The sequence below is a fragment of the Onychomys torridus genome, chromosome 9 (assembly GCF_903995425.1).
Source record: "Onychomys torridus chromosome 9, mOncTor1.1, whole genome shotgun sequence".
NCBI classification, from domain to species: domain Eukaryota; kingdom Metazoa; phylum Chordata; class Mammalia; order Rodentia; family Cricetidae; genus Onychomys; species Onychomys torridus.
Window position 1 is genome coordinate 29,029,171 of NC_050451.1, and position 72,089 is coordinate 29,101,259.

Genomic DNA, 72,089 nt, shown 5'->3' on the forward strand with positions numbered 1-72,089 from the left:
AAGTGCTCTCCTACTCACATGCAGCCATCCGCCCAAGGCACAGATGAGTCCTGGACGTCCTCATCAAGGGCTCTTGCCTGGCCTGTGATTTTGCTGGACAGGTCAGGTCATTATTGAGAGTTATTTTTCCTTTCTTCTTCTCCGTCTTCTCCTTCAGAGAAGTAGGGGATCTCCATGCTCAAACAACACCAGAGCCCTAGCCCCAGCAAGCCCCTCCATTGCCACAAGAAATGCTGCAATAATCCAGCCCTGATTTTAATTATCCATGGCCATCCAGCCTGCAGGGAGGGACAGGAGGAGGCTCCCCAGGTGGTAGAGAGGATGGATACCTGCAGGTTATCAAAGGGCCTGGAATCTGGGCCACTTCTTGATTTGGGACAGACACAGAGTACTTAGAATAACAGATTTATTTATTTATTTGTTTATTTATTTGTCTATCTAGTGTATCTATTTATTTATTTATATTGTTTTTTTGAGATAGGGTTTCTCTATGTAAAAGCTCTGGCTGTCCTGGAACCAGCTCTGTAGACCAGGCTGGCCCCCAACTCACAGAGATTCGCCTTCCTCTGCCTCCAGAGTTTTGGGATTAAAGGCAAGCACCACCACCACCCGGCCAAAATATTTATTTTGAGTTACTGCATAATAAAAAATTACCTGGGCAAGTGAGGAGGTTTATAATAATAATAATAATAATAATAATAATAATAATAATAATAATTTCAAAGAATCTCTTATCTTAGCCTTGACTGTGTCTAGGATCTGGCCAAGAAGATGCTTTGGTGGTCTTGTAGTGTCCTTTGCTCTGTTTCCAGGGTAGAGGTGGTGGCTTTGGTCACCACCACATGTCTAGTGGAGACCGGCATTGGAATTCTTGTACAGTGGCAGAGTAGGACCATGCTGTAGCATGTGATAGCCCATGTTGGAGCTGTGTTTACCAGCCTGGGCTCCCTCTAAAGGCCCAGGGATTCCAGAGTATCCTCAGTGCCCTTTCACAGTAAAAACTGGTCAGAGCAACCCAGAGCTGGGCTTAGCATGTCACATCTTTTCTTTTTATACTCTCCATATCCATTAGCTGGTACAGTATCTCACAAATGACACTCCTGCTAAACATATAATGCTGTTTGAAAGGAGCCTGTGTTTGTGGAGTGCCTGAGCTGGGGGAGCACTTAGCAATTTCTACCTCACCAGAAAGGAGAAAACGGAGATAGAGCTCTGGGATCTCACAGCAGGTGAGCTGTGAAGTGTTCAACAGCATCCAGTATCCAGTGTCCCTGCTGGGATGGCTGGTCCCCCTTCTGTAGGCCAGGCCAGGGGGCTGTAAAAGTGACCCATCCAGCAGAAATCAAAGCCGAAGTCTGCTCGACTCTGCTGGGGCTGGCATCCCAATGGGCTGCAGTGCGTGCCTTAAACCATGGATACTCATTGTCTCAGTGCTCTGGAGGCCAGAGATTTGGAAAGATGTTGGCACAGTGGCTGTCATCTACGGCTTTGAGGAGGAATCTGCCCCCTGCCTCTCTCATAGTGTGCGGGCAAGTGATCACAGTCTCTGGCTGGCAGACATGTGGCTCTGATCTCTGACTTTATCTCCTCATGTGTGATGCTCTTTGCCATGTCTGCGTCCAAATCTCCTTTTAAAATGAGAACAGTAGTAACATTAGCCTAGAGATGATCCTACTCCAGCAAGACCCTTGTAACCAGTAACTAGACAAGGTCCCTGTTCCCAAACATGTTCACCTTCTCAGGGGCTGGAGTAGGAACTTGAGCAGCTAAGATGAAGGGAGACATAGTTCAACCTGACACAGCCCCAGTATCTTCTTATTTATCTAGGACAGCCTTAACAAACCAGAGTCCCTTGAATACAATATGGATTTCTTAGAAGGGTAGAAGGAATTATCTGGGCTTTAAGTAAATTGAATAAGGGGCATCAGCACTCTATACCATGTAACTGGCCATGCCTCAAACCCCTCTTGCTGAGAAGACCAACAGTCTCGGATGGTTGGACTGGGGTGGACAGCAGAAGGATCTGGAGGGAGGAGAGAAGGAGTTTTAGGTCCAGAGCCTCACACTGCATGTTTTCAGGGGTTGGGGAGTGCTTACTAGCCTTGTTCCTTTCCATGCTATGCTGTTGACTTGAAGAGCAGGCCTTAAGTTCAATGTGGACTTCAGCAGTGACCACAATGTGAGGCTTAGGCCCTGTTCAAGCAGGGAAGCAGGGGGTGAATGCCTTCTTTTACCTGTGGGACCGTTACCATTATTACAGGCTTTCCTTGTAGGGCAGTTCTGGTGCCCAGTGTAGGTGAGCCAGGGGCATTTCCCCACCCAAGTGGGCTACTGGCCTTTGAAGGTCCAACTGTCTCTCTCAGAATGCACTCCCATGGGAGGCTGCAGTTTGCTGTCATTGTGCTCACGGTTTCAGCCTCTGTCCCCAGGGTAAGGCTGTCAGAGTCACACTCCAAGTCCCTATGCTCTGTTCTATGTCATTGGCTTCATTGTGGCTTCTCTCCCCCAGGCCCCTGCTCCTCCTCTCCTTGTGTAATTAAAGGGAAAGGGTTCTGCATTCATTTACCTTATACTTTATCAAATAACAGCGAGATGAATTAAGAGGTCCATATTTCTATTTCAAGGTTCATGGGCTTTGGCAAACTGCAAGTTGTGCTCTTAAAACCTGCTGCATCAGCAGGAAGTCGCAGCCCTCTTCCCCCACCCTTCCTCTTTGCAGCCCCTGTGCAATTTCTAAACCGATGAGATGCTTAGAGACTGCATGGACGACAGTAGAATGATACACAGAGCCGCCAGGGTCCTCTGCCCTCCTTCCTTCTCTCTCCCCTGTTATCCCTCCTCCCCTCTTCCCCTCCTCCCCTCCATCCCTTCTTCCTAGAAGGCTGCCAGGCTCTTGACTCAACTCACAAGAGTGTAACAATTTATCCAGTGCCTACCAGGTACAGAGGGCTGTAATAGGTGCCATAGGGGAAACAAAAGTGTTACTAACAGAGCACTCTGCATTCATAATGTTGCCGAATCCACACAGGAAGCTGCTGATATAAGCCAAGTCCTGTGAGCTGTGCCCTCTATGGTGTAAGCTGAAACACATTCAATCCCGAGGGCGCTTCACTTTCATGGAACGGGTCAAAGAATCCCCTGGTATGTGAGGGACTCGATATTAGAATAAGAGTTTTAAGTGTATAAAGCAAGATATGTGGGGACACAGAGGCAAGAAAGGATACTAAAATTCAATCTTCACAGTTGAAAAAGAAGTCTGACCATAGCCTATGTGCTTCTCTGCTAAGGATTAAGCAATGAGATTCCACTAACTATTGTACTTTGAAAGTGATGACTCACTGTACAGAGGACCAGGAAACGATGACCTTGATTATTTCTCAGTTTTGTAAATAAAGTTTTACTGGAACAAGGTTTTGAGAACATTCATTTACATGTTGTCCAAGGTAGCAATTACCACAGAAGCCCAGTGCCTACTACAATGCTCTTTGGGTCTTTGCAAGAAAGATGTCCCAGTCCCTGCTGAACTGAATATTTGAGATATCTGCAGCAACTTAAATGGAATAGAAAACCTACTGTGCTCTCTTACCAGTGACATTAGTCTCAGGTGTTGCCAGACAACTATGGTTTAGCGCCTCTACTGAGATTGAAGAATAGAATACACTCATATGTACACACAGAGACACACATTCACACTTGTACATACTCACATGTACACACTTACACTCAAATCACACATGTACAAAAATGCACACTCACATAAGTACACACTCACATATACATGCATTCACATAGAGACGTACTTGTATGCACAGATGTACACACATACACACACACACATACTCACACATACACACATGTACATACATACTCCAAGAGAATGGCAGTCATTGTCTATTGCTATCACAAAGAAAAAGAGTGAGCTGGAACTCTGGGGAGGTGAGGGTGCCCAATCACTTGTATTTGACAAGCTTGAGGCCACCACATGTTTTGTTGGGTCACAATGCCTGTTATGTCAGGGTGTTTGGTACCTCTGAAGTTAATACAAAGACAGTCTCCGGTCTGGAGCATCTTCTCTTGAGGCTTGTAGATGGGCCTGTGTTTGGGCTCAGATTCTTAGAAGCCTCTCAATGTGCGGTCAGTTTCTTTTGGGGAAAAGAAACCCTTACAGGATCATTGGCTGACAGACTCTAGGACAGAGAGCACTGAATAAGAAAGGTGTTTCACAGTCTCATTCTGTCAACCTCTCACTTGCCCCTTTATTTACATCTTCCTCCATAGCAGACATCTAACTGAGTGATTATATGCTTTAAGCCAATACCTCTTGTCTATGCTCCTCAGTAATACCCAAGTCAGAACTTTAGTGCTAGCTCTGTGATCTTGCTGGAGGCCTTGGATTGCTTCAACTCTCTGACCTCCATTAACCCACCTATAAAGGAAGAATCATAAATATACCTGCCACCAACCTCATACATCTGAGAGGAGTCCACAAAGCAAGAGATGGGGAAGAGTGATGAGGAAACTGGTTTCTGAGATGGGGAGGCAGGGTAGTGCTCTGGAGTTGGTGCAGTTCATGCTGATTTATAGCAGAGGTGGCCTGGAGTCAGGCCTCAGAAGACAGAAGGAGTTCAAGAGGCCATTAGTTAGCTGGACCCAGTGAAGACATCACCTCGGACCCAGGCATGATGGCTGGGGAGACTAAAAAGCCCGTGTCATTTTGCTGTTTCCCGGAGGAGCTGAGACACTCCACATACTCCCTGCTGAGATTTCAGAGTCAGCTGGGAACCATTGTTATGAGAATATGTTTATTATTATCGTCCTCATCAACATTATTATCATTATTAATAATACAGTGTTTGGAGCATTTATGCACATTAATTTTAAAGAAGCATGTGCGGTGGCAAGATCTGATGCTGCTACCAATAAACAGCCATCATGTGCATCTTTTAATTTACATAAAATCATTTATGTTAATTTAATTAGTCCTTTGTTTACAACTGAAGCTCACTCACCACTAGACAAACTGTGAGATGCATCTAACTGCGGCACACCATGAAGCTGGTTCCTCCACATGCACTGTAGAGAGGTGCTCCTCCTACAGACAGGGAAGAGTCCCCTTTCTTTTGTGAGAGGACACAGTCAATGCAGGAAGTCTTTACTTATAACTTACTCCCTTTATGAAATTGTGCTAGGACCAGGAGAGATGGTTCAGTTAGTGAAATACTTGATGTGTGAGCATGAGGATCTGAATTTGATCCCTAGTACCCACATTTAAAAAAAAAAAAAAAGCCTGACTGTGGCAGTCCAGTTCTGGAATCCCAGTGTGGAGGAAGTGGAGATGGAAGGATCCCGGAACCCTGTGGGCAAGCCAGTCTAGCCAAATCAGCAAGCTTTGCATTCAGTGGGAGGCAGTCTCAAAATGCAAGATGGACATTGATTGAAGAGCTAAAGAAGACCCTCACAATGACTGCTGGCCTGCACACTTGTCTATGCCCCTATGTACATACACACCACACAAAGGAATCATGCTAAAGGCTAGCTTGTTGACAAAGCCCTAGGACCTGACCTACAATCAGACAGCTATCAAATAAAAATCCTCTTAAATTAGATCCTCACATAAGAAGAATTAATATGTCTTGGCCCGTGGAATGTCTTGTGTAACCAGAAATGAGTGAATGAATGAAAGAATGAATGAACTTTCAGTCATTTCTTGGATACCTCGCTGCAGCCCAGGAGATGGGGCTTCTCAGCTCTATCTTGCAGAAGAAGCTGAGCAGGTAGAGAATGGAACCATCCTTGTACTGTGAGCCCACAGTTTATCCTGTTGATTGCATCATGGATTTACAGCCTGCCCTTGCCTTGACCTTTACCTTAGTCAATGTGCCCCCCACCCTTAACTCCAGCTTTTCTATTTCCTCATCTGTGATGTTGGAAGAAGAATCTGTGTCCTTCTAATCTGATGGGAAGAAATAAAAAAAAAATGAGACTGTGTAGGGAATGTGCAGGGTGCTGGGGATTATAAGGTGGTGCTGTCAGGCTTGCCTTGGGAAACCTTGAAAAATTGAATGGAGACCATAGGCTCATTCATCTCCTTTTAACAGCCCCATGTCATCTGGCCTGGTCTTTTCCATTCCTGTTCTGTCCAATCCTGACAACATAATTTAGTTCCAGGGAACTTGAAGAGAATGTAGTAGACTGATATTTCTACAGCTCAGCCCTTGATTAATATGGCCAGGGCAGTGGCCAGTGAAGATGAGGAGCCAGGCAGGTCTGTGCTCTCCTGTGCTCCCTCTCTGGGGCTTGTCAGGGACACTGCCTTTCCAACTCCTGTGGGTTCTGCTCACTCCCTTTCTGCTCTGGCCCAGAATGCTCCAAATCCCTCAGCTGGCACTTTAGTTTTTCCCACTGTCCAACCATCCAGTCTATACATATTATGTCTCTTTGCCTGGGTGATGGCTAGTGTGGTAAAGGCACCCCTGTCCTGGAAAAGGGTGGGGTAACCAGGTGGAGGTGGTACAGGAGCAATGGAAGGGGACCCCCATACTGCTTGGGGAGAAAAAGAGGGTCCAATGAAAAGGCAATATCAAGTAGACTATCTGAGGTTCAAGAGAGTTCCCCACAGGAAGTGTACCAACAGAATGAGGGTGGGGCTCAGGTGTCTGGCAGTAGCCACAGATGTGGGGCTTGAGAGGCCCAACGTTTGGGGATAGCACACAGTCTGGTCTTAGTGACTTTGTGTGCTGAGATGGGCAGGGCTTGGAGCAGAGCCTGGAAAGGTGGGATCATGGAACAGACCCCTGTGTGATGTAGCTGTGGCCTGCTCTGCTTCTCTTTAACTTGGCAACATGCCTTCCTCAAGAGATAAAAGACACAGACGATGAGGGATAGGTGGATAAGGAGTCAGAAGGAAGAAAAGGGTTCATCCCATCCACATCCCAGCCCAGCAGAAAGGAGGAAGCCTTCAAATCATAGCAGACTGAGGAGGACTCGAGGGAGGAGTACAGGGTACCGATCCTCTGTCATTTGTGCAAATAGGGGCTGAATGTGTGCTCTGCCAGTCCCCTGGGGACAGTTTTTCCTTTTCTTTTTTGTGTACTTAAAAAACCCAAACAAACCTTGCACCAGCCTAGAAACTCCTAGAAATTACTAGACCTATTCAGTGCCTCCCACCCCCATTTTCCAGACCACGGGGGAAGTGTGGTTACTAGCGGTGACAGTATTTCCAGCCCCACCTAACAGCACCTGCATTAATGCCTCCTGTCCATGGGTACCAAGATTTATTGTTCCTCAAAATCAAATATTGACCTTGGCTTTTTGTTCATCAATATGCGACCTTTCAAGTCGATGGAGTTGGATTTGCTAGTCAATGCTTACTTATTATTTCCCCTGTCCTGAACTGGATGGCTCAGACCCAGGTCACAGGCTGGACCACAGAGATGGTCTGTGTACAGCCTCTGTGCTTGGCAGTTGTGGTTGGAGTGTTCCGACAGCCTGTGTGGCTTTCAGGAGCTGGCTTTCTTCTGTGGCTTCTGTGGCCATACAAGGAAGGTCTGTCCTCCAAAGACACCTGCACTTTTTCTTCATGGAGAAACATTTCAGCCTGTGGATATCTAGTACTAAAGTTATGGGACAGCCCAGGATACTGAGAAGCAGGCTGCTCTTCTCCTCATCTACCTCAGCATATTATGGCCATGTTGCTATGACCCGAATATTGGACAAAACAGTGCAAGAAAGGAAGGGTAACTTCAGAGATATCAGAGCATGAAGTTGATGCTGTTAACTTGCCACAAACATAGAGCTACCTGACAGGAGAGAATTTCGAAGCTTTGACCAGATCAGATTTGCTTGTGGCCATGTCTATAAATGTAGGAGAGCCCAGCCCACTGTGGGTGGTACTTTCCCTAGGCAGGTGGGCCTGGGCTATATAAGAAAAGTAGCAGAGTAAGCCAGAGGGAAGAAGCAGGTAAACAGCATTCCCCAAGGAACAAACACACAGATTAGGCCAAAAGACATCAGCACCTCTGGAGGTGCCCCTCTAGACACCCCCTGAGGTGGGCTCCAATAATCATAATACTTCTCAGTCCATTGAGGTTGGTGATCAAAATTGCCATCTTTTCAGGCCAAGAGGATAACAGACATGCACCAACAAAGGCTGCCCATCCCTTAAGTAGTGTTGACCAATGCCCTGAGCTTCTGGGAGGAGCTTCTGGGAGTGAGGCGTAAGAACCCAGCCTACCTCAGTGCAAATGGCTGTCTTCCGGTACTAACTATGTCACCTTGGGGAGGCTCTTCCTATGCATTCCCTCTGGGCCTCCCTTTCCTTCTTTGTCACCTAGGTTGTTACAGCAGCATTTGTAAAATAATCCACACGAAGAATGTGATCAACACCAGGCACTGAGTCAATGTTCCAGGTAGGTATTGTTTATGCTCAGTCACACATGACTCTCTCCCTTGTAGCCACATGGGACATGGCAGTGCCCATGCCACCCCTCCTGGAGATTGTGTGGACCAAGTGCCATGTTCAGGCCAATGAAATGCAAGAGGAATAGTAATGAGTAACTTTATCTGTCAACCTGGTGGGCCTAAGAGATGCTCAACAGTGGGAAAAATATTCTGGAGTCTGTGGAAGTTTCTGGAAGTGGTCCCAGGAGAATGAGTGAAGGAGCTCTCTTACATCATTGGTGGCAGGTATCGTCATGTCTCCCAGGGAATCAGCCAGGACACCAAGACAAAGAAGAACAAGTCTCCTCTCCTTTTCAGCTGCATCATCCATCTGCTCTTGGATATTAAGGTGGGGGGTCCTGCTTCCCCACATTTAGTCTTGAGCTTGTTTGTCTCCCACCCTCAGCTTCCATGTCTCTGCAGCTCCCTGACAGTAGGTATCAGATGGCATATTCTCAGCCTCCATAACTGCATGAGTCAATTCCCATAATAACCCTGCTGTTGTGTGTCTACGTCTGTCCTGGAGGCGGTTGCTCTGGAGAACTCTGACTAATACAGATGGTGCAGAGCCCTTGCACTTCCCTCCCATCTCCGCCACTGGGAAGGTGACAGGCTGCTGATGGTGCGGTCTGTACAGTGGCGGACTGGCTGGGTCACTGAACAGAATGTCCTCACCACGGAGAGGGCCAGGATCTGCAGTGGATATTGTGTGAGCAGGAAACAAATCTGTGCTGGGTTAAGTTGCCAAGGTTGACCAACTGTGATTACTGTAGCCCAGCTTGGGCTCTCCTGACTAATGTGGTGCTCACTCCATAAACAGCAGCAACTTTGTAGTTGCTGCTGCAGACAAGCAGAGAGCCTGGGTGATTCTCCGCCCTCCAGAGAAGCTGGCACAAGCTAACTTGACTATAGATTCTCTCCTGGTTTGCCTTGGCTGATGATGAGACTTCACCCTTTTTCCTTTGTCTTTGTCCCTGAGGCTCCCTGTGTCCTCTGCCCTAGGGACTCTAGCGTCTGGTGTGTGTGTTTTGTGTATGAAAGCATGTACATGTGTGTACATATTTGTGGAATCAGAAAACAGCGCTAAGTGTCCTTCCTCACTGAATGACCCACTGTGGTGTTTTTTTGTTTTCGTTTTGTTTTGTTTTTGAGATAGGATTGATCTCTTACTGAGCTAGAATTAAGTTGGCTAGCTGGCTAGCTAGTGAGCCACAGGGATCCACTTGTCTGTGGCTCCTCAGTATTGTGATAACAAACATACGTCACCACACACTTTCAAAAATCTTGTAACTCCATAAGATAATTGTTTTCTCAGTGTTTAAGTTAACTGCCTGATGCTGGTGGGATGGAGAAATGTTGCCATACGTCAAGGATGCTGCTGCATCCTCATTCAGCCTCAGTTGAGAAACCCATGGTTCATAGTCACAATGAGGGGTAATTCTGGACACTTTCTTCTCTGGCTGGGAGCTTGTCTGAACCCTGCATGCTTGGTTCCCACTGTGGCCCCATCAGCACTGACAGATGAGAGTAAACAAGGCTGAGGAAAGCTGTGGCCCTCCTTGCATGCTGAGACTATCAGGCTGTGAGAACTCCATGTGGTCTCCTGGGGGGGGGGGGCTGGTGTGAGGACTCCAAGAGGGTGTTCAGCACTCTGTGGCCCTCAGCCAGTCCCTGTGAGGTCACTGTCCACATGTCCATCCTCTACAAAGCCACAAGCCCACGTGTATGCTATGTGAAACAGCTGTCACCTTCACCATCTTTATTGACTCCTGGGGCAGTGAGAGAAAGCACCCTTTATAGCAGAAGACACCCACTCCCTGCTTCTCTCTGTTTCACAAGTCCTACTGGGTCTCCATTTTGCAAGGGAACAGGCACCTCCTCCTGGAAGCCCATCCCAACTCCTCAGGTGATACACAAACATGTTCCCTGTTCCCTAGGCAGGACCAGCTTCCATTGCAAGGAAATGCATGGCTGTGAGCCATCTTCTGTCTGTCAGACACCTGTCTTCCCCAACAAGGGCAAAGAATCCAACTGTTTTGTTGTCTCACTTGTGCTGCAAAGGGAAATCTCAGTAAATATTTGAATGACTAAACAATGCCCCCTGCTACACCAGCTGTGGGTCTGAGAAAGTCTTAAACATGGTCCTGGACTTACCTAAGCAGGGTTCCCCAAATTGTTTTTGCAGAAAGGAGACAGAATGTTCTAGAAGCAGAAACATTCATGAGTGCAAAGTGAGGTCCAGCAAGGGTTAGTAACTCTCTTGTAGTCACCCAGTAGCAAATGGTGGCCCCAGTCTGGTTTTGATGACATCTAGCTGCCTCTTCAACCTGCTTCTCACTATATTTCCTATAGATTGCTAATATTTTGGACTCCATCCTCAGGCCTTTTGTCTTGGTGAGTCTTGGCTGAGCTGCCCTAGGCCACACATTTTATTTATTTTATTTTTGCAGAGAGGAGACTGTCTGTATAAACCATTTGAACCACTCAAAATCGTGTGAGCACCATCTCACTGGCTCAGTGCCCTGCAATCCTGCGACAAGAACACTTCCCTGCCTGGTGGGGGCACTCCCTCCACCAGGCTGCCTGGCTAACACCGCACATCCCGCTATGAGGCCCCCAGGTGTTGCTAGATGGAAGAATGATTGGAGATTGCTGCAGCACTGGTCCACTCCTGGAGTCAGCAGGTAGGGACAGACAGTCTCTGAATAAGGGGAACAAGTGAGAACAGGGGGTCTGCCCTAAGAGGGTCAATCATGACACTAGATGTGGACCACCAAGTTGTCCAGTCCTAGACAGAAGGAAGTCTCTTTTGGGAGCTGAAGTGTGGGTCCCATGCGAGGACCCTCTCTTGTCTAGATCTCCAGGCAGTGTTTTGCCAAGACCCAGCAGCCTGTGTGCACTGGCACCTTAGGGGACTCCAAGGCAGGGGTTCCACAGGTCATACTTTGAGAAATGTTGCTCCTTTGGTCACTTCAGGTGAGAAGACTTTTCTGAGATGGGGTTTGCATGGGTCTGTCTAGCTCAGTGGCTGTCACTGGCCTAGGTCTACAAAGAGAAGGAGGGTGGCAGTGAGCAAGGACAGAGGAGCCTCCCATGAGCCTTTGATCTGACAGCTCCTGGAGCCCCCTCGGTGGCCTCTTGATCACCTGGCCACTATCAGCTCTCTGATGTGGAGGGACCCTGGTAATGAGGTTCTATTAACAGAGCTGGATCCTGACGCTCAGAACTCAATGTTCAGAATAAACAACAGGGCAGAATCCTATCAAAAAAGGCTTCCAACATGGACAAATTAAGCCCTTGGGAATGCGGTACAAAGAATACATTTTTCTAGTGCCGAATCAAGATCAATAGAGAAAAAGAAACAATTTCAAGTGAGAGGTGTCATAATGACACTCAGGTTTGGGCAGGGGTTGTACACATTATCTTGGGCCGAGGATATCCCAGCTTCTGTAATGAGGGTACAGGGGTGGGGCTGGTCCTGGGTGGCAGGGGTGCAGTGACTCCCAGGTGGTGCAGCCTGCATGACATCGGGTCTCATTTGTCTCTGTCGAAGCTTCCCTTGCTGTGAAGCCATTAGGCCTGTTGTGTGCTACAGAACTTGCTATAGTTTGGCCAGCTCTGGGGGAGCACAAGAAGCTGGAGCATTGGACAAAGGGGAGAGAACTGCACACAGCCAGCAGATCGCTGTGTGTAACTTACCCCCGAGCAGGGGAGATCCCCAGCCATCTGCTCAGATCCCCCATTCTCTGCAGTTCTTCCCACTTTGGGACTCAAGTCTGCAGCACTCCGTGCATTCTCTGGAGCCAGCAAAATTGTTGCTTGTCATTCCATGCTGATCTGAAGGGAGTCTTTCTTCTAGAAACCTCTGCTGAATTCTTCCCTGTTCTTCCTGATTCTTGATGACCTGAAAATTACCTTAGTCTGTCCTCAGAATGTCAGTCAGGATTCTTAGCTGGTAGACACCCTTTCCTGCTCCCCTGAGTGGATGTCCCAGGGACTCTGGCTATCCTGTTGCATCACTGAATCAGGGCATCCCTCTCCTGCCAGGGACCCCTTGATTCATCCATCTGTTCCTCCTGTGGTCTCTGAGCTATACCCCACTGAACAAGTCATTTCCATTAGAGCTCTGGGAGACAAGGATGGACCAGACTCAGGCCTCAGAATGCAGAGACTTTAGTTTTACCTAGCTGCTCTCCGCTAGCAGACAAGGAGACCAAGCAAGAGAGAGAGAGAGAGAGAGAGAGAGAGAGAGAGAGAGAGAGAGAGAGAGAGAGAGAGAGGTTGACAATAGTACACAGTGACCATGGCCCCTGATGGGGACCCCACTGTACTATTGTGCATGGGTGATGTATCTGAGGCTTCCTTTCATGCACAGCTTGTGATACATGCCCCAGAGGTCTGTGTACCTTCAGGCTGAGCCACAGCATCCAATAGGTGCTGGTCTTTTCTCACTTTCCAGCTGAGAAACAAGTGACTGGGCTTTGGACTGGGCAACAGGTGGACCCTTGTATTCTGTCTCCCAGGCAGGTCTCCTCTGCTCTATTGCAGATGGAGAGGTGTAGGGTGGGTTGTGGGAAGGGAGACATGGGTAGGGGATAGAAATCTCATGGAGGGTCTGGAGCTGGCCATGTGGAAAGCTGTAAGGAGAGATGTCTCCAAGCTGCCTACAGCCCTGGCTGGCCTGAGGCACACACCACAGCAAGGGGTTGAAATGCTTTGACTCTTCTAGAAACTCAGAGTGGAGTTCAGTCCCCACTGTGAAGTATGAAGAGGGTAGAAACAAGGTCCCTACAGTGGGTAGAGTGAAGCCTTGGTGATGAGGAGAGTCGGACAAGATCAGAGGGATGGAGCCCTGTGATCCAGTGCTGGTGGTCTCCTAAGAACAAAGAAAGGCTAGAAAATACATTTTCTGCCCCCGTCTCTCTTCCTCCCTGTGTGTCTTACCATATGATACCCTACACTTCCTTGGGACCTGTCCAGAGAGAACGCCAGCATCAACTGTGGGCTCTTGACCTTGGATAAGAACTGTAAGCCCAAAGAAACTGGTCTTGTTTATAACTTTTCTTATCTCTGGTCTTTTTTGAAACTTTCCTCATCTCTGGCCTTTGGGTCACAATCAGTGCAAGATGGTTAAGATACTCATTGTCTGGTCTGGGGTTCAGATAAGGGCTGTTTTCCTGAGAGATCACCCCCACCTGCTGCTGCCCACTGCCTTCTCTGAGGATTACTGTCACGAATAAGCTTGTTCAGTAAAGTCTCTGAGAAGTCCTGGAGCAACTCTTACTTCTCCCAAGGTGCCAGGCATCCTAGACAGTGTATGTCCTTTCTTGTCCCCTCATAGTTCTTGCTGATGCCCTATGTCATCTGTAAGCAATGTGGTCAGCAGGACACAGGGGTCCTGTGCCCTAGAACTTTGGGCTGGGTGAAACCTGGTGAGGAAGAATACAGGATCTAAGTCACTGGCAGATACCCAAACCCATACAGGCACTGGGACCTGCCTCAGCTATTTAAGTGACAGCCAACTTCATTTCTCTGTGTTCCGATTATACAGAGGACCAGGTAGAGCTGAGCAAGATTGCTTATCTTAACCTTGTCCATGAGACTCAGGGGTGGAAATGGAGCTGGCTACATAGCTCACGTGTTAGAGCAGGTGTCTAGCATGCACGAGGGCCAACACTACACAAACCTGGCATGGTGGTGCATGTATGTGTTACTCAGAACATCTATCTCAACCAATCCACCAACCAAATAAGCCAACAGAAACGGAAACCATCGTAATGACTATGAGGAGGAGGACAGTGAAGGCCCTGTAGTGTTTTTGGGCCTCAGTAGCTGGAAAGAGTGAGGAAGTGCTTAAGCACTGATAGGGAGGGTTCCCCAAGCATGTGTTGGGCCAGCAAAGCAAGGTACAAAGCATGAGATCTAGGGCCCAGCACATGTGAGGCCAGAGTTCTCCCTCTGAGCTCTACCCAAGCCCTTTTTAAAACTTATTTTTGTTTTGAGACAGGGTCCTACTGAGTAGCCCAGGTTGGCCTTGAAGTCACTCTATTACTCATAGAGGTCTTGAACCCCTGTCTCGGCCTCTCCAGGGATCACAGATGTGTACCATCAAGAGTCAATATAACAGTTAAATGAAGAGGTGGGGGAGCCTATGTGGGCATTTGTATTTATTCACAAGCAAATATGCACACATATGTACATAGTCAGGCATACATGGGACATCATGGAATCAGCAGGAAGAAAGAAAGCTGTAGGTACAGACTCTCTGAATTCTATGTCTGTCCCTCACTGACTCCTAATGCAGAGGAAACAATCTGACCCATGCACTCTTCAGTCTGCTCATTCAGAAAATACCGTAATTATATTTCAATCTCTAGAAATTATGGAGGGAAATTAGCAATGAATTAGGTTACATGAGCAAGGCTTCTGAGTGGTTGGCTGGCCCCCTTGCTGGGGCAGAATAAGTGAGCTGTTATTTTTTTAACCATGGTGCATCTCTTCTGGTCCACACATCTTCACATCTCAAACCAATGGAGGAAGCGTAGCTTTCTATTCAGCCCTTTGTGTTGGGGCCTGGTGGGCCTTTTTCTGTCCTGCTAGGCACACATCCTAATGACCTGGATTAAAAGGGAGGACATTTGGGTACAATCGGCTGGATTGTTATCTATGGTGGTACTTCCTGGGGCTCCGTGCTCTAGATTGAAGCTTGACAGGCAGTTAGAGGATCCTCCCAGCCAGCTGGCCCTCTTGACTTCTCCAAGAGGAGGATGCTGAGGAGGGGTCAAGGGGCCTGCAGCCTTATCGGGAGGCCTGGCATTTTATGAGCAGCGACTACTCATGTTTACTCATGCTTTTGCTTAGCGTTGCTGGGTTGCAGGCGGCAGACACTAACACTGGTTAACTTCACAAAAAGGAATTTGTTGGCGGGATGTTGGGAACTTGGAGAAGTGACAGGATTCTAGAGGAGGAGACTCCGGGAGGGTGGGAGCCTGGGCCTTTCTGAACACTGAGATCAGGAGTTGTGACCACCGCCAAGTACAGCAGGGAACATGGCATCTGTATGCTGCTGAGTTTGAGATGGGAACCTCCAGCTTTGTTCCCTGTCTCTGGATTCGGTGGCCTTTGTCATTCTTCTTGCTTGTCTGTCACCTGAGGATCCCTCCTTTCCAGGCTTGATGAAATTCCCTGCCATAAAGTCTTGCAGACACGCTCCCACTGTGGATGGAGCTGTAGATCCCAGCATCCTTTGTAGGTAGGGCACGGACACATGGATAGATGGGTCAGCTATGTGTCACCTGGGAAACAAGTAGCAGTACCATAGAACACGGTCAAGGTCCTTCTGTGTAGGTGGCAGGATGTTAGAGAAGCGGCAGCAGCAGTGACCAGTTGGAAGGATGGCCATGCTGTGCCCAGCATGGGAAGCAAGGAGGCATCCTGTGTGTAGTCACATGGATTGGTGTCTGGAGGACTATTCAGCTAAGATCCCAGCTGTGGCCTGGCTGTCTTGCTGCTGCCCATCTGCCAGTCTTCCCATCAGGCCTGTGATCTTTTTCACCTTCTGTGGAATAAATCCCTGCCTGTCTCAAACTGACCAAGCTGGACGCTGTGGCTGGCAACTCAGAAGCTTGGCTGACATTATGCATGACTCTCAGCAGATGTGTGCTCCCAGGAGAAAGGTCGAGGCACGTTCTTGTTCCCCAGTGGGGCCCAGGAGACATGGGGAGTTGGAGTTGGCCCTTTGGCTTTCATAATGGGAGGCAGAAACCTAGAGTTCCCTTCCATCAGGACCACACACAGTGGGGAGGAGGTAAATTCGAGAAGGAATGCAGGCTACTGTTAAATGAGGAGTGTGGGAGCATAGTTAGCAAAACAGGACACACGTGCACTAACCAACCTCTCTACATCCAAGTAAACAGAATGTACGCCTTATACGGAGGTGGTAGATCTTTCCCTTCTTTCCTTCATGTACTCCACAAGCACACTGCAAGCCGAATGCATGCAGACACTGTGACTGCTCTCCAGAAGCCGAGGTAGGTAAAGGAACCAAGGAAGGCTCCAGAAAGAAGGAAAAATTAGCTAGACCTTGGAGGAGGGGCTGAGAGGCAGGGACAAGAGAAAAGGAGGACAGGAACTACAACAGCTTCAGATGGTCTCAGCATCACACAGGGCCATAAGTGTGGGCTTGGAGGAGAGGTAGGGGTAGAGAAGAGTGCTGGAGTGTCCATGGGAAGACAGAAGTTTGGGAGAGAGCCTGAGGGTCAGGCCGGAGTTTAGAGGTAAGGGCTCGAATGTCCTATAAATCTGGGTCATTGGAATGTTCCTTCGGGAGAGGCTTGTCATCAGGTCAGTCTCTGAGAAGGTTGTGTGGATGGGGACAAGCATTAGCTGTGGCTGGAGAGGAAGGTACGAGGCAGTGGAGAAGAGTAAAGCTGGGGCTGCAGCCTGTCGGGGGTGGGGCTGGGGGTGGGAGGACACAATGGCCTGGGCTTCAGCTGGTAGAATCTCAATTAAGGATATGCTAGTAGCAGTTCTCAGACTGTGGGCCGCAACCCTTTTACAGGGGGCTTAAGACTGTTGGAAAACACAGTTGTTGTACTATGCTTCCTAACAGCAGCAAAATCACAGTTATGAAGTAGCAATGGAAGAATTTTATGACTGGGGGGTCACCACAATGTGAGGCACTGTATTGAAGGAAGGCTGAGAACCACTGGGCCAGAGGAAGCTCTGGGGTTAGGCTTGTGTCTGGCTTTTGGGTCTTTGGTTTGGAGGAGGTGGGAACCCCCAGCCTCTTGCCATTCCCAGCTCAGCCCAGCTTGCCACATGAGTGATTGGTTTGCTCGTCTCGTTTCAGTCAATGGTGCTCTGTGGAATCTCCAGGGCTTTCCCAGGAGAGGGCCCTCATTGTCTGCCTTACTTGTAAAAGAGTGTAAGACACCTCAAATGTTTGTCTTATAAGAGATCCTGCCATAAAGGTCCGTGTGAAAAAAAATCAGTGGATAAGCTTTATGAGTCCCCCCTGTGGTTCTTACTACCCTGGGTGACTAACATAGCCTGGTTTGCCACAACAAGCTCCATTTTATATAGGTAAGTTCCTTGTTGAAATTCCTACACCCCAGATAAGCTTGAAAATTGTTACCTATTTTTTAACGGTCCGCTCTTAAAGGACAGGCTAGAATCTGGAGAGGTCATGGGGGTGGACCGAACACCACATAGCCTCTGCTGAAGTGGAAGTGCATGAGCCTCCTGAAGGAGGTGGGCCAAAGACCCACTAGGGCAACTGGGGGAGCTAAAAGAGAAGAGAGAGTCTAGGGAGTGTACGAGATTAGCGCAGGTGTAGCAAATACGTGAGTCTGAATTTCTGGGACTGCCCACTTGGGACTGAGAACATTGGTCTGGTGTCAGGACTGCTCTGGGCTATATTCCACAGACAATCATGACACCATCTGCTGAGTCCCACAGCAGTTTAGCCTTACCGACAGGCACAAGGCCAGAGATGTTCAAGGCTAAGACAGTGGCTCCACAGAGCTTGAAGGATCCAGGCTTCTTCATCCTGTCCCACCAGCCTTGGTCAGCACATCTCCAGCGGTAGCCTCCCTCCTGGAGGTTGAGGATGTGCCAAGAATGGAGCAATGTCTGGAAGAAGAGCAAGGTGCAGCTTACAGCCATCCCCATGGCCACTGCTTGCCACTGGTCGGGCCTGCTGCCATGCCTCCTCTTGAAGAGAGGCTGGGAAATGCTGCGTTTCAGCTGATTGGAACCAGTTCAGGAAAGACAAAATAAGTGGCTCTTGTCCTCAGGAGGGTCTTAGAGGCGTGTAAATACACTGGCCATCCCATCTCCCTATCACATGACACTAACTTACCTCTCAGGTCCCCTGGGTCCCCAGTGCCTTAGATGCCAGGTTTGGCAAGATCCACACTGCTGGGGTGCCACCAACAGGCTGCTGGAAGCCCCATTTCTTTTCTCTTCCCAACAAAGCCAGATGGCAGGCAGTGTGACTCCATCTCCAGCAAGGTCCAAGGAACTTTGTCCCCTCCCTGCCTGGAAGGCTGTGCCCCCCTCCCGATGCACTTCCTGTGGCCCACAGCCCAGCCTCACTGTGAGTGAGATCTACCCTTCCTCCTCCCGTGCGAGCCCAGAGCCCAGAGTCAGCCCATCTGGTTCTGTTTCACTTCATGTTCCTCATCAGGGATGTGTCTGCCAGGAGTCATTTGATGTTCAGGAAGAATTCTGAAGCTTTTGAAAAGAGGTAAATAAAATCCTTTATCCCCCAAAGAGTCGTGAAATTGTGTTTTGCTCAGGAGGTGGCAGGCAGCCATGTGAGGTCTGGCGGCCCCTGCCTAGCCAAGGCACTGAGACTGAGGTTTGCTGACTTGTTAGCCCATCAGTCCACATCTCCACTCCTCTAAGCCTTTCCTGATGCTCTCTTGGGATGCCCGAATTTGGGAACAGATGAGGGCTGCCTGTGGGGACAGCCCAGCCTGTCTCCTGCTCTTCAGCCAAGAAAGCTTTTAGGGAGTGCTCCTCCTGGTTCTCAGCCCTGTCCCTCCACAGCCATGCATGCCTGTGAGCTCCAGAGGGGGAGGGTTCAGAGATGAGTTCCCTGCCACAGAACAACCCATGGAGGTGACAGAAGGCCTGGGCTGGGGGAGCTCCCCCCATCTGCTAGGGTCTTGAAACCACAACACAAGGGAGCTGACATTCCTCCGAGCTCCTTCTGTGAAAGGTGACAGACATCATGGATGTTAGGATATTTGGAAGGAGCCACTGAGCTCCTCAAGACTGCAGAGGAAGGCCCATCTCTTCTAGCATCCCCCTCTCCTGGAGTCCACACAATCTCCTCCTGCTGCCCTTAATCTGGAACTTCCCGCAGAAGTTTCAGTGGAATGTCAACGTTTTTCCTGGCAAAGTTTCCAAGACCTAGATCTTCAAGTCCCTTTAAGCCCAGGGTGGACCCCACTCTGCCTTGCTGGTGCTGGAACACAGCTGCCCTTGACCGTCCTGATAAGGAGAGACCACCATCTATGGGACAGATTGCTCCCTGGGCAGAGTCTATGTGTTCACTTTTCCCCTTGACTATGCCCTGCTAGGCTCCCCCCTCCCACATAAGCAGCCAGGTAGAGGGGTGTGGGCTCACCCCTGTACCTCTTCATCTCTTCTCCCTGCTCACAGGGATGCCAGAGGGCTCCTCCACAGCCTACAGCAGTGGTAGCTCAAATCCTGCAACTTGTGAGGCTCCCCACCCAGAGCATCCCCAGTGACAGCTTACAACCGTGACTATTAAACATTGATCACTCAAATTTAACATCCTATCTTCCCTTTGATATTCTCAACTGCTCTCTGCATAAGACAACAAGCCGCTTTCTGCAGCTCCCTATGAGGGAGACTTCAAAGCCTTCTTCCCCAATCCCTCAGCTCTGCAGCTCTGGGATCCTGCCAGCAGGATTGTCAAGAGGAGGGTCTAGGCAGCCTCTGCTTACTGCATCTTTGGGACTCAGACCTGGGGGGGAAACCTCTAGGTTTTAAGTCCTGGAAGTAGGCTCTGGGGTGATCTGTGCATAAGTGGGAAGTCAAGGACATGTTAATTTTTTTCTATAAATCGGTGGGCCATGGAAAAGGAATTAAATTCAAGGCAGGGGATCTAGGCCTCTATCTTTGAGGAACTGGATTTGGATCTCTGAACTGGCCCCTGGCTAGCTCTGACTTCTCAGGAAAGTTCTGGATCCTTATCTATTAAATGGATGTGACCATACTTACTTCTCAGTGAAGTCCCTAAACAGGAGGTGTGGGGACATGACCATTCTATTTTCTCTTTAGTACCACATAGAGCAGACATATTCCTGGAAAGAAAATGTCAGTGATCTAGTATGACAGGTGATGCTGAACTCCTGTAAGGTAGGCACCGACAGTCACAGCTGGTAATCTGAGCATCAGTCATTAACATCCCTTTCCCTCACACAATCTGCTGGGGGGACTTGTACTTTATGATACTACGTTAATTACCATAGCTACCACTTAGGAAACATGCCCTATGGGACAAGGCCAGAGCAAAGTGATTGGCCAGTGTCACCTTCCACCAGCCCTACGTGCACCTCGGAGGTAGGATTCCTCATGGGATCTATTTTTGCACCAGAGTCTTTCTGAGTAGCAGAGTCTACCTCATGTTAAAGGCCTGGGGCTTGAAGGCAGATCAGTGGGGTTGAAATTCCAGCTCCTGCCTCTGTTTTTTAGCTGTAGTGACATACTCCAAAAGGCATGTGGTGCTGTATCTCGGTGCCTTGGGGTCAGCAGTGGAAGATGTCACGGTACAGAGAGATGGAACACAGGATAACAGAAACCATCTGTTCTATTTCACACACCGATTTTTGAGTAGCCATTCACATAGTACACCACCAGTTACAAGGTCATGGTCCCAGGTTCCTGATGGCCCCAGCCTTAAAGAATAGATCATGGTGTCCCTGTCCTCCAGAATCCTGTGGCATCTAGCCCTCTGATCTGCTGAGGTTGCTAGGAAATGGACCTGCTAGTATTTTGTGTGGAAATTTTTCCTGGGAGATGTCACTTGCAATGGAGTGATCTCTGAGTTTGAGGGATGCCAGAATCTCCTTTCTATTCCTGGTGCATTCTGAGAAATACCCCAGAAGCTTGGGTCATTGGCTCTACCGCCACCCTCTGACATCACACAGACTGCATCTGCTCCTTTGCCAGAGATTTCAGAGCAGTGTTTTGCCCAGTGTTCCAGGTCATATGGCTCCAACCCCTCCCTTTAAAATTTCCCTTTGAACATGCTTCTGTGGCCTCTAATTTTGCAGGGGAGTGGGAGATGGAGACAGGGAGAGATGGGAGATGGTGCCACATACCTGCAAGAGAGCTGCTGGGCCAATGCAAAGGCATGGTACCTGGATGCAGAAGGGAAGAAAGGGAGGACCAGGGAGATGAGTGACTGGGGTCCTCTCCCAGCCTCCCTTCCTCCTGCTGAGATACCCTTCCCATCCCCTCATGGAGAGCTCAGCATGGCAGCTAAACCACAAGGAACAGCCCCTGCCTTGACCAGAAGCTTTCTCAGTACTATGGGGAAATTGTGGTGTCTCCTAAAGTTTAGGGCTGGGCTCTAGAGATGGATCCTATCAGTTTCTAAGGTGTCACCTGCACTTGTTGAGGGGGACAGACACTTCCTCTGAGAAGAGCCCTCATGTTAAAATGCTCCAGACTTGCTGACTTACAACCCTTTCAAAATGGCCAGCTGAGGCAGAGTCACAGTGACCCCCCAATGACACCACTCTTCTTGGGGTATCTGAAATCCCACACATAAAAACATCCCAAGCCTCTAACAGTCATTTGTCTTCTTTATGTTTTCTTTGCTTTCTGTATAATAAGGAAGGGCAATGGAAGGAGGTAGAGGTAGCCTGCCTTTGGGATCTGAATGAGGACTTATGTCATCTTCCCTGTGTTTGGGGGCAATTTAATTACTATCTCCCAAACTCAATCCTTTGCTTGGGAAATAAGGTCAATAATGCATGACTCACAGAGTGTCTAGAAAGACCAAGTGAAATGGCATTGGCAAACTGCCAAGTGCTGGTATACAGAGGGTGCTCAATAAGTATTAGTGGATGAGGCAACAATTTCTAGATGTGGAGAAGACAAGGTGTCTTGATACCCCCTTGTGAATAATGTCTTGATTAGATGTGGGCCTGGGAGGTGGGAAGGAGGACTGGGTTTTCTTGACAGGCAGCAGGAGATCAAGTTTGTGAGGCCAGGAGCCTTCTAGAGCCATCCTGGATCATTCATCATGAACCACTATTTGGCTGCCTGTATTAACAAGCCTTGGAATAGCTTTATGGAGAATCTACACAAATTGTCAAGGAGTGTGGGCAACCTGGTCTCAACAGCTTTGGGAGACATATCACCACTGAGGCCCCCAGAACACAGTTATCAGGGATCCCAGAGCAGGCACAGCTCTGAACCTGACCCTGGAAGACATAACAAACAGACCCATTATCCTGTATTATCACTCCCACACAGCTTCATTTGTCAAACCACACTGCTGTTTGGAGAGGTGGGATAGAGGATCCCAGCAGGTATCCGTGGTGCTATGCTGCAGCCCAGATCTGCACTGACCCCTGCAGTTGCCTCCAGAATGTGCCTGGCTTCGTACTGGTGGCCTTGTGCCATCTCCCTGAATGCTGCGATGGTCTGGGAATTAAATGGTATTAGTTCCATCCAGCCACAAAGGAGGGACAAAGAATAGGAAAGACCTGGCCTGAGGTCACCTTGCCAGAAACTGTGAGATCAGGACTGAGACTTGAATGGGGGCTCAGAGCTGCGGAACCTTCATCTGGCATTGTTCACATGGAGGTGTTAAGCAAAGCCCACCATAGTCTCATCCAACCCCCTCCCTGATACCAGTCTTATTAATCAATATTTCATTATCTCCATGCTCGAGGAAACTGATGTCAGCTTGCTTAAGGGCCTGGTTCAAAGCCGCACATACGATGATGTCACATGAAGTAGCTTTTAAACCCAGGTTTGTCTTTCTTCAGAATCCCTAATGCTGATCGGTCTCTTAGGATTTCAGCCTGAAGTTCATTCATCTATCATCAAACCCGTTCTCGGTGGCAACTAGAGAGAAGGCTCTTGGTTAGACACCTGAGGTTACAGAGGTGGCCATACCATGGTCTCTGCCCTCAGAAACTCATCCAGCCTTCTAGCTACTAAGAGACTCCTTGGCCATGACCAATCTGACTCTCTCCTCTGAATTCACTTGGATGTAGTTATTAAAGAGGCAGGATCGGTGTGTTTGTGTGTGTACGTGTGTGGGGGGTGGGGTGGGGTGGTTTCCATTGGGGAAGCCTGATAAGTACTCCTGTTTCTGCCTCAGCCCTTAGAAGCTCTTCTGTTTGCTCCTTGCTCTGACTGTCACCTCCATTGGCATCTCTTATCCTTGCATGGAATCAAATCAGAAAAGAGGCTAGACAGCACAATGACACCAATTGACTTGCAAACATTGACATACTTCACCTCCAATCACTTCCCATTGGCCTGAGCAAGCCATCTTTGAAATGACTACATCTAAAGTGGGTCGAGATGCTCATGCCCTACAAGCCTCAGAGAAGAAGAGAACTGGAATATTTACAAATCACCAGGATACTTGACTGCAAAGAAAAAAATCAAAACAACAACAACAACAACAACAGTAAAACTACTGTAATTCATGAAACTTTCCCTCCAAGGCTCGAGTACCAAGTGCACTTGATGCAGTGTTCAGAAGTGGGTAGGGACTGCATCACAAGGGCTCTGAGCTCATCAGTGGATAGATCTGTTAATGGATTCATAACTGAACAGTCTGTTGTAAAGGGGATGGAAGCAGAGAGATGAGTCATGACCAGAAAGAGGGGCATATATGTTACTTGTGCTGGTGACATCTGTCAGTAACTATCTTCAAAGGCCTGTCAGCTAGCTTTGATAGTCCACAGGAATGTGGTGCACATTGCTGTGCCACTTGCATTTCATAGATGAGAAAACTGAGGCTTGTAGAGGCAATCAGCTGGGTTACTGGACACGGTGGATTTCCTTCTGCCAAGTTAGACTTGAGGGCCAAGCCTTTCAATTGGTGCTATTGGAAAGAAGGAAGAAGGTGCATTGCTCTGATGTGTCCGCTCTCACCTTCTTGCCTTCCCGTCTTAGAAGGGTTGTCCCCATTTTGAGGCAGAGTCCTTGGCCAGGGCTTACTTTCCTCTCTGGCTTACATCTCCCTCTCTGCTAGAACTTTGCCTCAGCCTGGAAATGAGCCAGCCACTCAGCAAGCAGCTTTGTGTGGCAGAGGCAAGGCTCTGTTCAGGAAGCCACTTGGTCCCAAGTACCTGACTGCTGCATGCTTCCTTCATACCTCTAGAACACTGTGGAAGGGAGAAAGGGAAAAGAGAGCAGGGATGGAGGATGAAGAGAATTGTTGTGAAAAGTTGTTATCTGGATATAATATGATGGCTGTAACACATTCACAGCAGCTCTGGTTATCTGCATGAGACCTCCACAAGATCAAGCCGTCCACATTCCATCATAGATGAGAGAATGGCTCATGGTGCTCTGCCCCTGTGTGAGGAGCTAGTGGGAGTGAATGGTTGGTGGAAGGTGGAAGAGGCAGAGTCATGTTCTCCAGGGCTGTAGTCACTGTGAAGTTGCCCATGTTCCAGTCAACGGCATCCACCACAAACGTGCTCATGCAAGAAACCCTGATGAAATGCAGTGTGGCAGAAAACATAACAAACAAAACCCACAAACCAACCAAAAGATGTGAAGACAGGGAGGGGGTGGGGCTTGTTAGGAAAAGGAAGGGATTCAGTGGGAGTGGGAGGGGATGACAGAGGGTGATGGAGAGGGAAATGACCCAAATATGTTATATACATGTGCAGAATTGTCAAAGAAGGTGGGGTGAGGTGCTCCTTCTGGTGTGAGGCAGTCAGGGCCAGGCAGGCTTTGTGCGTATTTCTTCCTGTTTGTGCAGATGGAGGCCAGGGCTTCTGTCTGGAGAAGGCTGGGGTCTGTGTCATTGGGAATTGCAAGGTCCAAGCAGCATGGACCTTGAGGTCAGCACTTGTAGGAGGAGCTTGTGTAAGAGCAGCGGGAATGCATCACAGCATGGCATGGGCAGGTGCTGCTCCTCTGCTGCGTCAAGCCTTTGAGAGCTGGGGATCTTTGCATTTGAGCACTGGTACCCTCTCTTTGGACCAATGACACACTGTTATTGATGCTCACTGCTATGGATATGTAAAATTGGCACAGGTGCCCCCAAACACCTTACTCTCATTTCATCCCCTTTCTTAAGGGCTAAGTCTAAGAGTCCTCTTCAACAAGAGCCAGAGACTGAGGGCTAAACAGCCCTGATCTGCATCCTGAAAACAATCTGTAGTCCCTTTCCTGGCAGTCTTCCTTTTCTGTCTCCCAGGGAACCAAGGCCACGGGTGGTAAATCAGAGGTCTCGGGAGTGGTTGGAATTGGACTCACCAACAAAGTAGGACTCCACTGTAGAGTCTCACTGCAGACCCAGGGCTATGGATTGTGTTCTGTTGGTAGGGAGTGGCCAGGGAAGAAAAATGTGGCCAGGTCCATGCTTACTAAGGAAACAAATCAACTGTCATAAACCCCAGTGCCCATTTCTGAAGGCTGAGATGAGGGCCTATCACTCAGGGGAACTCAAACAACCACTAAGAACAATAGGGTGGTCTTTGTGCACACACATGGGCTCATTTTTGAGACAAATCACTGAGATTAAAGTGATTAAAGTGAAACGCAGCACTTTATTTTTTGACAAATGTGTGCAAATGGGCGTGGAAGAAGAGACCTGTTTATCCATTTATCCCTATATCCTTATGTCTATCTTTTCCATATAGTGCACAGCAATCACTAACAGCTTTTGCTCCTACGGAGGAGAACTGAAAGTGTGGTTGTTCTGGTTTCATTCCATTGCTGATAAAATATCCTGGCGGAATGCAATACAAGGGTGGCAAGGGTCCGTTCAGCTCACAATTCCAGGTTCCAGTCCAGAGGCAGGAGCCGGTGACCATTGACCACATCACCTCTGCTGTCACAGGCAGGGAAAACCGAACACAGCCATGCTGTCTGCTTGCCACTGAGCTCCACTATCTTTCTTTCCTTCTATACTACACCTCGATTAACGATCCAGACAGTCCCCTTACAGACATGCCCACAGGCCAAACTGATCTAGACAATGCTTCATTAAGACTCTCTTCCAGAATGACTCTGGGTCATGGTGGCTTGACATTTAACAGCCACCAGCAGAGAGGAAGACTGAGTTTCTGTACACGTTTGCACTAGCTGAACTTTGAAATGGATGGTTTCTTTCCCAATGGAGTCCATTGTGTGTTCTGCTTGAAGAGTGGATGGCGGCTCTCCATTCTCATGATGAACACAGTCACCATCCAAATGAGCTTTAGTCTTGGAGCTGAGAGGACTTCAGTCCTGCCATGTATAGTGGGTCATCATAGCCTGCCTGTTCTCACCAGAAAGCTCTCTCCTCTCAGCTCAGCACAAGGGAGAGATGGGTGGGGCAGCTCTGCCAGCCAGGGATGGGCAGGAGCATGTGTAACTATCTAGCATGTGTGACAAGGGTGGAGAAGATTGGTTATAGGAGGAAATTCGGTCAAACTCTTAGCCCGATTATACTAAAAAATAAATAAATAACTAAATAAATGGCTTATATATACAAATAAAGTCACAAAGACACTCGAAGGAAATGCAGGTTAGACTTGACCCAGTGTGGAGGATCATTTGAAGGCAATGATAGATAAAAGGTATCATAGAGACCACTCTGACAGGCAAGACTGTATTCAGTTATTACTACAATATGCACAGTATGGTAAAAATAACAAAAGCTACCTTTTTTGGTATGCTTATAAGATGTAGTGTGTTAATATGCTTGATTTATACAGAAAGCTCATAACAATGAGAGAAAGATAAACATGCCAAAGGTGAGAAAATGTGATGGACAGAAGAGAAAAACAAATGGTCAGTGAAAGTGAAAAATGATTCATGTTACTATTTTAAAAACCAGAGCTCATTAAAATAGCCACAGGATCTCATTTTACCACTTTTTGACACTTTTTTTTAATGGAAACGTTTATCTTTCATTTCTTAAGACAAGATTTCATGTTGTCACTGTGTGTGTGTGTGTGTGTGTGTGTGTGTGTGTGTGTAATAGTCAAAGAACAACTCTGTGGAATCTCCTTCTATATATGTATCTATGGATCCAGGAATTGAACTTGGTGGGCATGCTGTTACCAGAAGCACCCTCATCTGCTGAGCCACCTCACTGGTCCAACATCACACATTTTTTTCTATTTTATTATCTATCTATCTATCATCTATCTATCTATCTATCTATCTATCTATATCTATCTATCTTTCTATCTATTTAATCTGAAATCCTCTATTTATTTATTTATTTGATTATTTATTTATTTTGTTTTTTTGAGACAGGGTTTCTCTGTGTAGCTTTGGAGCCTGTCCTGGAACTCACTCTGTAGCCCAGGATGGCCTTGAACTCACAGAGATCCACCTACCTCTGCCTCCCAAGTGCTGGGATTAAAGGCATGCACCATCTCTATTTTTTTTAATAAAGAGATTTTCTATTCATTTTACATACCAGCCACAGATTCCCCTGTTCTCCCGCCCCCTAGCCTTCCCTCCGAACCTACTCCCCATTCCCACCTCCTCCAAGGCAAGGTCTCCCATGGGGAGTCAGCAGAGCCTGGTACATTCAGTTGAGGCAGGTCCAAGCCCCTCTTCCCTGCACCAAGGCTGCATAAAGTGTCTCACCATAGGCTCCAAAAAGCCAGGTCATACACTAGGGACAGGTCCCAATCCCTCTGCCTGGGGGCCCCCTAAACAGTTCAAAGTAAACAACTATCTTGCTTATCCAGAGTGCCTTGTCCAGTACCGTGGGGGCTCCTCAGCTATTGGTCCACACCATGACTGAAAAAAGTACAGAGACAAATAGCCAAACTAGTGGAAATGCATGGACATACACGTTTTTAATAAGAGAAAACTATTTAAGGGGCCAGGTATGGTGGTGTAATCCTATCATTTGGGAGGCAGAGGCAGGAGGATGACAACTTTGAGGCCAGCCTGGGCTACATAGGGAGTCCTTTTCTCAACACACACACACACACACACACACACACATACACACACACACAGAGAGAGAGAGGGGGGGGAGGGAGAGAGGACATAGAGATAGGAAGAGAGGGAGAGGAGTAAAAGGGATAGAAAAGGAGGGAGGGAGAGAGACAGAGACACACTGAGAAAGACAGGACTTGACACAAAGTAGAGTCATCTGAAAGGAGGGAGCCTCAATTGGGGAGATGCCTCCTTAAGATCAGGCTGTAAGACATTCTCTTAATTAGTGATTGATTGGGGAGGGCCCAGCCCACGGTGGGTGGTGCCATTCCTTGGCAGGTGTTCATGGGTTCTACAAGAAAGCATGCTGAACAAGCCATGAGGTTCAAGCCAGTGAGCAACACCCTCCATGGTCTCTGCATCAGCTCCTGCCTCCAGGGTCTTGTCCTGTTTGAGCTCTTGTCCTGATTTCCTTTAGTGATGGACTATGGTGTGGAAGTGTAAACCCAATAAACCCTTTCCTCCCAACTTGGTTTTTTGGTCACAGTGTTTTACTGTAGCAATAGAAGCCCTGACTAAGTTACTCATATACCCAAGGAAGGTGTGTGCATTGGGCCTGAATCCATAGAGTGATTAATCTACTAAAGTGTATCAAAATCCTCAAAAATTCATATACTTAACTCACCAATAGTATGTCTATAAATTTGTCTTGAGCAAGTAATTAAGGACACCATCCAGATACTTATGAAATTGTATTAGAAATAATATATGTGTATATATATATATATATATATATCTTACAAAGCTATACTTTCAAATTCTTCCCAATAATGTGATAGTATGTGGCCAGTAAAAGTATTCTTTAAAAATTACTTCACTTATTATCCTGAGTGTGTGTGTGTGTTTGTGTGTGTGTGTGTGTGTGTGTGTGTGTGTGTGTGTGTGTGTATGGTGCATGTGTGGAGGTCAGAACAAAACTTTGTGGAGCTGATGTTTCTCTTCCCTATGAATTCCAGAGCTCAAATTTAGACACCCAGCTTGGTAGCAAGCTCTTTTACTTAAGGAACTGTCTTCCCAGCACAGAAAACGATTCCTGGTTTCTGACACATTTGTCCAGTGTATGTACAGACAATAACCTCTGGTTTACTTACATAAACATCCCCACAGAGATGGCAGGGTTCATCAAAAAAGTCCAACAGTAGCTGCCTCTGGGTGACTCTTATTTCTACAATGTGTTGTACAATCTCTCTATGTCATAAAAACTGCTCAGTAGGTAGCAGTTCCTGGAAAAGCAGTGAAAACACTTACCTGAAACTTACCTCCTCAATTATAGGTATTTATGATAGAGAAGCAACCAGCAACCTGGGAATGGATGAGGGCTCTAAGACATTCATTACAGCACTCCAAACAATGACAAAAACTGGAGACAACTTGAAAGTCCCAATCTAGAAGATATTTAAGTTAATGATGGATCAGGATAATGAAATCCTATGTTATGATAAACAAGTGAGTTATGGTGTGGTTTTCCTTAGGATTGAAAATATGTTATTGAGGATAAAAAGGAAGTAGGGCCAGGTTCCAAAGCCACAGGTGTAAGATGATCCTTGTTTCAAAGAGACACAAATGTTAGTCGACTCGTTGAAGGCAAGAGCTACTGTTCGACATTCTTATATGGGTTTAAGTTGTTCTGCATGGTATATGTATCCCACACTTTGCTTTCTTCTTCAGAAAAATATGAAAACAACTTAAATTGAGAAGATAAAAAAATACTAGGGAAACTTCATCCACATTCCAAGTGGTATGTATATGTGTTCACATACTCGCATTTAACCTAGAAAGGGCCATGGAGAAAAATACAAACATCTCAAAAAGGGGGGGGCCTTGCATGAGATGTATAAAAGCTACTAAGAAAAGAAACACTGCCCTTCAGTTAGTATGTGATTAGAAGTTGTTTCAGGAGGTAAATTCTGGGGGGGACAGGGATGTTGGGAGGGAAGGGCCATGCTGAGAATAGGAGGTGTTCAGTTATCTTGCTAGTCACTTCATCAGGGAACCCAAAAGCTCCCTCGAGGTGTCCCAGAGGTTCACTGCTAAGAAGGCAACCACAGATGAACAGAACAATGCGGGGCAAGTGTGCTCCCTGCAGCCTCACTGATGACGAAAGCCTTGGAACAGCAGCAGCCCTCGTGGGGAAGGTTTGGAGTGGCTTGCAATTATAGCACAGGCCCATAACATGATACCTGCAGTCCCCAAGCCCACAGGACCTTAGAGCTAGTAGATTGGCCTAAGGCTTGCTGCAAGTTTAGCATGTCCAAAACCTAATCTTGAACTAAAGAGGCTTTTAATAGCCATCCTTGACCTCAGCATGGATATTTTCATGTTTTCTTGTCTTGATGTTGCCTTTGAGTCCAGGCTACTTTTGAGGTCCCACCTCCAGGGCTTCATAAAACACCACTTGTACCTCATCTTGCCTTACCAAAATCCAAATACTTATGAATTCTCAAATAGCTGGTCCAAAATTTTAGATAATATTCAAATAATGGAATCTTATTATGTCACTTAAACATAACTTTTTCAGAGTGTTGTCAGATGTCTTTATTAATTACACATTTTTCTAGTTGTTAGAAAACAAAAAAATAGTATCTCAAATTGTGCATTACCTTTTTAAAAAAAAAAAAAAAACAGAAGTAGGTATCTTCAAATTTTTTAAAACACTGAAAAGACTTAAGGGAATCTATTAAAAATTTAAGAAAGTTTATAAATATGAAATTATGAGCAATTTAAATTTTCTTCTATATAGGTGTTTTTAAAAGTTCAAAGGAAATTCTGGTGATTTTTCTATCTCATAGAAAGTAAAACAGAAGTTGGCAGAGCTGGTGGCACAGGGCTGTCGATAGCATTCAGGAGGATGAGCTGGGGGATGGATGCAGCTTGGGCTACAAAGGAAGTCCCTGTAGCAATAAAACTAAAGAACACAAACACACAGCAACCATTCTAAAACAACCAAACGATAACTTTCTTAGTCAGTCTCTCTCTTTCACATGATGATACTTTATTTGTACTGAAATGTGTTTTTATTTGTATGTTAATAAATAAAGTTGCCTGGGGGTCAGAGCTAATTGCAAGCCATAGCAGAAGCTGGGTGGTGGTGGTGCACGCCTTTAATCCCAGCACTTGGGAGGCAGAGGCAGGCGGATCTCTGTGAGTTCAAGGACACAGCCAGTATGGAGACATGCCTTTAATCTCAATTCCAACCATAGAAGACCTGGGGGTCTATACAGACAGGCAGTGACGAGGAGGTCATGTGGTTGAGTTTACAACCAATGAGAAGGCAGAACAGAAAGTCAATTAAAAAGGACAGACACTCAAGAAGTAGGTCTCTGTCTGAAGGAAGGATGGCAGCGTCAAGAAGAGTAAGGAGGTTTTAAGTCTCAGCTCTTAGCTATTGCTCTGACCTCTTGGCTTTTAACTCTATATTTCTCTCTCTCTCTCTCTCTGTCTCTCTCTTCCTATCACTGCAGGAGTGTCCCTGAAGAGGAGAGTTGGACCCCAGAACCCCCTCTTCCTTTTCCCGTTGCTTCCTGCTGGTCACAGGGTGACCAGCATTGCTTCTTTACTGCATCTGCCTGACATGCTGCCTCGTCAGAGGCTCACAAACCGTAGAGCCAGCACCTCCCTGAGACCTCCAAAGTGTGAGATAAAAGAACCTTTTCCCCTCCCTAACTTGGTTATATCAAGTGTCTGTTACAGTAAGGGAAAGATGACCATCCCAAAGGCCAAGTGTTGCTTCTTATAAACAGGCACACAGTGAAGGAATGGTATACAGGACTTTCAGCAGGACTTCTCAGGCCTTTGTAGTCAAGGACACAGGACAATGCCGAGGGCAAGAGAGAACATTCTGAGCTCCTCCAGTGCATTTGGATGCACATCTCTTCTATTTTATTTTATTTGCATTTTGGTTCAGGTTCTCGCATGGAAAATCTTCAAGGACATCTTAGGAATGTCTTTTACATAACATAATTTGGAGATGCTATCTCCATAGAAAACTCCATTCTTAAAACCGAAGCAAAAACAGTGCACAAAAACCATTCCAGGGTGGTTGGAACACTGACCCTCCGAGATCTGCAGGATCCCTACAAACATGGGAAGGTCACTATGCTGCCAGGGTGTGCTTATGCCCTTGAGAGATGCCACTGTGACCCCAGGTGATAGGCAGAACACACAGGACAGATCCTGTTGGGAAGTCCATAGAGGTAGAAGACTTAAGCCTGCAGATGTCTTCTCTGAACCCCAGAATTTTCCCCTCCAGGACATGCAGAAGATGGGGAGGTAGTGAAAAAACCCTATCTGAAGGCCTGCAGCAAAGTCAGGGGGAAGGCTTATTGGTGCCAACTTCTCTGGTAACCTTTGCCAGCCCGCTCCTTGTCTGCATGTGCAGTAGCTTCATAAACGAATGAATGAATTGGTGGGGTTAGGAGTGATTTTGTTGCATCTTCTTTGCCAATTCTAATCAGTGGGTAAGAGCCTCTTGAAGGCTTCAGGCTGAATCCCTGCTGTGATTGATTACTAATGTCTGCCTTGGGCATAGGTAGGAAGTGTGGCAATGTGTGGCAATGTTGTTGCCCCCCCTTTTTTCTGAGAGTCTAAATAGTCCTGAAAACAGAGCTGCTTGGGCATGGACACATGGGAGTCAGCTCCCAAATGCAGCTTTTGTTTCCTACTCTGATAATCTTTATTTAGATCTTACTCTCTTTCAACTACTGAGCTTCTAAACTCTTGGCTTTGGTCTGTGTAATAGCCAAGCAATGGTTTTCTATAGCATTTTTTTTATTCCCTTTCTTTCAGTCTCTTGCCAGGGATGAAACTGTTTTTACTAAAAGGGGAAAAAGGGAAAAAATACATATGAAAAAAATCACACATCCTCACCATGTGCAAAAATCGTGTTTGGCACCGAGAATATTTTTTTCTGAGGCCAAATGGATTTTTTTTCCTTTTGCAAAATGAGTAGAAAAAGAAAGCCATACTTTTCCAAAAGCTGGTATTGAATTATTGGCCTTTGTCAGTCGCTGTCACTAAGGGCCTCTGGTCATGAAAACTTGTGATACTGGGGGAATGGGAGTCTTGGGGATTCTGATGTTAGCGGAATCTCTTCACAGGGTAAGGACTGCAGCACACAGCACACAGCTCAGCAGTTGGCAGAGCCATCATCCAGAGGGAGCTGGATGAAGAAGACAGATAGACTGGATATTTGTGACAGCTCCATCAGATACTAGCTATGGGACCTTGGGCAGAACCCTTGACATCTCTGAGCCTTAGTCTGATCAGAACAATAAAACATACAGTAAGTAGTCCCTACATCCTGGCATTCAGCCAGTTGCTACAGGTGAGGATGTCTAAAGAATAAGACAGGATGATGTGAGTTTAGTACAGATGGACATTTGGGGACATGGGATTTCCCTAGTCATTCCAAGGTCTCACCTGTGATGCCGAAACAGAATTCTTGATTCTGGATGATAAACATGCTGGTGACTAAGTCTCAACACATGGATTTACATGTTAGAATCAGACCACTGGAAATCTAGCTTATTGTGTGACACAGCAAGGTATGGAGTCCTTCTAGCCAGAAGATGCTCAGAAAGAGAGGCAAAGAGGAGAGTAGCCATTCAGGGAACCTGGGACCCCAAAGGTCAGTAACAAAGCTTGGAAAGGCCACTATGGCAGAAATGGGGATGGTAGAGAAAATTCTGGAGCTGGCATTGAGTTGTTTTAGGGAGAATGCATCTGGGTTGGAATACAGTGGTGCAATTAAATTTTTGACATGGCTTGGGCAGACAACGAATTTGTCTCTCAAGGCAGAGTTAGCTGTTCCTGGGGCCATGGTGATAAGTGACCTGGAACTGCTTTCTACCATCCTTGACCTCCAGCCTAGCATGAACACTGCGGCCGGGGTCCCTGCTTGATAGCAATGGTTGAACTTCATGGTTGAACTTGGTTAAAGCTTAAAGATGCCTTTCTAGGATTGGGGTGGCTGACCTCACAAGAGGTGTTCTGCTCACCTCCACTTGGTCACCTACAACACACCCATAGTAAGTGTTCCTGTCTGCAGAATGGAAACCACAGGCCTTCAGAAGGCAGTCAGGAGACTCTGCCATCCTTCTATGCAGGCAGATGAGAGCCTCGAGTGTGTACTTAGCCTCAAGTGTTATCACCCAGTGCTGCTCCAATCCTGTCTTCCTTTACTGCCAGCACCTTTGTCCCTTGGGAGTCCAGACAGATCCCTTGAGGGTCATGTCAGAAGCCAGGAGGAATGCATACTGTCCCGGCCCTCTAAGCATTCTAGCCATTTTTAGACATCTCGGCTTCTATTCATATGGCTTCCTGACCCAAGGCTGCTATCTTCCTGCCCTTGGAGCCTCAAGGGAGCTGTGCTTTGTGTCTGGGAGTGGTGATAAGTTATCCATGTACTTAGCACTTATGAATCTCCTGAGGAGGCAGGCGGTAGCTCAGAAATTGAACCCACCAGCTATGTGGACATGGAGAAGTACTAACTGTTAAGGGAGCCTGGTTTCCTCATCTATGAAGAAGCTGTGCCTACACACTCATTGGAAGAATGTTGGGAAGCATGCACAGGGCTGAGACTGACTACCTGCCATTCACTCTGGCTCACTGGCAGCTAGTGTCATCGCTGTTCATCACAGTTCCTGTGACAGCTGCAAAGGGTGGTGACTATTGGTGTAATGGAACATACAGCATTCCACTGCAGTGTTCGGCCCCAGGACCAGCTTTGGAGGTGTTCAGCCTCAGGACCAGCTTTGGAGGCTATGCTTACATCTCCAGGGCTGGGGCTATGTCCACAGGTCTCATGCCTTCCCATAACCTGAGAGGGCTCCCGAGTTGCAAGGCCACCAACACCATTGAGTAGTGCTGGTCAATGCAGTGGCACCCAGGAGCATAAGGGTTACTTTGGGACAATCCTTGGAGGACAGAGCTTGGGTAACAGAGCTTGGGTAGGCAGTCCTCTGGTACTCTGATGTCATTTGCCAAGGCGAGGGTCCAGTTATGTCACCTTCCTCGGACTCTGCTTGAGCCCTTACAGGTGCCTTGCTGGTGCTGAATGCTGAGCACTAGGTTTGGAGTGCTTAGTGCTGGGTACTTGGACAGAATAAATACATTTTGCTCACAGACCCAGACCTGGGGACAATTGAGTGAGGCATACAAATGGGAGGATACAAACAAGCTCTTAGATTTCCTGTGTGCACAGAGCAGAGGGTGAGGAAATTCCTTTTATTTAGCCACGTGAAGCAGGGATGGATGCTCGCTGTATGAAGAAGGACCCTAGAATCTCTCTCTCTCTCTCTCTCTCTCTCTCTCTCTCTCTCTCTCTCTGTGTGTGTGTGTGTGTGTGTGTGTGTGTGTGTGTGTGTGTGTGTGTCACAGGCAGGTCTTGATTCTGGTGGCAGGGATCTTAGCCCCAGGTCTCCCCCTCCCCCGACCCCCCATGCCTGTGTCCCAGGCTGAGCAGTGCCGATCCACAGCCAGTGCTGATGCTCAATGGCTGGACATCACTTTTCTTCTAAAGAACATGTCGTATCCTCAGTTGTCTAGGGGCAACCGTGCGCACAACCTGACGATGGCAGTGTTACCTTGGGCCACTTCGCCTCCTGCCTTGGGTTCCGTGGTCTCAGGAAGCAGAGCTTTCTCACAGGATTCACAGCCTGGACAGTCCGTGGAGCAAGGTCACAGAGGCCAGAGAAGGCAGAGGGTGTATCTGGCTTTCTCTCCAGTCACCCCTGGCCCAGGTACCAGCCAGGTGTCTAACACTCTGGAAGCCAGGTAACCAAGGCTGGAAAGTCATAAGTTAATCAATGACCCAGAACATTTACCAAACACCTCAGTTCTTATGCCCATTAGCTGCTCTTACACAAGCAAACTGACCCTGGCTAGTTGGATGACCTTGGCCTCTGTTCCTTGGTGGACTTGAAGTTGGAATGGGTGGCTCAGGTCCAGGCTTCCTCACGGCCTCTGACCTCCCCTCCCCCCTGCTATCTTTAAACATATGTGTACTGGAACGTGCCCTGGTTTCTTGTCCAGTGCATTGGTCCAGCCATGTAACTCTGACCCTGGAAACCTGACTGATCACATCTCCTCCTGGAACCTAAGCGCCTCCTAGGGAAGGAGGGTCTTTGGGCCTCCCTCTGGTTGTCTGGCTCTGGTCTCTGACCAGAAGTAATTGTCAATATCTTTTCTAGTGCCTTGAGCAGTCACAGGGCACAGAGCCACACAGGCCTGAACTTCCTCCATTCCCCCTACTTGTGTGCTTCCTCAGAGAAAGGGGTGCAAGGAGCCAGGCTTCAGGGGACACGGACAGAATGGGGTATCCTAGAAAGACCCTAACCCAAAAGACATTTGTGTGGTGGGTCTGTGGTCATGTGATAACCCGATCCCAGAAATGCTGAACCCACTACAGCCAGGAGGATGGGCTCCGTGCTGGGACCCTCACGCTAGGCTTCATCCCGATGCAAGAGCACACAACAGAGCATGGGTGGAGAGCGAGGGTATGGGCCTGACTCTGCCCTGCTCCTCCCTGGGTAAGTGCCCCAGTTATTAAGCCCAGGTGGAGGCACGTCCAGCACTATGGCCTCTGTGCCCTTCCTAGAAGCTTCCATGTGCGGCTGCACTCCGTTTGTTTTTTCTTCTGACCTGGCTGTCTGCTTAGCCTTCTCTTCGGCTTGGGGAGGGGAGCGCCCAGTCCATATCTGCTTCCCCAGCAGCCCTCTAGAGCCTGCGAAGCAACCTGAGACAATGGCTTTCATTCCCTTCATCAGGCCCTGTGTCCTCCCCGCCCTCGGGTGATGGCGGAGTGGGGGTTGTTAGCTCTGATAAAGTAAGAGAAACCAGTCCCCCGGGGAGCATGGAGCACACGTGATGCAGCTGCCGTTCTCTTCCTTCCTGTTGGGGCTGGGATGAGAAGCGGCCACTGAGGGCTGGCTAGAAAGCCCCAGTGCCACTCGGCAGGGTCTGGCACAGTGTCCTCCACTGCTCTGCTTCTTTAAGAGAAACAAGAGGCCAAGATTTATTGGCTGTCATGGCCCTGCTGCATGTGTGGCTTCAGTGTTTACAGGCCTGGAGAGGGTTGTGCAGAGGTGGCGCAGTGGAGTATGGGTAGAGGGTGCTGCCATTCATGGTGGCCACTGCAGTAGGACTTGATGTGTAGCCTAGGGAACCAGAAGGCTTGTGCATATAAAAACCCAGCCCCAGGATGGATGTCCTTCTGGTTATAGGTGGAGAGGGCAATGCCAGAGGACTTGGCCCTTCTGCATGCCTTGACCCTGGGACTGGGGCTGGTAGGAAAGGGAGGTAGGCAAAATAGGTTAGCTGGTTGTCCCCTTGGAGGGTACAGCACCAGTGAGTGGAACATGGTTTGTCCCCAAAGTTGAGCGCAGACTAAGATGCCAAACCAGGTTGCAGCCTGAATCTTGTTGATAATAAAGGGGTATTTGGGAGGGGGCGCTACTCAGGAATATGTGGGGGTGCCCAGAAGCAGTTGTGTGCTATGGTCAAAATCCCTCAGTTCTGAGTCTTCATTGCTTTTTCGGTTTGGAGTGGTGATGGGTCTAGTCCTAGGGTGCTGTGGTAACTCAGTCCATGGAAAGTCCTGGACTTAGTAGTACACACATGCCTTAATACTTTGTGTGTTCTCTACCCCTACTATGGCTAATGGCTACACATGCAAACTAGCACCGATTTGCCAGCTGTAGGTTGTGGCAAGAGCTCTTTCTAACACAAAGACACTGTTCCTCAAGGTTGGAGGATGTGATTTACAGGTTTCACCAACCAGGAGACAAGTTACTTGTGTCAATATACTACAAAATATCTCTTTTGATCATTAACTTTTACTTGTGAGAATATTCAAGTGTTTGTAAAAATAGAATGTGTTCACCCACAGTGTGTGTGTGTGTGTGTGTGTGTGTGTGTGTGTGTTTGTGTGTGTGTGTGTGTGTACATGCAAGAGGTGGCTGGAGTTTAGTGTTGTGTGTTTTCCTCAATTGCTTTTTCACCTTAGGTTCTGTGACAGTCTGTCGCTGAACCCGGATCTCACCAATTCAACAAGACAGGCTGGCAGCAAGTCCCAGATATTGTCATCTCTGCCTCTCGCCCTCCCCACTCCACCAGTGCTGGATTGCATGGGCATGGTTGTTACATGGTGCCGGAGATCCAAGCTCAAGTGTCCATGTTTGTGTGGCCATCACTTTGCTCACCGGCTGCCTCCCCGCCCTTACTGTTTTAATCCTTCTGCCTTCTCCCTGTCTCCTCTCTTCTTCATCCTCTTCCTCCCCTCCCTCTTTTATTTATTTATTTATTATTATTTTTTTTTTTGGTCCTCTGTCTTTTTCTGTCCTGCCTTGCTCCTGACTGGAGTATCTAAAGCAAACTTCAGACATTGTATCATTCACCTACAAATACCTATCTATGTACTGAGACTGGTTTAAGAAAGAAATTAAGTGACTAACACTGTTGTCATGCTTTAAAAGTAAGCAGTATAATTTTTAACATCATCTAACATCCCGCTTTTGCGCAGTCTCATTTAATCTTCCCAATACTCTGGCTATTGCTATTGCTCCCGCCTTTTGATGGCCGTTAGTGGAGGGGAGGCCTCAATAATCCATATGCAGTCCTCTACTGCAGCTTGAACTACAGCCACATGACTCCTGCCGGCAAGCCTTCTTCATTTCTTTACACCTTGACAAATGTTTATTCTTCAATCTCTTGATTTTAGACAACTTAGAGGAACCTGAGACTCAGTCTTTATTGCTTTGGAGGTTACAGCCAGACTACACTCTTGCTCTCCTAAGCTTGGTCCAAGGCCCAGTGGCTTCTGCGTGGTCTGAGAGCTAGTTAGAAGGGCTGTGCACAGCCCTGCTGAATTGCAAACTGTAGTTTAACAATATCCAAGGGATTCATTTGTATATCCTTGGAAGGTCAAGAATGGCTGACTATGTTCCTCTTCTCAGCCTTGGCCACACACTCAAATGCCCTGAGGCATTTTGAAAAAGTCCTATGCCCTGCCCACCCAGAACAATGAAACCAGATCCCTGCCTCCTGTTTACAAGCTCTCTAGGCAAGGGGGAATTGGGATCCAGTGTGATTGTTTTAAAGATAAAGGATCTAAAAGCAATGAAATCTCTAGCAGCTACTGGGAACACAGTAGGTGCTAAATTAATGCTCCCCATTTGTTTCTTTTTGCTGTCTAGCTAGGACCTCCCACAGAGTTGGGAGCTTGGGTGGCGGATTGCCTTTCCCTGGCCCAAAGACATTCTTTGACTGGAATGTTGTTCTTTGCTGGGAAACCCTGAAATCATCAACTTGGGGCCTTTTGTGGGAAGTCAGGCAGTAGAAAACATGAGTGGGTCACCCCTCCCCTCCTCACTCATGACCCGGGCTTGCTGAGTTGGAGAGTCGTAAGTAGAAATGAATAAATAAGGAAAGGCTTGGGCACATGTGCAAAGAGCCTTTCCCTTCATGGCTGGATCCCTGACCAGACATTATCTCATTAGCTCTCTCCCAGCAGGTGATGCAGCGGGATGTAGGGTGGGGTAGGGAGTAGGGGACGGGGGAGGCAGGTGCCACCAGCCAAACCTTTTAGGGTAGAACTATAGGTTGAGTCACCAGGCAGGTGGGACAGGGCTCTGACCCTGAACTGTGGGGACAGAATAAACTGGCCACAGTTTCTGCCCACTGCTGTGGCCCTAATGCTTCTAGTATTCAAAGAATCCCACAGAGGGAGGAGTGGGGTGGGGTTAGGTCTCAGTCACCACACTTCTTCTATAGGCCTCCAGTATGCACTGTGTCCCAGCTCATGAGGGAGTCAGGAGTCAGTCAGAGCCCTCCTGTGAGAGTCCACAGGGGGCAGGTCTCTTGGTAAGCTAGTAGTCTGCGCAGTTTCTCCATGTGACCTTCAGCTCCATGAGAGACGTGGTGATTTGTTATGCATTACTGTGGGAGGATGAGGAAGATGGGAGACTTTCCAGGATCACACAGGTTGGTGTGGCATGAGCAAATGTAACCCATGGTGTCCAAATGCCTTGCATCGATCACTCATATCCAGGGTTATGACTGTCCCCAGACCTAGGCTATTATCAGGGTGGGGAGAAATAAGGTCAGAGGTCAAAGAAGGCACACGGGATCAGACACAGCTGAATTCGACTCTGACTTTTGGTGCTGGCTGGGGTTTTGGGCAAGTTGCTTCTCTTCCCTGTGTCTCTGGTTTTCTCAGCCCTCCAGGTCATACACTGACCTCACTGTGTGACTCCGAAAGTCTAGATTATGAAGAACTATCCAGGGGCTGAGGTGGTGGTTTAATCAGTAAAGTCCTTGCCACACAAGCAAGAGGATGTGAGTTCAATCCCCCACTCCTACATGAAAAGATAGGTATAGTATGTGTATTGTGACCACAGCACCTGAGAGGCAGAGATAAAAGGATTCCTAGGGCTTGCTGGCCAGCAGTCTAGCCCAATCCACAGTCAGACACTATCTCAAAAAATAAGATTGACAGCTCCTGAAGAGTAGCATTAGAGGCTTATCTCTACACTGACACATGCACACACACACACACACACACACACACACACACACACACACACACACCTGCTCAGATATAGCATCTGCTATATGAAGGATGATGAGTAGCAGGCACATTTATTGCACAGGAGCTCCCATGCCTCCCCATGGAGCCCTCAGCAGACATAACTAATTGATCACTGCATTTCCTCTTGCTTAATGTGGACATCGCTCCAAGTCTTTCTTAGTTCTGGATGCTCTAGGAAGCTGTTCCTGTGTAGCAGAGGACATGCTAACACCTGTCCCCTCTACCCCTCTACCATTTGCTGAGAAGATTTTGCTACAGAGATGGGCGTAGGGAATGAGTGAGGTCCTGAGTGAATTAATGCACATTGTTTGACATGAGCCAGTCACAGGAAATTGGCAAAGCCTTCCCAATAGCATCAGGCTCAGAGTTGGCAAAGTCTTTCTTTGATCTGAGCAGAAGTTAGCAACTGCAGCTTCCTCCTCCTGGATGTTTATAGCCTCAGACTACTTACCCACAGACACTTCCTGCTGAGGCGAACCCCTGTCCTTACGCTTCACGTAGTAATAAACACTCTGAGATTATGTACTGCTGCAGAAGCTGGAGCCACTCCCTCAGAAATGCATCCAACCTACTGACCATAGCTTTTTCATACATTTGTCTGTCCTTTTGTCATTCCTTCCCTGCCCCTGGTCAGGTTATGTCCAACATGCTCTGGAGGTGCAGATGGGCATTTCCAGGAAGGGCTGGAGCTTGGGCACAGTGAAACAGGAAATCAGAGGAGCATGTCGAAGGAGCCTGGTTTGGTACTGAAGGAACCTTGGGCAGTGTTGGAAGTACTTAAGATCTGGTTGAAGGCATGGTTTGTGGAAAGATCAAAGGGCAAGAATTATCCTGCCAGGGCAGGCTGGGCTTCAAGAAATTTCCTAAACATATCCTTCTCTATCCACAGAGGTTTGGGGTATGTGCCGCTATTGACTAAGCTTTACATGTAAGGAGACAGAAGCTGGGAAAGGCGATGGTTAAGAATGTACAAAGTTGGTTTGGGCTCCCGACTCTACCAGATGCTATGGCTGCCCTTCCCTATCAGCCCCAGAGTCTCTCTGAGCAGGCTTGGGGCAGCGCTGGGTGATCTGACCCATGCCAGCAAGCAGAGCAGTTAGCCTGGGGAGAACCTGGGCAATAGGCTTCAGGGAATAGGAAAGGGTGGCCCTCCTGGTTCTTCCAGGTCAAGGCAAAAAACAGGGTCCTAGAGATACTTCAAAGTCCTTGACTTGCTGCCAGGTTCAGTGTGACCGCTGGAGTTCTCATGATCAGCTTCGAATAACAGTCCGTTTTAAAACTCAGAAGTTCTGAAGTGCAAAGACCAGTCCATTTGGCCTCTGTTAGAAATCATATGTGTTGCAGGGAAGTGGTGGCTCACGCCTTTAATCCCAGTGTTAAGGAGGCAGAGGCAGGAGAATCTCTGTGAGTTCAAAGCCAGCCTGGTCTACAGAGCGAGTTCCTGGACAGCTAGGGCTACACAAAGAAACCCTATCTTGGAAAAAGCAAAAATAACAAACAAAAGAAATTGCATGTGCTGTGGATGATGGGTTTGCAGAGTCAGGGGTGATAGTGGGCAGGACCTGAGCATGGACTGCTGGCTGGTTCCTAGTTCTTCCAATCCCTGGAGCATTTGAATTTCAGGATCTCACAACAGAGGACAGAGTAGAGGTATGTGTCACTCCCTGTTACCCCTTTTCTTGGTATCACCTCAGTTAACCTCTGAGCCTTTGTGGACCCGTTTCCCCACCTATGGCTGAGACTGAGAATGAGATCTGTGAAACCTTCAGCAGTACCCTCCCAGAGCCTTTGAAGACACCTATCCCTGGCCCTTGCCTCATGTTCACAGCCGAGGAAGAAGCAGCTCCTTCAAGGGCCCTTGAGTCTCTTGCACACTAAACAAAGTGAGCAGACTGATTTATGGAGTCAGCTCTTGATCCCAGAGTCTGACCTTCAAGCTCAGCCTCATCGTCCCAACCAAAGATGGTGAGCAGGAACTGCTGGCAAGGCCATTGCCAGGGGCAGAAAGGCTTCCTTCAGGCCTGAGTGGGGAATCCAGCCAGTTCATGTGAACTCCTAGGTGCTCATAGACACACAGACACACAGACACACACAGACACAGACACACACACACACACACAGACACAGATACACACACACAGACACAGACACACAGACACACATACACAGACACACAAGCAGACAGACAGACACACACACACACAGACACACAGACACACACACAGACACACAAGCAGACAGACAGACACACACACAGACATACACAGACACACACACACACAGACACACACACACACACAGAAACACACAGACACACAAGCAGACATACACACACACAGACACAGACATACACACACACAGACACACACAAAGACACACACACAGACACACAGACACACACACAGACACACAAGCCGACAGACAGACACAGACACACACCCTGACACACAAGCAGGCAGACAGACAGGCATACACACACACACACACACACACACACACACACACACACACACACACTGGGAAGGGGAAACGAGTCGGGAGAGGAGCTACATCTAGTAGGGAGAAGGAAGGATAGAGGCCATGGTCAGAGTGGACCTTGAACAGCATACTTCTCCACGCCTGGGCTGGAGCAACTCCAAGCTTAGAGGTGTTATCTGCAGGCTCCATCACAGGCAGTGGGAGCCACAGTTAAATTCGAGCATGCATCCACACTCCCCACAAGCACCGACATTTTCCATCCCTTTTATGGATTTCTGAGGAATGATAAAAAGCAGCTGTTTTGGCTTGGGAGCCTGTGAGAGATGGAAAGGTGGACTAGCCTTCTCCAGGGAAATCAGCGCCTGCTTATTTGTTTTGCCCCCCAGACTTCTCTGCCGGCACCAGGACATGTGTGTCCACACCTTCCCTCACCGCCCTGTATATTTTTGGGGGGAGATTTCTGTAGACATCCGAGCCTCCTGGCAATAGGACCTCAGTCAGGGTCTATGCTTCCCTTCCCTCTCTTGAGAAGCAGAGGTCTTAGACCCCTGTGTCCGGTAGGACACACGGCATGGTTAAATGGTATGCTGTAGGCCATGCGCTGGCACAGTAATGTTACCTGCCAGGCATTTTTGCTTGCCTTTCCAAAGTTCTGTGGGTTAGAGCTTTCTTGTAAAGCAAATGGCCAGACTACTGTTCCCAACCTGCTCTTGATGTTTCTATTCTCTTTACTCTGGATAATCTTGGCCTTCATAGACCCTTAGGTGCTCAGGCTCGTAGGCCAATGGGGCCTCACAGCAACCTTAAGACAGAGTTGTAGTGTTGTTCCATGGGTGGTACCATGAAAACAGGACGGTCTCACTCAAGAACCTGCCCCCAATGCTTGTGGATTAGAGTAAGGAATTTCAGGTGGGCCATGGAACCCTGGGCCAGGAATTCCCCAGCAATACCACCTTCTGCAGCACTCATGCTTTGGAAGGGCTGCAGCCGAGGCTGGCAGAGTGCCTGTTTGGCTCAGTACCTACCTGTGTCTTACTTTCTGGGGTAGGTTTCATTTCATGTGCCTGTGACCTTAACACTGGGGAGGGGGTGTCAGGGGAAATCATTATATCCAGGCAAGCCTGGACTGCATAGTAAGACCCTGTCAAAAAAACCCAACAACTAAGAATGTAGCTTAGGAGCAGGGCACTTGACTGGTATACACAAGGGCCTGGGTTTGATGGTGCCCACCTACATCTACACTCTGAATCATCAAGGATTCAGGTAGCAGAAAAGTAGCCATGAATGCACACTGCATGTCTTTTGTCCCCCAGAATCCCAACTTCTCACCCTCAGCAGGGGAACATGTTACTCTTTCAGCCTACCCACCCAGAGATCCTGCTTCATAATGAGCAGGCAAGGCAACCTTCACCCCAAACAATACTCCATGGATACTTGTCAGCATCAGCAGCCTCCCTCTTTGGATGCTTTGGAATGTTAATATGTGTTCAGAGCTGTGAGGACATGCAGGGTGGAGCTTTGTCCCTGGAACTCTAGGCACCTGTGAGTTTAAGTGGTTCCCTTCTTGGGACTCTGCAGATGCAGCAAAGTTAACAATCTTGAGATGAGATCATCCTGGATGCGGGGTGGGCCCTAACACCAATGACTGGCATCCTTATAAGGAGAGGTAGTTTTGAGACACCCAGTCAGAGAAAGGCCCATGAGGATGGAAGGAGAAGGGAGGATGTGCTGATTCCTGAAATGCCAAGGACCACAGCAGCCACTAGAAACTTGAAGGAAGGAGCCAGCTAGGGCTTTTGCCCAAATCCTCTAAAGGGGGCACAAGCTGTATAGGATTTCAATGCCTTGATTGTGAACTTGAACTAAGAGAGAACAGCTTTTGGTTTAAGCCACAAAATTTTGGTAATTTGTTTCACTAGCTCAAGAAAACCAGTATACTGCACAAAGAATAAACACTTCTAAACAGACTGTCCTTGTGTTTGAGATGTTTTCAAGTTGTGTGGCATGTGATAAACCTTTTGATGGAGCCAGAGTTCCCCAGAATGCCAGGGTACAATGAAGAAGGAGATGACCCATGAGGTAGGTGGCCTGCTGGGAAGGAGGCTAGGCAACTTAGCCTTTTTGTACTGTTAGGAGGTAGCTGTTAGGGTTCTGCGCATGTGCATTTGTGTTGGTGTTTGTGTGTGTGTGTGTGTGTGTGTGTGTGTGTGTGTGTGTGTGTGTGTGTGTTGGGGAGGGACAGGAGAAACAGAAAAGAGGGAGACCAGATCATTCAGCTTCCTTAGAGACCCCAGTGGGCCCTGGAGCTCTGCTTTACTCAGGAGCAGGGGCTCTGCAGAGGGCAGGCCTGATGTCCAGGGATATCAGAGCAGAATTACTCCTCTCTGTCCAAGAAAGGAGTCAAGGAGATAATACCTTAGCCCAGAAATGCTGGTCAAGGAGGCTCGGGGTAAAACACATAGAGGGAGTGGCCAGGAACCTTCTTGGAACATCCTGCAGGACTTCCTTGCCCAGGAGAGTGGATTTGGCTTTGTGAGGCTGGTGGTAATGGGGGACCCTACATGGTCATTAAGCAGGTATGGTGAACTGCCCTGAAGAGTATGTGATGTGGCAATGGGAATGGGGATACTAGAGAGTGGTGACCAGGGCGAGCAGTGGGCTATGGCAGAAGCGAGGGTGCCTGGACTCGTACTATAGGGCTCAGTCAGAGGCAGAGAGATGATTCTGCTGTTTGGCAAATTCTGAAGTGCTTTGTAAGCAAATCAGTGGAGGGGGCAGATGGGAGTCTAGATTGTCACTCTTGCTCCAGAACCTGCTTGTGGCTTCAGGGTACTCTTTCTATGAGGTAAGCTAAAAGTGAGGCTCAGTCTGCTAGGACCCTACAGATTCATGGACAGCCATGCACAGACCATACTCATGTGCTCACATACATAGGCAGCTAGATTCAGATAGCCACGTGTGCACAATACCCACATGCACAAATACATACATGCAGACAAGTGAATGGATAGCCATGCACAAACCACATTCATCTGCATACACATCCAGGCAGACACATAAAAGGCCATGTATAGAACATACTCATGTGCTTACACACGCATCTCCACAGACAGGTGTGTAGAGAGTCACATATAGATCACACACACCCACGTGCACATACATACACAAACTGAGGAATAGAGCCCATCTACATTCTCAGATACTCACAGTGGCACACACACTTGTGTTACATTTAGCTGCATGTAAGAAATGTACATGGATTAGTGCACATAGGGGCACCTGAGGACATAGATGTGCACACATAAGCACCCATAGGCTCCTGTTTCCTAATCCTCTGCTCTCCACCTCTCACTACCTTCCACTTCCTCTTTCTCCTCTCCCTCCTCTCTCTCTCCCCATAAACTCTGGTTCAAGTTCACTGGACTCCTTCCTTCTGTCCTAGAAGGTGCTTAAAAAGAGGACAAAAGTCCAGAGACCCAAAGAGCCACAGGCATGGCAGAGCTAGATGGGGCAATGTCGACTGTCATGAAAGGACAGGTGCCTGGTGAGACTGACCCTAAGACACTTGGAGAGATAGAGAGGACATAACTATGTGACACAGGTACTCAGGAACACACACACAGATACACATGCATGTGGATGCACAAGATCCACACTGTCACTCACATATAGCGAGCGCGCGCGCACACACACACACACACACACACACACACACACACACACACACACACAAGCACACAGTCATGGACATGCAGAGACATTCCCCTACACAATCTCGTACATTCCAGTACTCACAGACAGACAGACAGACACATAGCCAACAGAAAAAAGCTACATCCAGGAGACACCCTGACACAGAGACACACAGCCAGGCTGATGTAGGGATAGAGGAGGAGGACAAAGAGGCTTTGAGCACAGCCCGCCTGCTCCAGAACCCAGACATCACAGCTTTGCAGCCCCCCTAGGAGCCCTCCGCAACGCCAGGAGAAATTCCTGGGATATTAGCTAAATTCAGACACAAACATTCCTGTCTTCCTCTCCAGATGTACTGCTCATGAAAGCCACAGAGCCCTTAGGCTTCTGTCCAGCCTTCACCTTGGCCCCCTCCCTGGACTACTAGGAATGCTGCCTGGTGACTTGGCTCGAGAGAGGGTACAGAAGTTTGCAAGGGTCACACTGGGGTGGGGGCACTGATGGCTCAGGGCTCTATACATAGCTGGGGAGTGGTTCTGGTGGGTGGCTGTGGTTAGGCAGATAAGGGGCTCCCTGAGATAGGGTAGGGATGCTGCTGAGAGATGGACTGGCAGGGTACTGGAGTGCTTTGAGAGTTCTGGGCACAGGCTAGAAGCCCTGAGTTCAAACTCACATCCAGGCCAGAAGGCTCAGCTCAACACAGGGTCTCTCTCTGTAAAGCTTGGCCTTTGCTCCTATCCCTGTGGCCACACAAGCCACCTAACAAAAATAGAGTGTGCCATGCATGGCTCTGTGCTGGCTACTCCCTCTGTCTGGGACATCTATCCCTCAACTCTGTAGTTAATGGTCCCTTTCTCAGACAAGTGTCCTCCTCACCCTCCCTTAGTTTACTGTTGGTTCTTCATGTTACTGTTGACTACCCAAATAGCTAGACCAGAAGCTCTTTGAGGAAGGACAGCGATCTATTTGTCAGAGTCAGAGGTCATTGTGTGGCAAGTGTTCAGCAACAGTAGGGCCTGGTGTGCATGTGCCACATTGAAGTCTGGGTTGAAATTGCATTTTTTCCCACAAGGGTCCTGTGATAAGAAAGAGAGATGATGGATATGAAAGGGCTTTGGGGACCTCTTCTCTCCCTTTCTTAGAGAATTTCATGACATTCTTTTTAGACCCCGGGGAAAGCTCAGGGACAACCCATACTTAGACAGACAGGGTTCTTTAGTCATGTCCCTGGAAGTTCTAGGTGTCTTAAAAGTTCCTTGAATCCTTCATGACTGCAAATGACTACAAATTCTACTGTTCTGAGGAGCAAACCATGTTACCTTGTAAAACCATTGAAATACCTGCCATTCACTGTCAAAGTAAAGAGGGGTTCAGCCAGATCTTTCTTAGAGATACCATCAGCCCTACAAGACAGTTGTCTCCAGATCCAAGTCAGCAAAACATTGTCATATGTTACTATGAGGATGCTAAGACCAGAGGACGCTGGCTCTGAGACACTCTGAGATGAGTTTTATATTCTCAATCTATTGCAGCAGCTCATGTTCCCAGAGAGCCCCATCTTCCTCAAAGGACAGTAGCCACCCCTGTCTACTCTGTCTCCTGTGTGGTAGGTTATCACATGTGATTTCATGTTGCCAACCCCCTAGTCCACATTCTTTTATGAAGAAAGTGGCTCACCTACACATAACATCCCTGGAATGAAATAGTAAATAGCACCTGTGATGCTGATGGTTCCCAGGATGATGTGAAGTCCCAGGAATTTGTTGGTGACCATGTGGTGGGAGTTTGCAGATGTGGGTAGATGTGCTGGGCCTGAGACATGGGCCCATCTGCCTTTTGCCTGGACAAGGCCTGCTTTACAAGAGGCAGCTCATTATGCTGGAGATAGATGTCCTGTCGCAAAGTGTTTAATATTCTGCTCCTGATTGCATTAGCAGATACAGACAGCTGTTTATCCTCACATTCTCCTGTTGACGTCCTTGGCAGGACGTACTGGGCAGCTACAGGTGCTTCCTGGTGGCCTCTTCAGAAATCTAGGACCACATTGCTGTCTCTGCTCCTCCAGCTCTCCAGGGAGAGAGATGAGGAGATGTCGCACTCCATCAGCAAACAGGGACCTGTGTGTGGCCTCCCGAAGGTTCAAAGTGATCAGCACTGAGTCATGTCTTTCTAGCTGCCGGAGGAAGCCTTCCTGTTGAGGAAGTGCTAGCCATCAAGCCATTTGATCTTCTTAGTGGCTTTTCAAGGAGGGGTTGTTAATATTGTTCCCATGATGCATAGCAGGGAACCAGTGGTGGGAGATATAGCTTTGTTCATATATTCATGTATTCATTCATTCATTCATCATTCATTCATTCATTCATTCATTCCTTTATCAGTCTTCTTGGTAGCAGTGGCATTGTGAAAGGTAGGGACATTGAGATGAACAAGACCCCGTCAGTACACTTAGGGACTCATGTCCAGCACAGAACGGAAGTGATGGTGGCACAGCTACCCTTGGGGTGTCTGCCTACCAGGAAATGCTTGCTTCATGAAGTGCTGGTTCCGAGACCCACATCAGCCTCAGCTTTAGAGTGCATGAGAGGGTTGCCCCCATCTTGGTTTTGAGGCTGGAAAATTTCCATCTGAATTCTGTTTGAGTCACTTGTTTCTTCCTCTGACCCCACCATACCTCACCCCACTGCCAGGTACCATAGATGTTTGTGCCAGCTCTGTTCCTTGCCCATGCAGTCACCATGCCTGTTTCCAACTTTCTGAAATCCTACTAGAGTCACAGTGTTGTTTGGGCACCAGTCTAAAGTACCAGGTGACATCCATCTTCACTGTAAAACAGTTGAGGAAATCCTTGTCTCATTTGAGAGAGACCTCTCTTGGCCTTCCATGTCCCCCAGAAGTGACTAGTCCGAGGTCTGAGTCCACGAGGTTCTCTTCTTGGGGGGCTGCAGAACAGAGGGAAGAGTCCCAGTGAACTCACTTTTTCCTGACCTGAAAGTATGTGGGTGAGATGTTGGGGGCAGCAGCAGCCATGGTTTGACCATGTGGTGACAGATAAAACTAAACCAACCAACCGACAAAAAGATAGATCATCTGTAGAGGTGGGCAGAGCAGAAAGAGGTTCGTTCAGGTTTCTGAGTGTCATGTGGCCTCCCAAGACCACCCTGGAATTCTAATGGGGCAAGAAAGGCATGCTCTCCTACTTCTCTGCCTCTTGCACTGGACACATGGTGATGGACACTCAGTGTGTTGCATTTCCTTCTTTCTTGCCTGGTGCTCCGTCCTATGGTCTTGCTAGGCAAACTGCAGCTCAACTGTGAAGACTGAGACAGTAACTTCACCCACAGAATTCATTGCCTCCTCCTCTGAGCATCCATCGTGTACCCCTAACACACTTTACTTTTTGCAGTCTTCAGCTCAGGGGAGTCTCTCTGCATCTTTTCCTGTCTGTGGAAGCCCTGGGAGGAGGGGCTGTGGTAGTTCAGGTAACAATCAAGGTTGGAGGAAGTGGGCTTCTGGGACACTGAATGCAGGTGGTGTGAGCAAAGCCTGTTGTGTGCTCACTGGGCCCTTGCTGTCCTTGTGAACTGTGATGGAGCATCCTGACATTGCTGTTGGGAAAAAGAAGTCAGAGAGGTGGGGACTGTAGAGGGAAGCCCATAGGCCTGTGCAACTTTTTCCAGCCCAGGCCCAGGCTGCCTAGGCTTTGCAAGGTGGTAGGTGGCAACCCAGGTGCTCAGCCCCAGGCAGTGAACAAACCCTGTTTGTCCTGGTTTGGACACCCTGGAATGGGGTCAGAGACCATTTTCTCCATGCAGCTGGGACTGGGGCTGCAGCCCATCAGAAGAACATGACCCAGGCAGAGCCTGTTACAGAATGAAGTCATGAGGAAAAACATTCAGGCAGAACAAGACTGTCTTTCTGCAAACGACCCTCCAGTTGCCAGCAGCTCTGGATCACCCTGCTTCTCACCTCTCATGACCTGCCCACACAAGTGCCTCAGAGCTGCTTACATCACCCAGCAAAAAGAAATGTTTCAGAGACCTATTTATAAGGGCAAGGGATCTAGTACTCCACCTCCTTGTATAACTGGGGATGCTACCTATCTACCAGGCTGACAGCATCAGCCTCCTGCAGCTCCATGTGCCTAGAAGCCCAGATGCTTAGGGATTTGGGGAAAAAAAGAATTACCTGAGAAATGAATACACTCATGCTTTCAACTGGTATTTGGTTGAGTAGTTAGCTTGTTTCTCTGATCATTGTGCTGGCCTTGGGTTATACCTACAGATAGAGGAAATGCTATGGGTGAGGGTGGAGTGGAGGCTGGGCTCCTCATTAGGCAACAACAGGGTGATGAGAGTAGCATCACCTAAGAGAGAGCTACAAAGGACCTGCTTCTGGCTCCCATTCCTGTAAGGTGTTTCTCGTCAACACCATGGGCTCCACATGTGGGGACATGGTGGGCACCCAGCTCCTAAGGCCTGTGCTGGCATTTCGGCCTTGGCTGTTCTGCTTGGTGTACGGATGGCCTCAGTGATACAGGCTGCCACTGCATAGAAGTGTGGACAAAGTTGTGTGGGGCTGACAAGGCAAAAGCCGGAGTGCTGGCCAAGGAGGTGACCTTGAAGGATGACCACCACAGGCTGCTGCTCAGGAGGTAGAGGGACAGATCTGGGGCTCTGGGCACATGTGTTGAGGGTCCAGAGCACATGCAGGGTTGTCCAACCTTTTAACACTGCAGCACAACCTTGTGACACTACCTTGCAGTTGAACTTACCCCCATCAGAATTAACAACAACAACAAAAATCCAAAAGGCTTTAAGCATGTTTATCATTTTCTTTTGGACTGTATTCTTAGTTAGCTTGGCTGCATGTGGCCCACGGGCCATGGGTTAGACATGCTTGCAAGTGGCAGTTAGTAGGCCAGGGCAGCAGACTCTGGGGCCCCGGTGGTGTGAGGCAGATTTCACTTTGGAGAGAATGCAGAGATTGCTAAGTCTTGATCTGGTGGGAATGAGGTGGGGTATCCCAGTTTCTTTTAGTTGTCCCTGTCTGAATGCATGCTACAAAGCTGTACACAAACATCACAGAACATGGGTCCTCAGCCCCTGTTTAGAACTAGAGACTAGAGCCCTGAAGCACAAAGACCTCTTAGGAGGTCCTGCCTGCTTCAGAAAGAGAAAGACACCTTGGAGAATAGAGACTAAGCAGTTGGGAAGAGTGACCAGGAACAAGGAGCCCTGATGGCTCTAGGAAGAGAAGTAGGGGTCTGTTGATATTTGGGGCACTGAGGTAATTTGCTAAGTTACTTCTTCAAATGCAATATCAAAAGAACTCAAAATGGCAGCAACATAAAGACATAAATCCAGGTACAGGGTCCCAGGCTGGGATGGCAGCTCCTTGAGTGTCAGAGACTCAGGCCTCTTCTGTCTTGTTGCTCTGCCATCTTTAATAACCAGCTGTGATTGCCTGGTCCAAAATGACTGCTCCAATGTAAGCCTCATTCACTAAGAGGCACCCCACTTAAAGGGCAGAGGGAAAAGCGCAAAAGGTAGCATGTTTATTCATTTCAAGGTTTTCCCTTTGTATTTTGTACATCTTAGTTAGCATCTTAGTCACAAAGCTTAGAGACAACACAATATTTAGCTGAAAGGGAGGCTGGAAACTTCAGGCTTGCCACATACCCAGCTAGACTATCCTCTATTGTGGAAGAGGGGAGAAATTATCTGAGTGGGGCTTTTCTGAGCTTAATAGCTCTCATTTGCAAAATATACTTTGCAAATATTCATATTTACTTTTCATCAAGTAAATGAGAAATATGATCCATCCTCTCTCAACCATACACCATGCCTCCCCCCTGGGGGGGACCTCTGGTACCCCAATTTGGACTGGGTTTTCCCCCACTGTGGAGGTAGATGTTGGAAACTTCTGGGAATGATCTCTATGGGGCCCACTGAGTGTTTCTGGGATGTGAATTCCATTAACATACACCTTCATGTGTCTGCTACACTAAAAAAAAATTGTGAAACCACTGCTTGGCCCTTGGTACCCATGTTCTGCCATCCCCATGTACAGCTTTACCGTGAGCATTTAGACAGCCCCAAGGACAACTGAGAGAGGCCACTGCTCACAGGGATGGGGGGGGGGGTGGCTATTATCACTGGCTTTCCTCTTTGCTTCTGGCCCTGGCTGGGTGTAGAGTTGGCTAGGTGTGCATGCCTGGCACACTCTACCCAGTGTCTCCCCTGCAGTCCCCAAAGCTCCCAGCCAGAGGCCAGCTAGGATTTCAGAGGCACAAGTGGGCTGCTGTGCTGGCCTGCCAGGTGAGTAGAACAGAGGCGCATTAACCAGCATTGCTCTGCAGATCAGCTTTCCTTTCCCGGCGACAGCTCAGACCCAGAGCAAATCTGTCTCTCTCCAGAGCCAAGGGTTTGGGACCGTTGTGAATGAAGGGTTTTATCCTGCAGCTAGTAGTCTACCCTGCACGGTGCCTGATGCCCATGCCAGGGTTGGCATGGGAGGTCGGCTGGAGGAGGAGTGGGTGGCTGGAGGAGAATAAGGCTCCCCCACTGCTATGACCACCCAGGCTGAGAAGAGGGCGACAAGCCTTGGGGCTTGGAGAAGTCAGAGGAGGTGGACACTTGCATTGATTAGGCCACCACGGGTTCTCAAGTGTAGCTGGTCTAAATGTCTTTATGGCCACTGTTGGGCTAGACTTCTGGGGGCAGCAGCACCCCCATATGCACCTTGCTTGCACAGAGCAGAGCTAAAAGGGTTGCACCCAAGGCTGGGGAGGGGGAGGGGGAAGAAAGAGTGGCTAGTCACCTCCACCTCAAAGTGCTACTGAGCTCCTTGGAATGGGCACCAGTAGGCAAGGGATGAGCAGAGAGAGGGGCCACTTGGGCCATTACTCAGAAGGGGAGTTGGGGAGGAGCAAAGCTGGGACCAGAAGCAGGCAGGGGCTGTAAGGAGAGCTCAGGGAGAACTTGGACCATGAGAGGGACTAGGGCTGGGTGCAGGGGCAGCCTCTGTTCAGGCCAGGCAACAGGACTCATGCCTCAGCGTGATGACAGAACTGGCCTGCTGATGGGCCATCCTGTTTCAGATCCAGTTCTTTCCTGCCCAGAGTCAGGGGAGGACTTGGTGCTTTCCACCTGTGGTTACAGCTGTTGAGCCAAGAATGGAAGCCAGTGAATAACAGAGTGTGTGTGGGTGTCTGACTACCAGTTTAGAGCCTCTGTGCATACCTTCTATACGTTCCAACTCGAAAGCATATGTTTGTCTCTTGTCTGGCCAGATTGCCTACAAGCTAGACTGAGTCCTACCACACTGAGAGTGACTCAGATACATTGTCTCTTACCAGGAGCCTGCAGGGTGTTAAGCCCTGAGTTGGGGGGCAGTAGGCACAGGGGGACACAAACCCCCTCTCTTCCTGTGCTCTGGAGCCCTTATCTGGTCACATGGCTTCTAGTCACTGTGAGCTTCCTAAATCAGTCAGTCATCTCTCAAGTTCCCTGCTTGGAGTATTCCTAGAAGAGAGAGGTCTGAATCACCAGGGGATGAAACAGGCCCAGAGATACTGAGTAACCCATGCAGGGTCACACAGCAGGGGTGTGTGGGAGTGCCTTTTAAATCCATTTACCTGACTCATGCCTGCCTGTTTCCTGGAGCAAGCCCATGCTTTCTCCTGCAGAGGGTGTGAAGACTGCTGGGGTGGCCTAAGACCCTTCAAGTGGTTATTGTGGTACACAGTACTCAGTCACTTCTGGTGAAGTGTACAGCAGGCCACCCAGAGTCAGATTTCTCCTCCACACCAGCAGCAGCTCTGTGGAGGGTTCTCAGGTGTAAGCCAGGCTGCTCCTCGTCCTCAAGGAACACAAAGACCCATATGGAATAGGTGAAAAGTATGTGAGATGTGATCCCCAAGCTGGAGAAACCTCGGTGCACACTTGGCAGGATGCCTTGGGGTGAGGCCTTCTCAGACCCTCAGGATTTTCATCTGAGAAAGGCCTCCAGCAGCTCCTCACCCATTGCACTGTTAGAAGAGGCAGCCTGGCTGAGCATTGTCCACATCTCCTGACTCTATGCCCCCAACCTTTTCCTCAACATGGCTGACTTCCCCACATAGCCAGTGTCCTGAGGAGGAGAAGCCAGGATTGCATTGTTGCTCTGGGTTTGGCAGTGACCTTCTGCTCCCAGGAGCATCTTGCTTCACCAGCAAGTGGAGAAATCATGAATCTGGACTGGTTCTTACAGGACCAGCAGGGAGTTCCCTGCCACCTCCAGTGCAGACTTCACAGTAAAGAACTCTGTTGGAGGAAATGAAAAGCGGGTGACTCATCAGCTCCTAATGACACTAGACAGCCTGGAGACCACTCGCTCCCCCACTCCAGGACACTGTAGGGGTGGCTTGCTTTTCAAGACTCTGTCCTTAGAGCCTAGGATCTGGCTTCCACCTAGAGTTTGTCAAGCCCTGGCCCTTCACAGGAACACTAGCTAATGCCACCACAAAGCAAGGGAATGAAATATTCATCTGAGGCTGGAGGACAGAGGCCACTGTGTCCCCAGGAAAAGTGGAGGTCTACATTAAAGACACACACAGACCCAGACAGAATTACGTGCCGGAGCAGCAGACATTCCCAGGCTTGCACACAGCATATTTGGGAAACAGACAACCTTCAACATGCTCAGAAATATGTGCCTGAACCCACACATGGAGCACCCTCCTACATGCCCACATGTGAGATCACATAGGTGTGGACATAAAGCCAACTATGTGTGCATACCTCAATGTGAGGTTATGTGTTTACAATGCACATGCCTGCAGAACTTCACCACATATGCACACATATGAAATCACACCACACACACACACACACACACACACACACACACACACACAAATGCACACACAGACTGCCCCCTACACATGCATGTAGCAATCTGAGCTATCTCTGGAGCCTCACAACATATACACGAACACACCCATATATATACATATGTACATACATACATACATACAAACTCTTCTCACTATCGTAACTAAAAGTAGTATCTTAGTTGATGTGCTGGGAGAAGAGCCAACTGGCCTTCACTCCTGGACACGTCACTTGCTTGCGCCTCATGATCCAAGAAAGCTTTGTTCCACAGGGCACACAGCAGACACGATGCTGGAGAAGTGTGACTCAGAGGTGAGTTACACAACTTGGTTCTACCCAACTATTCAACCCAGGATGGGGAGGAGGAGGGAAGCTTGCCAGTGAGAAAGCTGAAAGTCTGCCACACTTCTGGAAGCTTCCAGAGTCTCAAGCTGGAGGAGGCTGAGGCTCCCAGAGGGCAGCATGCGTAGGTTGTTCTGCGTCACTGACACGATTGCTTGTTCACGATGACACAGTGCTCTTTCGTCAGAGGGAGGGAGGCTGTAGAATGTCTCATTGGAGCTTGAACTATCTGCCCACCTGCTCCTGCCATCTGGCCTGCTGCCCAGGGACACCCTCACATAGAGGGTGCTGGGCACATGCCATGAAGTGGGCACAGACGTGAGCTTTATCTGCTGATGTGATCATGTTCCTGACTGTTCTAGAAGCCTTCTATGAGCTTCAAATCACACACACACACACACACACACACACACACACACACACACACACACAATGCTCACATTGTTGGGACCACTAACCAAGGATTACTAACTGGGTGACAGAGAGCTGGTTGCTGCAGACTCTCCCAGTCTATGAAAGAGGCAGGCAAAGGTCAAGAAACTAACACAGCTGCTCCCTGCGGGGCACTTTCACTGGTTTTGGAAGGTGAGGTTGGCTAAAAAGAGGTTATGCCTGTGTGGGGATGGGTGGAGATATGGGGAAGAGTTGAATTCTGAGCAAATACCACACACTTCCTTACACAAAAAAGCAGAGACCAGGGACCACCAGTATACTGCAGTCCCTAGATCAGAAACTCTGTCTACCTCCTGCTATTGAAAATAAAACTTTATTGAAACTCAGCCACATTCATTTGTTTTATGTACTGCTTAGGGCAAAGAAGTCACAAAATGGCCCCAAAAGCTCAAAATACTTACTGTTAGAATCTCCCCAGAAAATGTTCGGTCACCCCTGTTCTAGATCCCTTAATACCCCTGAATACTGGAACCCATTGGAAAATTTCAGAACCAAGCACAAAATATCTAGATCCAGTATAAATCCAGAATGCAGCATAGGTTTCTAGAGCTCCCTGGCAGCCTGACATGTGTATTAGGGATTTAGAAGTTTCCAGCAAGCTTTTGCATCCATTATCCGATTTAATCCCCCAACAAGCCTGTGTGAGGTTAATGGTAATTTTATCCCAATTTTGCAGATGAAAAACTAAGACAAAGAGAAATTAAGGGGCTTGCTGAAGACCACATGTCGGGAGATAACTGAGCCCCAGCAGCCTGAGTCAAAAATTCCAGGCTCTTTACACTGCATCATGGGGCAGATGTTTCACACATTCTGCTACTAAAGTCACCCCACTGCCTACCCTCCATTTCTCCCTCACCCTTCTAACATCCCTGTATCCACTGTAGAAGGCTTTTGTCCATTGGGCTACATACACTGTGTGTGTGTGTGTGTGTGTGTGTGTGTGTGTGTGTGTGTGCACGCGTGTGTGAGTTTGTGGTCACATTTCCTTTATGCATGTGTTTCCTGTGTGGGTGAGCCCTGGGGATGTTAATGAACAGTGACAGATAATCTCTGATTGGCTGGCGCTCATGAAGAATCAGTGGACCAGGTAATTCTGACCCACATCTTAACAGCACTATCTAAGAAGGCTCCTGACTATTCAGGCTAGAGCCTGCTGTCTCCCCTTGGGGTCTGGGGGAGTCCTACTATGTCTACTCATCTTCTGGGGACCCAGACTGGGCAATATGACCCCCCTTCTGAACACAAAGGCTGCAGAGCCCTTGCTCACTGATGTATCAGGGAGCTGTTCTTAATGCAATTACAACTCATTTATTAGATACCAGAGTGTAGCTGTGTTATGTCAGGCTCACCCTTCAGGCACCTGCTCCTTGCCACACATGTGCGTGCACACACACTCATTTCTGGCAGCTCCATGCGCCATCACCAGAGCTCTGTGTGCTGTGGATAGCACATTTAGCTGGTTAAAATATAATATACGACGGGATCATATTTAACAAGGAAAACAGGGCCCGAATGGACAGAGGAGCAGTGTGGCTGTGTTGCCATGGAAACGCCTTGTTCGGAATTTCCTGACTCCTAGGAGATTACATTTTCAACCTTAATGCTGTATTAACATAAGCTTTGGCACTTAATGTGTCTGTTTTTCACCTCCCCTCTCTCTTTTGCTTACAGGCAAAGGAAAGCAGGGAGGAGAGACTCCCAGGAGGAGATGAGAGAGGCTGCACTTCAGGATCCAGCACAAACCAGCCCCTGCCAGGGCGAGGTGTTCCACGCTTTCCAAAGCGCATCACATCCATTATCTCTGTGACCCAGAGACAGGCCTGCCAAGCGGGCTTGTGTGAGGTCACTGTGCCCTGTGTGTGCTGCCCTCCAAAGCCTCTCGCATGCATTCCTTCCCCTCTGTCGCACCTCGGCCCTTATCATCTCTCCTGGGTGAGGCAATAGGTTTCTGCTCCTCTCCCGCTCCCAGCCTGTGCCCTCTAGCCGCCTGAATGATCATTCTGCACCACAAATTTGTTCATTCTGCAGTTGGCTGAACAGCTTCCATCAGCTGCCGGAGGCAGCAGAATAAAATCCTGACTTCTTTGCACCCAAGGTTGCTTTCCATCTCTCTTGAGTCTTTTCTGGGACTCCCACAGTATCCCCGCCCTGCCCTCTAGGCCAGAGAGCAAAGTGCACTTTCTGAGTGTATCCAACACTTCCCTGGGTTCATGCCACCTCTGGGCTTCCCTGTTCTATCTAACGTTTTATTGTCCTTTATGCCACAACTCAGTTCTACCTCCTTTGGGCTGTGTGTAGAGTTTCCCTGTCTATCTTGGTCCTGAGGTGTTTGGACCAGATGCTCTTGTGGTTAGCTCTCACCAGCTATGATACCTTGACTCTTCCATCACCCTGGAAACTTCACAAGCTGAGAAACTTTGCATCCCTCACACCACATGCCTGCTGCAGATCTCAATAGATGCTCAAACCTCATGTTTGAAATTGAGCTGGAAGGGAAGGGCAGTGAGGCTCCGAGAGAGTGACTATGTGTTCTGGGATTCCAGAGCACAGTCCAGCACAGCAATGGTCTCTCCTCACCCATGCATCATCCACAGTGTGCCTCAGCTTTGCACCACAGGGAAGCTTGGATGTGGGAAAGTTTGGCTCTGAGGTCACCAGAGCCATCTCTGCATTCCCCACCCCTAAGCCCAGACTCTTCCCTTCCTTGATGCTTAGGAGACCTTTGAAAATGAGGCTTCCCAAGTTGCTCATACTAGATACTCATAGAGGCCAGGAAGGATCCAGGGAAGCCATGGTGAAGACAAACTCTTTGCTCACAACCTAGGCATTGGATTGAATGGTGCTCCGTATGCAATGGCATCTCGCAGAACCTCAGAATGGAGCATAAGTCAAATAAGGATCTTTGTGTGACGTAATACATGTGTTTGTCTTTGGATGAGCCCACCCTAGAGCACGGCGGCATGAATCCAGTGGCAGGTGTCCTTATAAGGGGCAGAAAGGTCCGTAAGCCCAAGCAATGACGCTTGTAAAGGTGGAGGTAGAGGTTGGAGGGCTGAAGCTGGGAGGCAAAGGTTGCAAGGACTGAAGATTCTAGAGCCCCATGCAGGATGGGAGAACCCCGTGGAAGTTGGGGGCCATGGATAAATAATTCATGACAAAGAGAGAGACACAAGGAGAGACAGAGAGGGACAGAGAGGCAGGGAGAGAGAGAGCGAGAGCAAGAGCGAGAGCGAGAGAGGCCTGACTGATGTGAGGTCAGCCTGTATACCTCACACAGCCAGCCCGCTGGCACCTTTCCTTTAGACTTCTGGCCTATACAGCGGGTGTTTTAAGCCACCCAGCATGTGGTCATGTGTTACCTAGGCAGCACTAGGAAACAAACAGAGCCAGACAGTGTGAGCATTGGGGCAGGGCCTGCAGAGCTCTCAAGATGGAGTGCATGCAGACCATCTCCCCCTGCCTTTGCCATCATGGGTGGGCCCTGCTTTGTCTCCCACCTGGGTACCTCTAGGTCTTTCCAGCCTGTGCTCACCCTTAGCCCGAGCTTGTCTTGTTCCCCTCTGTTCATGTATCTCTATCTCAGGACCACGGGTGACACTACATCCCCAGCTCCTTAATGCCCTTCTGCTGGGTAGCCTTCTCACATCAGCTATCCAGCTCTCGCTTCCCCGAAGCCATCAAGAGCTAATGTTAAGATGTAACAACCAGAAGTCATCCCAACCAGGCAACACCTTCAGTTGAGGGGTCCTAGGTTGCAGGCAGATCTACTCTGTCTGACATCAGCAGAAAGAAGCTGCAAGAGGTAGGATCCATCCTGCCATGGCAAGGGCAACCACTGCTGAGACCCATTGCCTATGAACTTGAACAATGTTAGCAGTGAAGGAAGTGGGGAAGGAAGAGTGGATTTTAAAACACAGAAAGCAAATTTTGCACCCTGAAACTCTAGAAAGGGTCATTACACCAACCAAGATGCTCCTGACAAGTGTCTCAGAGGGGCTCATTGCTCTGGGTTGTGACCCAGAATAACAAGTACCAGAATGTCAAGCCTGAATACCCAGTGTTTGTGGACCACCCAGGATGATGGCCCTGGGCGTCTGTGTCTGCTCACTGCAACCCTGTTCCTCTGTGCTAATGACACACACAGTCACCTTCTCACTCATCTTCCTCCATCCAGAGGCTGGACCATGTTATTCTTGTTGCACGTATCAGGGTCTGGAGGTGAAGGCTCAAGGTCACAGGACTGTTAGTGAGTGACAGTCAGCCCTTGAACTCAGGCCAGAGGGGCCAGAGACATTGACAACTGATAGTTGTGAGATCCTGAAAGGCCGTCTCAGTGCAGAGACACCTGCCATGCACATTACAGGACAACTGTTGACATTCTCTTATGGGGTCCATACATCTTGAGGTGTTTGGCTCAAGAAGGACAGTATCTTGGACTCATCTCTCGACTGGTTCAGGAAGAAAGGGAAGAGGGAGAGAGGTCAAGGTGGCCGGGCGTGGCGGAAGGGGCTAGATGATTGAGGGAAGCACATTCAAGGACTCTTGACTGTTCTTGCTACTTTATGTACTCAAAATAATGCCACAGTCAAAATTATAAAAAAGAAACTGCTAAAGTCTGGGCTTTTAATTTTTTAAGCCATGTTTTTGAAGTGTGTTTGACGTACAATAAGCTAAAAGTGTATGCTTGAATCAGTTTTGACATCTGTCGGAGGCATGAATCTATCACCACAGTCAAGAGTGAATGTAGCCGACATACCCAAATCTATCTTTCTGCTTCCTTTTGCCATCCCACTCCCACTACCCAGCTACAGGCACATATACCCCGCTCCTGTAGGTCATTTGCACCCCTTCCCCTTCTGCCTGACTTCTTTCACTCTGAATAAATAATTATGCAGACTTTTATCCATTCTCCGTGTTTCAGCAGTTCACTCTTTTTCACGGCTGAGTCATGTTCACTTGAATGGGTGTACCACAGTTTATTTAACAATTCCCCTGTGGATGGGCTCTTGGGTTGTTTCCACTCAGGCAGCTGTGAGGACAGTCGTTGCCAACAGCTGATCCAAATCTCAGAGCCGACGTATATTTTTATTTGTCTCCCCAGGAATGGAGAAGCTGCCCACTGTCTTCCAAAGTATAGAAGATATCCAAAGAATATCCACCAGTGGTGTGTGGCAACTCATTTCCCCTGAGCAACCCCATGATGGACTGAGCTGACATCTCACTCTTTTTGGCTGTACTCAGCCAGTTGGTTGCACAATGGTGTGTCACTGTGGTTTATATCTACACTCCCCTGGGACCAGCAGTGAAGCTCATACCCTCTCTCCACTTCCCGAGGGCAAAACAGCTGGTAGGGCTCTGCAGGGTATAGAGGCAGGTGGGCCTGGGTAGAAAGCTGGCAGTTCCAGTATGAGCACTCAGGACACCGCAGAACAGATTCAAGAGCTCAGATTGCTGAGCCCACACTTTTGACTGGTCCCCAGCAGCTCAGAGGCCAGCCCTGGGGCATTTCCAGTCAGTATCCAGTCATATCAGGTATTCACTGCAGCCCTTCGTCTGGTTATTCCCAAACCACTGGGAGCCCAGCTCTGAGAGCTGCACATGTCTTTGATGAGGCGTGGTGGTCATTCCTTCATTGGTGGACTACCTTCAGAGAAGATATGTCTAGGGTTACTCTTGGCCAGGTCTCTAAATCCATGTCTTCCTTCTATACACTTGCACCTGGCCTATGCCCCAGCTGCAGCAGTGTCCCTGACTCCTCTTGTTCCCTCACCTTCCTCTTCCCTTTGACTTTGTCCAGAGGAGACCTCAGCTAGCCCAGTCCACCTCTTTGTGGACTCTTCCATATCCACACAGGAAAACCTTAGGGAGTATACTGATAGAACTTGCACCCCACACACAGCTTGCATGGCTTGATCCAAGCTCCCTGAGGACAGCCACACATACCTCATTGTAAGTGAGACCCTTTGTAGTTAGTAGCTACACCCTTTGCCGTGACATTTGGGGACACGTGAGGAGGCATCATTCCTATATGTTCACAAATTGCCCCCAATGCCAGAGGTGGGAACTGGCCCTTCTGAGAAAGCTAAATCCTTTGCCACGTGTGGCCATCATCACCTAGGAGAGCCATTATTGTTATGTAACACACAGTTCAGGCATGGAAACACTGTAACCATTCAGTTCTCAGAAGGAACCTGTTTAGAGGCTTCACAAGTCAGGTACTGGCTTTGCCTGCATTTTCTCTTCCTTTCTGAACTCTTCTTATGTTCCAGCAGCACATACCTCTCTGCACAAGTACACGAAGCTATTCCCACCAGAAATGCCGCAAACCCTTTCAAATAAATATTTAGTGTACGATCCAGCAAATTTACGTTGTAAGTCATAAAGCCTGTATCTGGGTCCCACCTTCTATTAAACCCTGGGGTCCTGCTTTGGTCTCTAATGACATTATGTTGCATCAGAATTAGAAACTTTTTTTTTTTAACAAGGGGCTGTAGTATTTGTTGTCTTTTTTTTTTTTTTTTTTTTTTTTTTTTACTGCTGATTAAACCTCTGAAGACTAAGGCAGAGTTTCCGCTTCACTGCTAGGAGCAAAGATGATGGCGTGGCTTGGGGAAGGGAGAGCGCTTGAAGAACGTACGGTAAGGTTGCTGCGTTTATGAATAAAGCAGGGCATTATCATTTTTAATAGGAATTAAACAGCTAGAGGGAGAAGTCGGCGATGCCGCGATCAGTGCGAAGGAAAACAATCTAACAATTTTAATTAACTGTATTTTAATAGCTTTAGTTATAATTGAATAATTTAAATACCAAGGGAAACACTTAAATCTCCTAAAAGCCTTTTTTTTATTTACATTTTAAATACAGTTCACGGGGAGTAGGTGGCAGTGTCTGTGCAGGGGGATCGCATGGGCGACTCTAGCAACTGGGCACGTTGGAACCCAGGGAGGGTTACTGTCACTGAGAAAGGGCCACTGGACAGTGTGGCAGGGACATCCTGGCCTGTCTTGTGATGGAGGAGGCCAGGCAGGATAGCTCCTCAAGCAAGGGAGACTCCGCACTGGCTCAGCACTCCCACAGCCCTCATCACGGGCCTTGGTAGCCGACACCATGAAAGACAGCCTAGCAAAAATAGTAGTTGTCAGTTGCTGAGGAGGGCAATGCCCTCTTGGAGGGGTTTTCAAATGGAAGAGACAGACCATGAGCATGTGAACGACTGGAAAAGCAAAGAAAATTACGAAATAAAGGCTACAGGGGACAGAGCCAGATGCTTAGGAAGACTAGCGTGATAGGTGCAGTAGGGCAAGTGGGCGGGGGTGGTCCTTCTCTGGAGACTTGTCTAGTTGGAGGCTTTGAGAAGGGTAGGATGGGTGTCGTGTTGAAGACTGACGGAAATGCATTTCTTCTCATGGAGAAAGTGCTCTGTGTAAAGGCCTTGAGTGGGGAAAGCTTGCCAGCATCTTACAGAACTCAGATGATCTAGCATGAGAAGAGGGGGTGAGGAGGGTGTAGCAAGGGGATGAAGAGCCTACCAGGACTGGGGGGCAGGCCCTGAAAGATTGTAAAAATAGGATGGCACAAAGGGACCACTAATTTAAAGAGCTTCCTCCTGGTCCCCTAAGCCTGTGCTGCCATGTGATCTCATTTTTCCTTCACCCTCATGGGCGTCCTGGAACTATTAATAGACAACCCCTCTGTCAGAATCTCTAATAACTGCACACATGAACTCTATGTGAGCTGGACTTTACTCCTCCTTTCTGAGTGTTAATAGGGGTCTAGTTCTGAACTGGACACTTTTCAACTGGTGCCAGTCCATAAACTCTGGAGATGTTACCTCCCAGACTCAATGTAACACTAAGTACTGAACACCTGCTGCTGCATGCCCAGTACTAGGTAGAGACCAGCAAAGCTGCTGGGTACTGACCAATAACCTGCCTTGGGGTTTGGGTCTATACTACGCACCTTCTTTTTCTTACCAGCTTGCTAAGAAAGCCCCTGGAATCTTGCAGCCATGCACCTCAGGGGCCTGAGGACCTCCATCAGGGACAGAGAATCCTGGGAGGCATTTCTCATAGGGTCAGCACCCTGGGAGGTAAAGACAAACCAGAGGGTGGTCTGTGTCTGGAGTCTCCATCCTCCATCTATAGGTTCTAGGCTGCCCTGAACTCCCTTGGTCCTTCTTGCCAGGATAGGCTGGCTCTGCCTCAAGTGGATCATAGCCAGCTGGGAGAAAGCTGTACTCCTCATGAAAAGATCTTTGGATACAGAGCCAAGCAGCAGGGATCACAGTGGGAGAAGAAAAACACACCTGTCCTCAGTCATGACAGGGTGCCCAGCACTTGACCTTGTGTGCTTGAATTCTATTGGACGGCTAGACTGGAGGTTATTGTCTTTCTTTGCAAAGAGGAAGCCAAGGGCAGAGCATGCACAGGATCTTTAAAAGTGTACAGTTCATATGCAATTAAGAACAGTCTCTCCCCACCCCTTCCTAGTCTTGAAATCACTCTGTAGCACAGGATGACCTTGAACTTCAGTTCTTCCTGCCCCCACCTCTAGAGTGCTGGAATTACAGGTATGCAATGCCTGTTTTATGTGATATTGGGAATTGGATGCAAGGCTTCATGTATACTGGGCAGTACTCTACTAACTGAGCTACATCCCCAGCTCCTGTATCTTAACCACTGGATCATGGATGTTCTCCAAGCCCAGCCTTGTCCTTGACTGGGAATGTACAGCAGTACTCTCCATCCTATCTCCCCATCATTTCCCCTACAGGCTCACATTTCATTTTATAGAATAACTGTACTTTCAAAAATACAAGAACCTGAATAAAGGTGTGTGATCATTTGTGCTCAGGATGCTCGAACAAGGAATCCAGGGACCATCAACAACCTTGCTTAGAGGCCATGCCAGGCCAGTTTCTCCCTTATTCTTATGATTGTGGATCTACATATATAGATGTGGCTCCTGAGGTAGGCTACTTCCCTGTGAGCTGTTTGGAAGGGAGGTACCTAAGGCTTCCAATGCAGTAGAGCCAATATACCACCACCACTCTTAGTTAACCAACAGAACTAGATTGTATAACCCTGTTGCAGAGGACACCACACCCTTGGGTTGCAGAACGCAAGAGAGTTCATGCTAGAACTGAGCTGGAAGTTTCATCCCCACGGGCTATCATTTAAAGTGCCAGAGGATGGTAGAGAAGCTGCTGAAAAAGAGAAGTCTTCAGTGGTCATAACCAGCTGTGGACGCCGCAGATGACACTATGGATATAACGGCAAGATGCACCAACTCGTGTGATAGCGGCATGGCTGTTATGGGGGTAACCAGCTGCTTTCTGAGTGGATTTGAGGGCTGCTCCACAGGAGGGAATTCATGTGTTGGCACTGTAAACCCAGTCAAAAGCCCTTAGCTGGGGAGGTCATATGCTCTAATGGAGAAGCTTCCATGGTGCTTTGTTAAATGGATATGTTGCCCGCCCCCTGAAACCACTTTCTAAATATTTATGTTTCTGTCCACAGACGAGTACAGCTCAAAGCTTTAGTCAGAGGAGCTTATTTTTACAGTGTCCAGCAGTTACTACAGAATTAATAATTGGTCAAAGCACTGAGAATTAAGTGACTGTTGAATATTCAGCCTAAAATAGGTATACTTCCTAAAAAAAGGGAAGTGAGTTGATGGTCCTCCTGCCGATCTCCAGCTCAGAGTCAGTGTCCCATGAATGGCATCCAACCTGCAGGGTGACTAATGGCCGTAGCCGCTTATCAATCAACCAATCTTTCTCCAGCTCCTCCCCAGATGGCATGTACAAGGCCCAGGGACCCTCCTATGACCTCTCTTCACTGTAAAAGGGGAACTTGCAGTCCTAAGGATCAGTTCCTAGAGGCCTAAGCACCCACCTTTCCATCCCCTCAAATATAGCCCAGGATTCTGGAGAAGCAAGGAGGTAAGTCTAGCCCCCTCTGAGATGTTATAGCTTGTCCTGTGTACTGCCATGACTGGATCATGCATGTACTCAAGTAGCTCAGGAGCCTGCACAGAGCACTCCCAGCCTCCTTTGAGCTGTCCCTCCTAAACTAGCTTTTTGTCTTTGGAGTTAGCAGGGAAAGCTCTTTCTATGGAGAAGAAGTTCCCCTCCTCAAGAGAAGCCAGGCATGTATTTAGTGTGATGAGAAGGGACTCCAGGGGTGCAAGTCTATAGAGAAGGGGGGCTCCCTTTAGAGCTTCAGTTTCCACCCCCCACCTCAGCCTTGCATTAGGAACACATGCTGTGAGGGTCCAGAGCACCTCTGGGACATACTGCAGGTCTTCATGGGCTTTGGGGACCCACAGGCAGAGCGCATAGCATCATCATATGTTGCGGTGTCCAGGGCCTCTTTCTTTCTTAGGTATCTCTCAGGGCCAGTATTTGGAGACTGTGCCTTGAAAAGAAACACTGTTTTAAAAACCCCTCTGTTCTCGCTCCAGAGGGAAAGAGGCATTCCGTCCTGTTGGGGGCTTGCAGCAAAATACAGGGAAGGAAGTGTGCAGGATGAGATGCAGCGAGGGGCTAGAGGCATAGTCCCCTCTTCTCTTGTCTTCCAGAGTTAAGACCTTGTAGGACAGTGCTGAGGGCATGTCTGCAGACCTGAGAAACCAGGGAGGTATAGGGATCTGCCCCTGAGAAATCCCACCGCAGGCTAACAAAAAACAAACAAACAAACAAACAAAAAACAACCCTCTGAATGCACCAGACATCCTTCCCTGGCTGGGTGGAATGTCAGGCCATAGGCCCTGGCTCCCACTCCCCTCACATATGAGTTACAGCAAGCAGGAGGCAAAGTCTAACTGGCCCAGAAGGGGAGTAACAACAGACATAGGAGGAGAAGGAGGCTCAGAATGGGTCCCAGGGGCTGTGGCATCTCGGGCCTGAGAACACGGTCCTTCTCCCAGGAGGAAAGAGCATGCTACTTAGAGCATACTAAAGAGGCATTAAGAGCAGGTATGGGCTTTGAGGTCCCTGTGGCCTGTGTATGAATTCTGCCTCTGCCACATGCTAATCAGGTGACTTTGGATCAATGCTATTTCCCCACAAGTCAGTAGGGAACTTACCTGCCCTGCTTGGAGTGTGGCTTGGGTAGTGTATGCTCTTGGAGGTGAAAGGAGGCAGCTTATTGTCTATACACATGATCAACAAGGTTCCCCCGTTCCGCTGCTGCTAGAGAGGATTCCTGCAGATGTGTTTGCTTGGTCTACAAATGTGAGCTGGGCCCTGCCCTATGCCAGATGTTGGGGCACAAACAGGATAGGACCTGAGGAACAGACAAGTAGGAGAAGCCTGGGCCAGCAGGTCACCCTTGGCTATAGAGTTATCTTTCAGGTCCAGTGCTCTTTCTTGGTTCTTCCCTCTGATGAGAATGTTTGAAACAGGGGGCAACCAGAATGAGCACTAGCTAAGATCATCAGCCACAGACAGTATGTATCCACAGAGGCTGCCTGCAGGCTCTTGCTTGATCTTCAAAGACCAGTCTAAATGCCACTTTCTCTAGGCCACTTAGCACCAAAGCAGCGTCCTCCCAGCACCTGGTTCCCACCTTGGTCCTGAGCATGTTAACATCAGTTTTTGACTTGCCTTGTGTCACAGTTTAAACTCAAGAACAAGGAAAGTCAGGCATGATTGCTGGAAACATTTAAGGCTGCAGGTGTCCAGTCAGGTGTGGGTGGGATCCTGTTGGTGCCAGGTTGCTGTTGGGTGAAGTTGTGATTCTCTGAGCTTCAGTCTCAGGAGCCAAAAGAAAGCCAGACCTGTTGGACTTGAGACTTGGAAGAAATGCCAGGATTGGGCAGGTTGGCACAGCTCCTGGCACCCAGAACCACTTGGAGACATCTCCCTACCTGTCTCTTGGCAGATCTCCATCCTTAGTTGCTGGTCATGTAGAGTCAGCTCCCATTCTGGACCTCAAATCTGCATGGAGAAGGAAGTGGTCTTTCAGATCCATTTTATGGACTCAAAGGTATTCTGAGGCAACCCAAACAGACCCCTTCAATTTACAGATGGGGAAACTGAGGCCTTTGAGACTAAGGAAGTGTTTGTAAGTGATTGAGTCCAAAGCCTTCTCCGTAAGTGGGAATGTTCTATAGGTCGGTTGTAGAGAACCCTGATTCTCAACAGCTTACTCCTCTCCCATCTGAGCCATTTCTGTGTAAAGGAAATATCAAGGTATATGATGTCAGTGCAGTTAAGTAATCCAGCCAGCTGTGTAAACATCTGGACAGAGAAGAGACAGCCCCAAGAGTGAAAGCAGGGATCAGCATGTCCCGACGACTCCAGGAGGTTCTAAGCTGCCACCTGCCTGCGACCTGCTAGGAGAGACCCTGTTGTGAAGAAAAAGGGAAGTGTGTATTCATCCCCTGAGGGGGCAGAGGTCTGGACAGCTGGGCAAAAGGACAAGAAAGCCACTGTGTCTGGTGTGGGAGACTTTGGAAAACAGACACAAGGGGTAGGAAAACACTGCTGAGACATAGTATGCTGGAAACAGCTTGTCAGATTCACAGGGACCCCTTTCTCACTCTTTCCAGCAGAGGCTGGAGTAGCCATGGCTGTGGCCTCCATCCCGAAGGGAGGAGGGATGGGTTTGGAAGCCCAGAGCCTAAGGCTGGGTCCTGGGACTTCCTGAGCATCTTTCTTCTTTGAAGCAACTGTGACCTACAGAGGATATAAGCAAAGGACCTGCAGGCACTTTTGGCCCAAGGCTCCAGTTTTAGATGAGAGAAACAGAGCTCAGAGAGGGAAATGGCACAGGCCAAGGCCACACAGTAGGCCAGGAAAAGATCTGATTGCTGGAAGGGGAGCCAAGTTTCCTTACCCCAGATCAGAGCTGGTTTCCTCATTACCCAGCTTGCCCTCTCTCACTTAAACTTACAAGGGCTTAGGAGAAAACATTGGCTTTTAAAAACCTTTTAAAATCACATTTGTTTGTGTATTTATAGTCTGTGTGTTCATCAGAGTACACACATGGATGTCAGAGAACAACTGGGGGTCAGGAGGCTGTTCTTTCCTTCCAATCCATGGGCTCTGGAGTTTAGACCCTGGACCCCAAGCCTGATTGCCTGAAGGAGTTTCCAGGCCTGAAAAACACTGTTTTTAAAATATCTAATTACAGAAGTAACATTGTAAGAAATGTGAAAGACAATGAGAAAAACAGATAGAAGCATAGACTCTGTAACAAAGTTTCCAGCCAGAGCCAAGACATTGTCTCTTTCCACACATACACAAACCCTCCACCCCGTCACATACCACCCCCTTTCTCTATATACACATTCAGGCACACATGGTCGGCATCTTTGGTAAACTCTTTCTTCCCACAGTTCCTCCACAGATGTATGGTCTCCTGGTACCCTGCTGTCTTACTTGGCAAGATTCATGGAAACCTGCATCTGGACTACCCTTTACTTACCTTGTTATCTATGCTGAGCCTCTTTCCCAGTTTGCCAACTGGGTTATGATCAATACCTCAGTGTAAACTAAGCTATGCAAAAGACGTGAACACTCTTTGTAAACAGTCTGGGAAAAACTGGTCAAGGGTGGCCACCAGATGACCTGGAGACTGCTTGGTAGGAAGGGTGCAGGGGTTTCTTCCATCTTCCTCTCTGTCTGATCCTTTCCAGGGTTCATACCCAGATCTTTCCATCCTTGTCTATGCTATGCCCCGCTACAACCATATACAGGCTGTCCCTACTCCAGAGACTCCAGGGACAGATGGAATGGTGACAGCAGTGGTCAGTGGGGTGACTGGGGCGGGATGGCCAATAGAGGGCCAGCAGCCCCATCTTTCATGTATCCTTCTTGGCCTAGCCCAGGGGTTTTCCTACCTACTCACTTTAGATTTATGACTCTAAGTATCACAAGGGTCTAGACTACTCCCATCTGTGTACTGAGGGTTCTTCCTTCAGCTTCTTAAAACCCCTTCCTCTGCCTGGGTGATGCTTCTTTGTGGACTTCACAATGAGGGCACAAGTCTGTACCCTCCATCACAGCCCAACTCCCATGAGAAATTTGTTCCAAGAAAGCTCTGAGAACCTGAAACCACAGTCAGGAAACTATGGATGTTGGTTTGTGCTAGTCAAGAACTGAAGGCCAGGGGGCTACCTACCACCTTTGTCCAGCTGCAGGCCCATGGAGGACAGGACAAGCCACAATACCATAAGTTTTGTTTCTCAAGCATCAGTCAGACCAGAGTTGGGACATCAAGTCAGCCAGTAGAAGTCACAAAGAGTTAGGGACAAAGGTTGAGGCAGAATGGTTGAGGCATGTGCTCGTTTCCATAGAGTGGAAATTGAATGTTTCTACTCCTGAGCCTGAGGCTGGATGGTGCAGCTGTCAAGCCAGGACACCATTGCTTCTGAGGAAAGGAGGAACAGATGCAGGCTGTGTGACAGAGGTGATAATATGTAGCCTGGGAGATGTCCTCTCTTCTATGTCATCTTGTCTTGGTCACCCCTCTTGTGGATTAGAATCAGCTAGACCCCAGCTTAACCATCATCTGTAGCCTGGAACCCTGGGGAGGACAGGTAATGGTTTCAATCCTCTCCTGCTCAGACATGCCTATCTCCTCATAGGAAATATGACTCATGGATCACTGCTTTCTTTACCATTCCGGACTTTCAGTGCCAAGCCAAGGGGTGATTTCTGGCCCCAAGGAAGGGAACCCAGAGACAAGGAGGGATGGTCCCACTCAGAGTGTCTAAGCATACCTGATGTGTATTGTCCCATGAGGTTTTAGGGGACAGTGGCTACCTCTCCATTAAAGGCCGCAGCACTTTGAGCCACCTGCTCCAGGCAGGGTGCAATGGATCCTAGCTCCACCAGCTTCCAGCTGAAAGGAAGGGAGCATTCTGTCCCTTACCAATAGCGTCTGCACCCCATTGGAAAGTGCCATGAGCTCGGCGACTCTGTGAGTCCTGGAGTTCAGGTCCACAGTGACATCTGCCTTCACACGGAGGTTTCACTCTCGGTCATCCTCGATGTTGCCAAGGAGAAAAGCTGGAGGCCACAATCTTCTTATTCCTCTATTGAAAGATGGGTGGTTCTGAAGGCCTGGTGCCAGGGTGCCAGGGGAATCCCAGAGAGTCCCTTTAATAGATCTTGTCAAGTGGACTCTGATTGAGCACTGTTAGGAAGTCCCACTAAGGGGCACTGTAGCCAGGACCCAGTCTTCTGTTCCCATGGGTGAAGACCACCAGAGTTCAGCAGACAGAATCCCAATGGCCGCCAAGTCCTCTCCTCCAGGGTTCCCTAGGATAACTGCTTCCAATCTCAGGAGCTGATGGGGGTCTCCTCCCCCAGGAAAGGATGCAGATGTCTAATGGCAGAGGCTGCAGGGTCTGGAACATCCTTCCATTCATCTCTCCAGTAAGCACCTGCTTTCAGAGCAGCCACAATGCCAGTGAAGACATTACTCTCAGTTTCTTCCAGTGCCTGGGTTTGTGCGTTTCTTTTTAAAAAGTGATAACACAGACCCTACTTCCTGATCTTTGCAATGGATATTTTATGCTTG